This window comes from Haemaphysalis longicornis, unplaced genomic scaffold (assembly GCF_048455015.1).
Source record: "Haemaphysalis longicornis isolate Haplotype H1 unplaced genomic scaffold, Haemaphysalis longicornis Haplotype H1 scaffold_32, whole genome shotgun sequence".
NCBI lineage: Eukaryota > Metazoa > Arthropoda > Arachnida > Ixodida > Ixodidae > Haemaphysalis > Haemaphysalis longicornis.
The window spans coordinates 3,488,137-3,551,199 of NW_027526343.1; the positions used below are offsets into that span (position 1 = coordinate 3,488,137).

Below are 63,063 nucleotides of genomic sequence, written 5' to 3' on the forward strand. Positions count from 1 at the left end.
CAAGTGTGTGCACTGTAATCAGAGGGAGACAAATGAACACGCAATGATCCAATGTACAGTCGCCAAAACATTTTGGTTCATAGTGAGTAGGGCATATAGACAACTCCGCATTCGGGACTTCCTGGAGGGCAGACGGTGCCCAAGAAACCCTCTAGCTGTGCTTATCATAACGATTGGTCTTTATGTACTGTGGATAAATAGGTATACTGCTGTCAAGCAATCGCGCCCCCGACGTAACCAGTGGAATTTACTGATCCACATGCACACAAAACTAACCGAAAACCTGGAAGCAGAGCTCTTCTTCTTAGGGGAAGAAGAATTCTTGAGAAAATGGTCTTGTCCTTTCAATGAGGTTCAAAACGGGCGAGTGCACCTGAGTTGCACTCCAATACACGGATTACCCTTTACGGGAACATAAAGGGAGGCTTATAAAAACGGGTGTGCCTGAGCAGCACTCCAATACGTAGGCTACTTTTCAGGGAAATAACAGGAGGCTCATAAAAGTGAGTGCACTTGAGTTGCACTCCAATAACGTACGGGTCAAGTTTACGGGAACATAAGGGGATGCTTTTAAAAGGCGCAATCGCCTCGGGCGGGGAGACTTTCCTCCCGCACCTGTGCACATGGCGCCTCACTCAACTACGAAGTGAGCGGGCTCGCAAATGTAATCCGCGTACGTGCGTTTTTACAGGTGTAAGCCATGTGGTGCGGATGTAAACCGCGTGATTGTGTTGCTACTGCCAAAGGTAGTCCCAATTGCATTCTGTAAACAGAGGTCATGTTCTGAGTATTCAATACGTTTTGTGGCCCCAAACGGGAAGGTGGGCCAAATAAGTGTATGCGGTACAGTCAACAAACCAATGGTCGGTTTCTTTTGTATTTGTTTTTGCATTTGAATGTTTTGTAGTTGCGTATGTAGCAAGGAAGACCCCGAGTAAATTAAACGTCTTGTGTAAAGGGAGCTGGTGCTTGGGGTGGGGGAGTAGTCCCCCCCTCCCAGGACACAGGCTGTCCTCTCAGTGCACAATTCATATACCAAGAAGTGTTCGTCATTTGCATTTGTGTTCATGCCGTGTTAGTTTTTAACTCATTTCGTATTTGCTTTGTTAATAGCAAGGAGAGATGTCGTCCTGGAATGTAACGGACGGACCGAGTATGTGAACGTGGAAAAGCGTAACCACGATTGTTTTAAGTGCGAATGCACTTTATAAGCGACCCTGAATTCCGTTGACCGCCGTCCGTCCACATAGCAACAGCTGCGGGTGCGCGCGCTCCTCGTCTTCCTTGGCAACGGGGGGAGATGGCACATACCCACGTGGGGGATTGGCCAGGAATCTCCTCGTCTTCCTTGGCAACGGGGGGAGATGGGCGCGCGCTGCCTGGCCGCTGACATGGCACATACCCACGTGGGGGATTGGCCAGGAATCGGGCGTGAGAAGGGCTAACGCACCCGCTTAAAGGAGTACTGGCACGAAATTTCAAAGCTGAGATCCGCTCTAGCAATCAAGTACAACGACAACACAAATAGGTGTCTGTGAATAAATGCATCTTTCTTTCTTTGTAGTTGTGTGTGTGCGTGTGATCTCTCTTTCGCGAACATTACCGAACCGCGCAAATTCAACTCGTGCATTCGCACTTTCACATTCTTCCCCTCGGGGAAATTTTTGTACTTGCTTTTGTTACAGGAGAAAAATAAAAATTCCTTTGCTTACTGGGAATATTTCGAACATGGCGTGAGCCGCTCCCGTGATTTTGTGGACCTAATATGCTTATAAATGACTCCAGTGACGACAAACAAACTGCATGAGACAAGGCAGACGATATCACGCATTCATAGCAAACCCCTTTCAAAACGCGCGCGCACTGACGTCACGGGTCCGGCGCTTTGGCAGAGTGATACACTACATGAGGTGGTGCCGTTCTTGAGTTGTAACCATGTTGTAACCGAGTGTAGGCGGCAGCAGCCTGTCATCGCCCGGCAACCTGTCATCTCTAGCGTCTGGCCTGTCGCCGTGCCACATACGGCCGATTCATCGCCTCACGCTTCGAACACGCCTTTCTCCGCGGTGGGCTGTCTAGAGAAACAAATGTTTTCTTTGTGTTCTTTTTTTTACTCGCGGCCTCATGATCTACGACCTGCGTTCTTTCTATCTCACGTGCGGCGCGTTCACCGCTCTCTTTGCGTCTTTCTCCTGGGCGCTCTGTCTCGAGTGCCCCTTTTCTTTTTCTATTATTTAGCTTTGGGAATCATCGCCGTGCGCTAGGCGCGTGTCTTTACTGTCACGTGCGGCAGGTTCAACGCTCCCTTCTTGTTCCTAGTAACTATTTTCCACGAGGCGCCGCTTCGATTTTTCCAGTTCTATCTTCTTTCGCAATTCTTCTATCTCTGAATCCAATCTCTCATGCACTTTGCGGCTCTCTTCATCTAGTAATTGGAAAATCTTCTCTTTGTTCAAACTTTGCGTTTGAACCAACATCAACAAGCTTCCCAAATCCATTCTCGCAGCTGGTAATACGCGTGACAGGACCCGATGGAAATGTCCTGTATTGGGATAAATGAATCCTGGCAAGCTCGCCAATTGTTTTTATTGTCACGTGAATGGATAGTTGGGTTGTCTAGACCAGCTCAGAGAGATGGACGCAGAAAAGCCGTTGACATGTTTGACAGATTGTGTGTGTTGCGTGCGTGCGTGTTGTCACGTGAACGGATGGTGGGGTGGTCTTTACCAGCTCGGAGCAATGGACACAGGGAAGCCGTTGACTTGGTTAACAACATAACACTCAATAATTAAACTACACACAACCGATAAACACTCAAACCTCTACAATCCCAAAATACAACTCACATACAAACCCCTAACTCAACAGCTCAATGTACAATTCCAATCAAACCCCAAAAGACTCTACAATAAAGTTCTACACCTTTAGTCCAAATTCACTCATTACGTCAAGTCCTACTTCATCTCTTTCTCACTAAAACTCCCTAGTTGTATATCCTACGAATATGTCCCTAATGGACTGGCCTACCCCGGTCGTCGGCGCTGACGTGTCGCACCCTTGCGTGGCCGTGACTCGGTGGTAGCCGTCGTCTCGCTTCGTCGGTGCCGGCGTTCGATGCGCGCGGTCACTCGTTGGACGGCGTGGGCTCCGCGCGTCTGACTTCTTTCCTCTGCGGCTACCCACTGGTGGCCGCCCTCGCTGGAGGTCCTCGATGCCGGCGTTCGACGCGCGCGGTCATCCCTTCGGCGGCGCGCTTCCTCGGTGGCTACCCCCTGGTAGCCGCTGCCGCTGGAGGTCTCAGGTAGGCTTGGCACGAACGCCGCCTTTCGGGGTCGTCTCATGGATGCTGGCCGCTGGTGCCCGACCGATGCCGCTGGGGCCACGAAGACACAGGTTCGTGGTGCACCGAGGATGACGGTGCCGATGCGCAGTCGGCCCGCTCCCGCCCAGGCTCAGATGGCGTGGTCGATGGCCTGGCCGCGTACCCCTGGCTCGTTCCGTGACGCTCACGTGCTCCGGCCGCCTCCTGGTTGTCTTCTGTTTCTTGCCTCCCCACTCTCTTCGTGCGCCCCGCTTTTATACCTCCGGGCTCTCCCGTGGCGCACTCCCATTGGCTTCTCGCCTCTGCTATGTCCTTATATGGCCATCTCGCCACTTGTCCCCTGCGTGGCCTCCCCTGATTGGCCGAACAGTGTGCTGCCACCTTTTCCCAGGATTCCTTGGTGCGTCGGCGCTGGCGCTTGCTGATTGGCGCGTTCATGGCGTGCACTTCAAAATTCTCGTTCTTTTGTTCTTCCCTTCTATTTTTCGGGGTTTTCATGCATCCCATCTCGGGGGGTGCCCTGACACATGACACGTGTGTGTGTTAGTATGCGTGTGCGTACGTGTGCATGTGTGTGTCCAATGACCCCCATTCTCCCCGTTTTTTCCTATCAACTTTCGACGTGAACGCGTCTCGCGATGGCGCGTGCGGGCACATGACGGTGCAGTTTAGGATTAAGCTCCGGCTTTGCTCTGTGCAAGGCTGGCGCCGATTACGGAGGGGGACGGGGGAAAGAGGGAGGGAGGGGGTGCCAGCCATTTCGTTTCCATGAGGGGGTCGGCGCTAAAGTCAAGCGGTTACGTGCTAGCGCGACCGCACGGCGCCGCCTCTCTCCCCCGCCTTGTCTCTGTCAAGCCCTCAAGGCCAAGCCTGCCGTTTCGATCCTTTCGTGGCGGTGTTTTGCTGGGGCCGAGTTCTCTAAAACGACGGGGCGTCGCTTTGAAACGACGGGGTGGCGCCATGCAAATGCATGTGTTCTGGGGTTGTGGCCGTCGCTTTGAGGAAGGTGGGCACACAGTGAGAGCCGCAGAAAAGCACTGCGGCAAGGGCGCGAAGCGACAAGTGAAACGATGGGGGGCAATGGGCGTCGCTTCGCGCCCTTGCCACAGTGCTTTTCTGCGGCTCTCACTGTGTGCCCTCCTTCCTCAAAGCGACGGCCACAACCCCAGAACACATGCATTCGCATGGCGCCACCCCGTCGTTTCAAAGCGACGCCCCGTCGTTTTAGAGAACTCGGCCCTGGATACCTCTCGGTGCCTTTCATGCCGAAAAATTATCGGCTCACGTTGGCGTTCAAAGCCGGCGAGTTGCTCTGGTAACGCCTGCAGAGGGCGCTACCGCCGCTATCAGCCGATTTCGAAGCTTGTCAAAGAGGAATCGGTGGTGGCGAGGGGAATAACAGTTGTGAAAGCGGTGTCAGCAGTGGCGAGGAGTAGAGGACAAATTGGGCTCGCATTATTGTGGGCTGCGTTTTAGGTTATACGGTACGCAAAATTAGAGAAAACTCGCTAACCAAGGGGACAGTAGAAACGCAGCTATCAACTTATTTATTACAAGTGCAATATTTGCATAGACATCACGAGGGACAGCAAGATGCCTCAATAACAAGCTTCAAGAACACCGCTACACATGCCAGCAAACAACCCCCTCAGGCAATCTGTCGCTGCACTGCATTATTGAGAGAGCAGCCCAGTGTTTGAAATTACTTCAGTGATGGCAAAATAACAGGTCAACCACACGCGAAATTTCGGAAGTCTTTCACATATCAAGCGAGCAGAGCGCATGCGTGAGCTCATGCTCGGTCATGCTGACCGCGCTTGAATTAGACTTACTAAAAAGCAGCTTAGAGAGAGTCGAAAAAAGGAAGTAAATTTAAAAGCGCCCAGTACGCGGGTTCGATTCCCGGCCGCGACATCCACTTTTCTGGCGGACGCGGAAAGCAAAAACGCCTGTTTTTTTCGAGATTTAGGTTCACGTTAAGGATCTGGAAGTGGTCAAAACTAATCCGGAGCCCCCCACTATGGTGCGCCTAATACCCTGTGTAGTTTCGGCGTGTTAAACCCCATAAATCAAAAGCGTCACGCATAGAATACTCTGCTACTCAAAAATTAAACAAAAGAAAAGTGCCTCTTACCAGCTTACAATGCTTTGCCGCCTATCACCAGTGAGTTATAGCGAAAAGTTTTCCCACCCTTGCCCCCCCCCCCCCCTATCTTGCATCATTTCGGACGTGTTTGGTCTCCAAGTAAATATTGTACTTCTAATAAATCAAATTATAGTTGCGCTCGCACTGTCCACTTCGTGTGTTTTAATTTTTTGTACCATGCAACCTAAAGCGCACTCAACAAAACGAAGCTGAAATTCATTTTATATATAGAGGGCGCAATAATTGGCCTAGCAAAGTGGCAGACGCCACTGCCTGGACTCTACCGTTAGAGCTAAAAGGTTGTCGCCACAGAGAAATATTTGTGAGCTGTTGCGCTTAGCAGCCGCATTGCCGCTTTGGTAGGTTACATGTTACTTTGTTTTTCATCAAAAAAATGCGTCATAGTTATCATCAAAACGTTGCCTCAATCATCAAAATACGGCGTTATAGTTACTTCATCCATTTACCGCACACGCGAGCTGGCGCTTTACAAGGAACGCCCGGCGTCGTCCACGCTTGGCCGTGACGCTGGCAAAAAAAATTCCAAGAAAACAGTTCATGAGCGCCCGCCCCTCAAGGGGTAGCACAAGACAGCTCGCGATACAGACGCCCAGTTCACGAAGTTTGGAACTCCAGGCCGCCCTGGACCCCTGCCCCAAGTGTCGAAGCGCCCCCGGCATCGACGGGGTTACGTACCAGATGCTGCGAAACCTGGACGACACCCCGCGGAGGCCTCTCCTGCGCCTCTTTAACCGAGTGTGGAGGGCGGGTGTCCTTCCAGCATCCTGGCTGGTGGGACTGGTATCACCCATCCTGAAGGTGGGCAAGCCACCCATTGAGCCAGCATCCTACCAGCCAGTGTCTCTCACGTCGGCGGCCGGCAAGCCCATGGAAAGCACCATCCTGGCCCACCGGCAGTGGATAGCTGACCAGCGTGGCGTCTTCCTGGAGCAGCAGAGTGACTTCAGGCGACACCGCAGTACTGATTCACTGGGGGACGTCGTCTCCATGCTGGAGCAGGCGCGCCACGACAAGGAGGTGGCCGACCTCGTCTTCCCTGTCATCAGCTCGGCGTTCGACTCTGTCACGCACACCACCATCCTGGAATTCTATGACAGCATGGGCGCCATGGCGCACCTTTAGAAGCTATGTACATGCGTTTCTGGCTGGCCGGACCCTTCTGGTAAAGGTCGGCCGGGCGACCCAGTAGCCCACGAGACGTCCGCTCTGGGGTGCCCTAGGGGAGCGTGCTGGGCTCGTTCCTGTTCAACTTGGGGCTGGCTCCCTTGCCAGACTGCTTCCCTGTGTGCTCCGGAAACCAGTGGGAATTGCAGTTTAAGCGGGCGACGTCGCCATCTGGACGCACGGGCCAACAAGACAGCTATCCAAGGTGAAGGCGTGCCTCCAGGAGGTGCTGGGGGCGGTCGCAGACTTCCTGAGAAGCCGTGGCCTGCAGGTGTGCGAGGCCAAGACAAAGGCCATGATGTAGCACCCACGTGGCTACCAGGCACGCAGGACAACACCCCCCTTAGCCTGATCGGCCAATGCCTCAGGGTCAAGTACCTGGGACTCCTCATTGACTGCCGGCTGACCTGTATACCAGCGGTGAGGGCACTCAGCAGCGCACAGTGGGAGTCCGGCGGGGCGTGCAGAGGCTGCTGGCATGAGGCCAGGGCTGCTCGCACTCCGTGGTCCTGCGAGTGCTTCATGGAATGGCGCCCTGGGCCTTCCTGTATGCCTGCCACTGGTACACCTGCAGCCACTGTGGTGGAAGAAGCTGGAGATGGACCAGTGCCCGGCCATTTAAGCCTCTGCCTGGGCCTTCCGAGCACGTTCCCGGTTGCGGCTACCTACACAGAGGCCGGCACCTGGACCATCCAGATGCGGCCCTGTAAAAGGGGCTGCACCACATTCACTAGCTCCATAGCACACTGGACGGGGCAGCCCTTCTGCAGCGCTACCGCTGCTGCCCCTACTCGCAGATGGGCATTCTCGCGTCCATCAACGAGGGTCACGTTGAGCTGCCGCAGCGTCCCCCCTCAAGAAACCACCACCTAGTACCGGGCGAGCTCTTCGCATCAGCACCACGCTCCCGGGTATTCGCAGCAAGCGGTCAACACCAAGCCAGGCTATCCATCAGGAGGTTGCTGCCCTGCTGCAGGACGAGACCGCCGCCCTCCTGCAGCTCTACACAGACCGCTTCCTGCAACCGTCCATGGGCAGAGCTGGAGCCGCCTGCACGGCAATGGAGCTCGGCACCGGTCGTGTGTGCCGCCTGCCCTCCCCCACCTCCTCCACCCATGTAGGGCTGGCCGGGCTGCATCTTGCTGCAGACCTGCTCGTGGAGAACGGCAACCAGATTCAGGGGGCCGTCATCTTCACCGACTCCCGGCCCGCTCTCTTGCGACTGCGAGCGGCGGACCAGCAGTCGAGCTCTAGCGGGTACGAGGAGCGGTCGCTGGCGGCGAAGCTTCACCTGGTGGAGTCCCGCGGTTGTGACCTGTTACACTGGTTGCCATCTCATGTCGGTATCACCTGCAATGAGGTGGCTGACGACCTGGCCAGAGGTGCTGGTCGCCATAATGGGCTCCCTGCCTCCAGCGACCTGAGGCCCTTCGACGCCGCACAACCCTTCCTGGCGCGCGAGGTGGAGACAACGCACCGCACCCTAGAGTCATCAGCAGCCAAGCTCGACAGGTCCTGCCAGGCCGCATCAGCAGGGATGCCCGCTCTATACTCCGCATGCTGCTCGATTTCTGCAACGTGGCAGCCCGCTAGCACCGACAAGGCCACCGGTCGTCGCCCGCATGTGCTGACTTCCCAGAGGCCGAGACGCTGGAGCACCTGCTCTGCTCCTGCCGCCAGCACGATGCCCCGCGAGCAGAGCTTCGGGCCGCACTCCAGCGTCTCGGGCTGCCCAGCCACACCCTGATGAACCTTCTTTTCCCGGCGCGCCCCAAATCCATGCGGCGGGAAGCAGTTCGGCTTGTCCTGGCCTTCCTCCAGGAGACCAACCTCATCCAACGGCTGTAGACCAATGCCTGCCGGCCAGCCTTACGCGGTCCTTATCTCTTTCTTTCCTCTTTCTCTGTCCCCATTTGTTCCCACCGATCCCCTTTCATTCCCCTTCTCCCCTTCCCCTGGAGTGGGTTGTATGCTGGTGAACTCCCCAATAAGTTCAAAATATCCGCAGTCCACTTCTCTTCCACTTGATGTATCAATAAAGCACTCACTCACTCGGTTACCACCTGTGGACAAAACGACGCGGGTCCGCCAGTCATGCATGAAGATGACAATGATATAAATGGATATGACAATGACTACTACTACCACAACAGTGAAAAGCGACGATACAACAGATAAATAAACAATTTCAAACCTAATGCAATGCGTGGTGGTTCTTACTTAGAAAGACAGTGCTAAAATAAAAAGAAATCATCCAGGTTCGTTGTGGTTCAAGCCTTGCGCGACTTAGTGCAAGCTTCACCATTTTTTATGTAAATTTTTCTATTCCTCACTAATGGCGTCGTCGTCTGTGTAAAAACACTGTAGGAAAGCCAACTTTACACAGTGGGTTTCCGAGAACGATGATAATGATAAGCGAAGGCACATCAAGCGCCTCAAGAAAAACCTTTCCCGTGATGAGAATTGAACCTGGCAATCCCACGATATGCAGCTGACGTCTATCCGATTGCGCGATTCCGACACTGTTGAATCAGTTTGGACTTTAAACTGTGACTTTGACTCAGGCTGCACGGGAGAAAGCTTCGCGTTTTAATTCTTGAATAGAGGTTCTTTTGTCAGTTCGGTGAGATTGCTTGGAGTTAATGATTGTTTTGGGGCATGCCTCATAGCCAATGTGAAGGTTCTCTCCTAAAACACCCAATTTTTTCTCGCTTCACGTAACGGCATCACTGTGGTGTCGGTGTCTATAGGGCCGCATTGAAGGTTTCCACAAAATGGAACGATTCAAGAGGTTTACAAACAAAGCGAAGTTAAAACTCTCGTGCTGCAAAGAAACAAAGTGATTTTGATTGTGAATTAGTGGTGGTTGTGAGTGAGCATGATAGGGGAATGGGAGTGGCGAGTGCGGGTGAGTGGAGGAAGCGAGTGGTGATTGCGAGTGAGTGTGAGTGGCCATATCAAGTGGTGAGTGCGAGTGCGAAGCAGTGTAAGTGGCAAATGCGAGTGCTGAGCGTGAGTGCAAGTGGTGACGACGAGTGGTGAGCGTGAGTGAGTGTGAGTGGTGACGACGAGTGGTGAGCATCAGTGCGTGTGAGTGGTGACGACGAGTGGTGAGCGTGAGTGCGAGTGAGTGCGAGTGGTGACGACGAGTGGTGAGCGTGACTGAGTGCGTGTGGTGACGACGAGTGGTGAGCGTGAGCACGAGTGAGTGCGAATGGTGAGGGCGGAGTGGTGAGCGTGAGTGCGAGTGATGGGAGCTGAGTGGTGAGCGTGATCGTGAGTGAGTGCGAGTGGTGGAGACCAGTGGGGAGCGTGAGTGCAAGTGAGTGCGTTAGGATAAATATATTTTTGAGTGAGTTTGAGTGAGTGGCATCCAGTTTTGGCGAGCTATGATGGCCATGCAAACTGTGTGTGTGCCACGTCGGCCGGACAACGGTGTGTGGCGGGAGCGGAACTGCGAACGAAGAAATCCGCACTTCAGAAAGCATGATTCTTTTTCCCTCGTCGTAAAGTTCTGTCGCATTTAGCAAGAGCAATCGTTCTAGGTGACCGCGTAATGCGACTTTTCTACCGGGCAGACAGTACGAAATGGATCGTCCTCGTAAAATCATGTTGAAAATTTCGCTTCTTCGCCGATGGGGCACCTTGTTTTCATTTTAGGTGCTCCAAAAACCCCGTCCTTGCTTCTAATACGCATACCTTCGCGCCCCTGTTGCTCCGAAGCGTGCAGCAAAGTTGTATACCCTTTGCAAAAAAAGTATTCCACGAAAAGTTATCCTTACGCTCGTATTTCAAAGAACTAAGTCAAAGAACTACAACAGATGAACAACACCCTTCGTCTCCAGCACCGCGGAAGGCCTGAGGATGCATGTGGAGTCACATTTACCAAGCCGGCATCGTCGTAAGAAACCAAAACAAACATGCGGTTGATCAACCTGCGCTACCGCCGCACCTCTACGCTGCCTCGCCGAAAGTGCGTTGCAGTTAAGCGGACTTACCGCCCGCTGTCTTGGGCCACGGTGGGTGCTCAATATAAAATTATTTTCACGTGTAAAACAGTATTCCGATTAAACTTCCCGAAATAAGTCCCCTTTGTACGCCCTTTCAAATGAGCCGGCCTGAGCCCGTATTTTTACATGAACCGCCACACAGCGCGGTAAGCGTCTGAACATGAGCAATTTTGCAAATTTTCAGTTAATTTCTTCATTGCACTAAAACTAGCAGCTTCCCGGGTTTCATATATTTCTTCCGCACTTACCGTTAACAATATAAACAATGTGTATAGCTTAATTGTCTCTACATAAGTTTCAATAGCTGTAAAAAATGTGTAAAAATTGCTGAGAAACGCTACTGTGCTTCACCGCTAATTCTTTTGAACAGCGCAAGTAGACGAGGACGAGAAGTGGACAGGACACAGCGCTTCTGTCCACTTCTCGTCCTCGTCTACTTGCGCTGTTCAAAAGAATGTCGTACCAACACGCCCAAGCTTATACCTTAGTTCACCGCTAAGCCTATTTTAAAACGCACTAGTAACGGTCAATGCCGTGTAGCAAGGAAGCGCGCTTCTTTTTCTATCACCTGTAATTACTTCGCGGCGCTCGGTAAATTATTTTACTTTTGGGAATTTTTTTTTCGCAACGTAGGTTTTTGTCACCGCGGCGAATTTCAAATGTCTGTAAGAGACAGAAAAAAATTTTCCCGCCAAAACTCGGCAATCAACAGCGGACGCAGGTGATCAACCATGAATTTTTATTGCGTAATCGGAGACGGTTGAGCGAACTCTGCGGGTCGTTTGGCGTGGAATGACCCTGAAGGGTTCCTGGAGTGACGTTTTGGCCGGTGTGTTCCCCGCCTAAACACACGAGCACCTTGCAGGGCTTCAGGAGCGACGTCAGTGGCCGGTGCCGTCTTTCCTCTCTAAGCACGCGCACAGTGCCGGTCGCTCCTTTAAGCATCCACGAGTGCGGGGGTGCACGTGCTTGATAGAATGCTTACACGAAAAGGCTGTCACTCTTGTTTAATCGAAAACTATACCCCGAAGCAAACCGAGTTCAATATGTTTTTCATGTTTACGTAGTTCACCGTGTAGTTGTAGTAATATTGTGGAATTCCCGTCTGCTGCCAATGCATGGACTTCTACGAGAGGAAACCGGTTAGCCTTGGGTTTTGCGCAAACACAAGTCCTTCCAGGTTGGCGCAGTTCGGACAATTCCTGCTACCGGCAAGGCGCGTACGCTGATCAGCAATGCTTCAACAACACAGCGGTTTATTCGCGCCGCTGACAAAAATTGATGTCGGATTGTAGAAAACCGACGCCAGGGACGAAGAGCGGGTGCTCCTTCCCGAGTATAGGCGGTGGTACGCTCATGACGGCCGCCCTCAACTGGGGTACCCGCAGGTGCTCTCGTCAGGAACCATGTCTGGAGACGGATGCCACAGACGACCTCCTAAGACCCGGGGATCCTTGCAGAAGGCCCAAGCGTGGCAGGGTCCCGTCCCGTCCGGTGCAGTCGTCAGCAGCGGAAGAAAACAGTCCCCGGGCTGGCGCTAGTTATAAAGAATTGTCTGGGCCACCGCGCATATTTCTGCGCAGGGGTAATCGCGCGGCCCCTTCCTGGCGTGCGCTGCTTCGACACTCGCATGTAAACACACGCACGTGTCCAAGCGTAAACTGGCAGTGTGGGTTCCGACAAGGTTTCGTCCTGCTAATTAGCTAATAAGTATGCTCAATCGTAAATAACAAAAAAAAACATGTTTCGCTTCGATCACTTCATGGCTTGCGGACTTTTCGCTAGCCACCCTTCCTCGCAGATAAGTGGAAGGGCAGCGTATTTTTTAAGCGTTATTCCTACTTTAGACTCGGCGGCCACAAAGTCACGGCTGGGCTAAAACGGAGGTCTGCGCACAAACGCGTGCGCGCCGCCGCTCTAGCCCGGCCGTGATAAAGTAAGGCAAAAGCAAAAAAAAAATCCCCCCACCTCCCCGAAGGGGATCGTGCGGAAATGCGAATGCATTGGGTGCACCGAATTCTTCTTTGCGGTATCGTTGCCGCGAGGGATTCGACTTCACCGACTTCCATCGCTATCAAGGCGCCAGTCGGCAAGCAGTCACGGAGAGAGGCGCGCGCTCCCTGCATTTATATGCGCAGCGAGCGGAGAGGGGTACGCGGAGAGGAGAGAGAGACCCGCGCCAGCCCGCGCGCGAGCTCTCTCTCCGCCCCGAGCTCCGCGATGCGAGCGCCCTCACACGCCGAGCGCGCTCCTCCTCTCCACTCACTCTCCGCTACTCCGCCCGAGCTCCGCGATGCGAGCGCCCTCACACGCCGAGCGCGCTCCTCCTCTCCCCTTGCCCTCCGCTACTCCGCACCTGCTCCGGTTGCTAGGCGCGCGCCACAGCTGTTGCTAGGCGCACGCCGCTCAACGACGCAAGACAACCTGCGGCTAAGAAATGCATTCGCATTTAAAAACCATAATTTAACGTGTAGAGCACCGATCAGGCGAGAGAGACGGCACCAGACGTGTTGCCGCAACAGGAACTTGATTTTCTCTGCGCGTGGCTTGGACCCATCACCAACGTCGTCTACGCTCCATCATCATCAACATCAACAACCCAGGAGCAGTCCGAGCCACGCGGTGGATGGTGATGATGATGATGCCGCTACAAACAAAACTGGCCGCGTACTGCTTGCTTCATTGCAAAAGCCGTGGGAAGACGACCCCGCACGTCATTCCGCTCCCACCCGTCACGCTATTCCATATTCAATGTAATTCAATTTTCCCGCCTGATGATAATGATGACTAGTGGCTTTCCCTTTGAATCGGGACATCGGTTCTCAGCAACCGACTTGACTGTTTTATTCCACTTACTTCCCGTACTCTTAGCTAACCTAATATATTTGCCTCCCCACAGCTCCCCAACCCCCGTTTTAAACTCATCGCTCGCGCCTCAATCTTTTTCTTCCCCCTCTGTTCAAAACTCTCATCCGTATGACTACTCCCCCTACGTACCCATCCCTTCCCTACTTTTCCTCCACCAACATTCCCGTCGCCTCTTCGTCACCTGTATGGCCCTAAAGTTGAGGCGCCCCCTCACCCCAAACCCTAAAGCCTCCGCGAGCGTTGTTTTCCCATCGCCCCACGGCGATGTGCCTTCGCGTGGTGTCGATGATGATGATGATGAAGAAGATTACAGTCAAACCCGGCTATAACGAACCCGGATAGAGCGAATTATGCTATATATCGAACAAAAATAATTCAGTTACGGAAATACATGGGAAACATATTCCTTATAACGAAGTTCACATCCGATATATCGAACTCTGCACGCCTAGAATGGCCGCCGAAATGCATGGTCTCGGAGCGGCGATTGAGATGTGGATTGGCCGCGACCACGGAGCAAGAGCCGCGACTGAGACATTGCGCCTCGAAGGGAGCGACGTGATGTCCGACACTTTCCGTAACTGTTTCCGACGCGCGCGACTCACGATGGAACCCGCCCAGGCAGTGAGTCCGGTCGAAGACCGGCAGCATTGGTGAACTGTGGGAAGAGCTCGCCAATGTTCCCGATGATGTCCCGAGTGAAAGCCGTCCGACGCTGATAATGAAGCGCTTTCCGCAGTCGATGTGCTCCGACTTTGGAGGACGCGGACTCGAACTGGTGCAAACAATTTTTCGTGTAGAGAATGCTATGCTAGTTGAAGCCGCCAAAACGAAAGGGAGAAGAAAAATCACCGCTTTTTTTTTTTTTTGCAAAGTAGGCAATTGGAGCCGAAAGTAGCTTTATTACTTGCAATATATGGATTATTTTGGGTATGGTAATGGCTACTTTACTGTGTTCATTTCTGCATGCGGGGATGGTGGAGTTGGGGAGGGGGGAGTGGGGGGGCTTCCGCGGATCGCGAACTCGTAACAATAAGCTCGTTATAGGCAGGTTTGGCTATATCGAACTATTGGATATATCGAAATAATCGCGGTGCATATTGCAGTTCGCTATAGACGGGTTTGACTGTAGTGACCTTCCCTTTGAATCGGGACGTCGGTTGTCAGCAACCGACTTGACTGTTTTATTCCTTTTATTGATAATGGTATCCCCTATAAATGTAACAAGCTAATTACGTGTCATCTTATCAAAGAAACTAATATATCTATGTTTAATATTGTTCGTTCAATTCTAGCGCTGCTCTTAGGGCAGGCCCAAAGCACTTCTTTCTGCCAGATGTGGTAGCTGTCCTAGGCCATATTCCCCTCTGCGCTTTTCGGCCACCAGCATTCTAATGTTCTTTTAGTCGTTGCGACTGCCTTGAAGTCAACTGCTTCTGTGCTACCCTTAAAACCTAGAGTTTCTGGAAGCCGAATATTTCCCTCATGTAGATTTGGATGGATACCCTCACATTCTAACACTATGTGCCGCATAGCTTTTGTTTCTTTTCCCCAGACCACGCGTACCCATCGTTTTGCGCATACTTCCCCACAAAGCTCTTAGTTGTTAGGCATCCTGCTCTAGCCTCAAAAAGCAAAGCACTGCCCTTCGAATTACCGTAGAAATTTAGAGGCGAAGCCCCTTACCCAAGTAGCACCAAAACATTAGAAGAACGTATTTTTTTTGTTTGGTGCTAACGTTAGAGCAATGTTCTTAATGTCATTTTTTTGAAATGTTTAACTAATGTTATCAAAAACGTTACAGTAATGTTCTGTCAAACATTATTTAAACGTCCACAAAACATTTTTACAACATATTATTAATGTTAGTGTTACATTTCCCTAACGTTGCAGCGAACAAGCTAATAACGTTCAAAAAACGTTTAAAAACAATGTAAAACGTTACATCACATTTCGCCAAACGTTATGCGAACAGTAAGAAAGCATTTCTACAACATATAAATACTTTTGGAGTTACGTTTACCTAACGTTGCAGAAGCACCCTACAAAAACATTTTAAGAACAACTAAAAAACGTTGCAGTAACGTTTCGTCAAACATTATTGGAACTGTGAGGAAGCATTTCGACAACATAGTAATTATGTTGGATTTACATTTACTTAACGTTGCAGAAAACACGCTTGAAACAATCTTTTAACGTTGCAAAACCTTTTCAGAATGTGGACCAGGAACGTTACAGTGACGTTTTGCCAAACGTGTGGAATGTGTATCGTGGAGCATTGTTTCTGTTATCCACGTTTGCCGGTTACGATATATTTTAAAAGCAGTTTCAAAATAACAAGGAAAAGTGAAATTTCAAATAAAATTTTATTTTATTTTTGCGTGGTTACAACATTTTTTTTATTTACATTCCATTGCTGCTGCTGTGCAGGAGAGGAGGCTCCATCCAGGGGCTGGCTGCGTCTGTGTGGAAAAAGCAAACAATTCCTACTGCAGTACGCTGCTGCAGTAGGCGGTTTTTGCGCGAAAAAGTAGTCGCCGCCTAAGGATTTGTTTAGTTAACGAGCGCACACACGCACATGCACTAAAAGGAGAGTAACTGAACAAGCAGCTACGCAGCAACTCGTGCTAACCATATGACCAGAAGAAAGCAAGCGCACAAAATTTTGGGTCACCTGACTCCCAACTTGAATATCCCGAGTCAGTAACCTATACAGGTTAGTGACTGTTCGTCAAAGTCGCTCGCTAGCGGAGTGTTGTGTCTTCTGCATGGTTCATGTATTTTTATTAGGCAGAGATTAGGATGAAAATCATTTAAATATAAATGCACTATTACATTTTGAGAATATTAGTTTATTGCTTACCTTGTGGGTTCCTGTAAGCCCAATATTCGCAAAGTGGATCCAGTCACCAATGATGTGGCCCGCTATCGACTGTGACCTGCGTCACACCAGCAGCAGCTGGAAAGCATAGGGCGCGACTAGTTATGGGCTGCATAGCAGTTCATAAATTGAACTACTAAAACAAATCAAAATACGCTCTCAGAAATTTTCTACACTCACCAAATACTACTCGGGAACGGATACTAACCTCTCGGACCGTTTTCTTCTTTTCTTCCTGTCCAACTGTATATAGATGACCGCTACCTCAATCGAAACAACCCATCTGAAAATTCGCTTGGTTGTAGAAGCGACGTTTGCTCCTCCAGTCCGGCAGATCTTTCACCTAAAAAAGAACACAAAGTGCTAGAGGTATTACAGATGGTTCACACAAAAGAAACACCCATTAAACACGAATGTGTATAATGGTCCAAGTTTACTTACGTAATAAAGGGAACCAAAGTGGGAACTCATCAACGAACAACATCGATCCTATAGTCTTTCTCAGCACTGAAAAGAGTTGTGTGACATGTTTAATATATGCTTGGAACAGGCTAGGGGAAGAAAGGAGGAAGAATTTGAACATTTTACAACCACCCGGGCATTCTTCTTTTTTTTTTTTTTTTTTTTTGCACGAATGCAGGAAGGTTCTGTTTTTCAGTCAAAGCCATGCGTATCATTGCAGCCACTAAATTTGTTAGCGTTCACTTTAACCATGGTTTTTGTTTTTTCACGCTCGGCGTTGTTACCTCGTCATATGAAACGCACCCTGTTATTCATCACTGCTGAGCATTTACAGGATTTTTCAAAAGTTGGGAAGAGCGCCTGGAACCACGGCTGTAAAAGCCTTTGATTCAAGCTGTTCGAAACCGCACCACCGATGAACAGTACTAGAACTAGCTTTTTTGCTCGAAGCATGTCGGTTTTATTTCGGCGAACGACGGCTGTGCATGATCAATGCGGCCCCAATGAAAGCGTGTTGGTTCCAAACTTCTGATAAAGTACGCGCAGTAGGCAAAATTCTGTATCCAGAGTGACCTCTTTTGGGCGGAACGGTTCCCTTTGGAGGGAGTGGGTGATCGCTAGCATGACCAAGTACCTCCCACACCTCCTACCCCCAATTACCCCCTTCGGATCTTTATCGGCTTAGTTGAAAGTGGCACCTGCCCTGGTCATTCCAGCTCCTGTTGTGCTGTGCGTTATCGATTGAATTCGCTTTTCCATTTTGATTCGCTAAACCCGCTAGCCATTTACACAATTGAGCAATATTTACTTACCAGTTTCTATGGTCTCGGGATTGGCACTCATCGTCGATGAACTCCGCGGCTTTCCCGGTTTGAGGGTATCTTGAAAACCATAGCCTGCAATGAAAGTGACTTTGACTCTTTACCAGCTGCTATTTACCAGCCTTTTGGGGTGCATTTCTCACAACTCAAGAACGCGCTATGCTGCTTTAATGCATTTCAAAAATGTAAGTCGCAAACGAACGCATGTACTCGAACAGCGCACTTTTTCCCACCCTCTGTGACACCTTCAGCCCTCAAAGTGCCCCTTTCTAACAAAGTTGGCTATATAGTCACGCAGGTTGTCTGGTTGCTTACTCGCCAGCGAAGAAAGCTACGACAAAAGGCTCAGGTTTGCAGCTTTTAACAATATATCCCAGAAATCTGACGAACTTTTTGCGATAGGTACACCGTCATACCGTCTAAGTTAACCAGCGGCAAAATAGGCTACCAAGGGGTGCATTCTGACCTGTTCGTTTGCATTTGTATCGACTACATTCCGAAGTAGCTGCACTGGCTGCACCCCCCCCCCCCTTTTTTTTTTTTTCACGTTAAGGAACCCCGGCGTTCCCAACATAATTATCGCATCGCCAGGCAATTAGGGGCAAACGTAATGCTTTTGTTTTTTTTTCAAAATTTCGCACAGCGAACTAACGTGACACGCACATTATTTTGTTTCGCGTGCCCAAGCCGCTACCTCACTTGCCCGGCTGAAGTGAAGATCATTCGAGTGTGGGCGAGGTTAGTTATCCGAATTCACTTTGCTTTGCACAAAGCGCGCAAAAATCGTTTCCATGCAACGAACAAAAATCGTTTCCATGCAACGTACCCGTAACATCGATTCTTCCATCAATACTGCCTACTATATAGTTCACCAAACATATAAGGCCCGTTCACACTTGCGACGATGAGACGCGATTTCGGAAACTTTTGCCGCCCGGCGATCCGTTTTGTCGTTCGGTCTCGGCCAATTTGTCGCCGCGACAGAAATCGCGTTGTTCGTCGCAAGTGTGCACGGGCCTATAAGCAAGAAAATACTCACAAGTTGCTCCTGCACACCTTCCTTGTATGTCGCTTACATTGCCCAAACGCCACCTCTGGCGCTTCGTTTTCAATATCCAGCGATAAACGGGCCTCGGTTGGACAGACCATGGAGAAAGATATAACACCATCGAACAGGCTACGACTGAACAAGCATGCGCTTGCGCATATACTTACGTCTACAACTGCAGTGTTCCAGGTAAACGATCCGGTGTAACGACTGGAGCTGGGTGCGCACGGGGTCGGCAGTGGCGAGAAAAGACCCCTTGAGCCCTTGCCCTTTTTTCTTTCCCTCTCATATGGGGCGAGAAGGCAGTGGATCTCCAAGCAACTTTCCGCAGCCGCTGTCTGCGGCTGAAACCTGTCTGAATGAACAAAAAGCCGTGGGGGGATGCTACACAAAGGAACGTCGCACAATGCGACGGGAAACTTCTCCACCCGCCCTTGGGGACAGCGCCGCGAAGTTCGTCTTTTCCATCGCAAAGTGAAGACAGACATACCTGCTCGTCTCAACGAACAGAATGAAGAGGACTCGCGAACAAGATTGACTCTGAACGAGACTGATCGTGATGCCCGGATCAAGGAACGCTTCATAACCAAACATGAAATGCGAGTGGTGTAGGGAGAAAATTTGTAAAAAACACCAGTGGCATTTTTTTTTTTGTAAACTAGAACTTAAACGTTTTGATTCACTAGTCAGAAATATCATGCTTCGATGAAAAAAGAATTGTGGGCAACTTAACCAGTCCAGCTGGTGCGTACGGAATAACTGTGTGGTCACATAACTACAAAAAAGGGTTGTTTTTTTTTCGTACAGGCGGGGACTTAATTTTGCAGACCACGCGAGCGCGTGGCAAAAGCCACCGATGCGCGCTCTGTAGGCCCGGCGCCTGTTGTCGAGACCGGCGCGGCGCGCATGCGCGACCTGTTTTACTCGCAGGCACGCCGATTTACACGCTCCCTGCAGCGGTGCTGAGATGGTCACTGAAGCACCGCAGAGCGACGCGTTTGTAGCATTCCCTTCTTTCCGATGACATATTCGGGGCCTAATGTGACGATTGCGCGGGCGTTGGCGCAAGTGCTCATCGCGTCCTGATAAACACTTGCGTGGAATGTTTTATTTGTTTGTTTTGGGCTTTATCGTTTATAGACGATGAGACTGGCGGCTTGAGAACGGCGTAGCCAAATCAAGCGCGTACGAAGCACAGTCACACGGTACCGCGCTACGGACAACGAAACGTTAGCTATACGAAAAGCGAACCTTTATTCATGTTTTTTTTTTGTAAACTGTTTGTCCAATGAACATATATTTCAGCTCGCTTTCCGCTGCCGATTAAGTAGGCGATTTGCAAGTTTTGTAAAATAATTTTTTTTCGGTTTGCTTGCTGCCTACTTCCTTACTTAAAATGATTGAAAGACATACCCATATAAATATCGGTTTGTTCTGCGCGTCAGCATTCGTCAATATGGCACCTCGGGTTTCCATCGAAGAACGCCATAATATTATTGGCTACTTTTTAGAAGCCCTTTTTAAAAGGGATATTTGCCGGCTTACTAATAGGCCAAGGGATGCTGTTAGCCGAGCAATTCGTGCCTACGGGGATGAATTGCTCCAAGGCTGGAGCAAATCTGTAAGGTCGGCTTGCATTGATTCATTATGAGGTTTTAACGTGCCGACGCTACACAGGCGATGAGGCGAACCATAGTGGAAAGCTGCGGATTAATTTTCATTACCTGGGGATGTTCAACATGCACCGAAATCCCAACACACTCGAGCATTTTCCCTTTTCGCCGCTATTAGCAAAGGGCCGCCTTGCAGACGCCCAGCTGAGCAGCAGGACAAGGTCAACAACGAAACAAGAGGACAACAAGCTGATTGTTTGGCTGTGGCTGAACACCCGTTTATTAGTGACAAAAACATTCAGAAGGTCCTAAGTCGCGATTAATATTACGGCTACAAGTAGCCAATAATGTTATGGCCCTCTTCGATGGAAACCCGAAGTGCCATTTTGATTAATGCTGACGCGCAGAATGAACCGACATGTCTTTCAATCATTTTTAAGTAAGGAAGTAGGCAGCAAACAAACCGAAAAAAAAAAATTCTTTTACAAAACTTGCAAATCGCCTACTTTATCGGCAGCGGAAAGCGAGCTGAAATTTATGTTCAGTGGGCAAATAGTTTACAAAATAAACAACATGAATAAAGGTTCGCTTTTCGTATAGCTAACGTTTCGTTGTCCGTAGTGCGGTACCGTGTGACTGTGCTTCGTACGCGCTTGATTTGGCTACGCCGTTCTCAAGCCACCAGTCTCATCGTCTATAAACGATAAAGCCCAAAACAAACAAATCAAACATTCCGCGCAAGTGTTTATCAGGACGCGATGAGCACTTGCGCCAACGCCCGCGCAATCGTCACATTAGGCCCCGAATATGTCATCGGAAAGAAGGGAATGCTACAAACGCGTCGCTCTGCGGTGCTTCAGTGACCATCTCAGCACCACTGCAGGGAGCGTGTAAATCGGCGTGCCTGCGAGTAAAACAGGACGCGCATGCGCGCCGCGCCGGTCTCGACAACAGGCGCCGGGCCTACAGAGCGCGCATCGGTGGCTTTTGCCACGCGCTCGCGTGGTCTGCAAAATTAAGTCCCCGCCTGTACATGTATGAAAGCGTGTTACCCCTGCAGCCTTGAGCACTATTAGCGAACACGATTACGTAATTTCTCGCCTGATCGCCGATAAAGCATGCCTTCGCCAGGAATGCCTTCGCACATGGAGTCCATTCCCCCCCCCCCCCCACCCCCCTCCCCCTTCTTCCTCCCCCGTTAAACGGCACCGAAAATTACATAGTCTCACGACTAGAAATAATAGGATATCATTTCACAGTAAATCACGGAATATTACGCAAATTACGGGATATTACGGCTAGAAACTGCTCTTTCTAATGTTTTCTAAAATGTTTTCTGAGTGAATCTAGAGCAATCTCTCCCCTGCCCAAAGAACCACAACTTAACAGGAAATAAGCCGCAACGAGTAAAATAAATCTGCTTTATAATAGGTGTTGCTTGAAGTGCGTTAAAGGAAAACCTAACAATGGACTCAAATCGTAAGATAAACTTTTGAAACGCGGCATTAATATAATAAAAAAATTCAGTAAGTGCAGTAAATAGCCATTCACGACATACGATTTACCAAAATCAAAATACAACAATACGTTCAAAGCAAATAAGGCATACAAGAACCAGACCGAAGTAGGTGGCTAGTACCAACAAATATATTTTACATGACCTGCTCGAGACAGCTAGCGCACCGCTGGCGTTGTCTTATTACTGCTGTTTCCAGAAAACTGCACGTGCACTGCTTGCGTACTCAAACGCTTCGTCGTCGTTTTCTACCGTCGTTGTCTCCTTCCATCGTGGCACGTTAGGAGCACACTACGAGTAACCATATCTGTTCTTCAAAATGTTTTCGCATCGAAATGCCTTTGAACCGAGAAGTCCGTGCATCGGAAAGCCCGTGCGCCGAAACGTGCTTCACCGAAATGTCCCAGACCCCGTCATAACAGTAACAGGGAGACACTGAGATCGGATGATTCGTTTCAAATTAGCTCGATGGCATAGGCGCCAACAAAGTGGGCGCTGAAAGGCTCGATCCCCCCCCCCCCCCCCCCCCCCTCTTCCCTCACCCTCCCCATTTTTCGAGGTCTTCGTGTCCTTACGCCGCACACGATGATGGGAAAAATATGGGTACGCAGCTTTTCAACAACAAACGCAACTCAAGGTTTTAAACGAAGTTCGCGTAATTGGAGGCTAAACATTGCGCTTCGGCTGATTATAAGGACTCGAATGCTTCCTAATCGTCTTGCCCTTGCCTGTGAGAAGAATTCGTGCTTTGAGTTAGCACAATGTCTGCAAGGCACAAAATGGGAAAAAAGGAGTCATTTCAATTACATTTGAACCAGGATGTAACTAACTTCCATGTGACGAATTCCTGGATTTAACAAAGTTTTTCAAATCCCCATTGCCAGCCTCATTGAAAACGATGCGTTTTCGACCTGGCCTCTATATAACGAAGGCATGGCAACAGTTACACCTTCATGTAACGAATTCGCTACGCTGATGAGCCATCGTTTTTTGCACTTTTTCTGAAAAATTGGCTGGAGATATGCACTAATTTAGCGAACATTGCCCGCTCTGCAAACTACCGTGTGTTTCCAATGTGAGTGTGGTGTCGCTTAATAGGTGCTAGGCCCAACTGTCGGTGAGTATATTCGCGCGTCTCCACTGATTTCTGAGGTGTAGGTTCGTTGGTGACGAGTTCTGCTACTAGAAAACAAAAAGATTTGTCTTTTCAAGACAAGCTCGCAATTTCAGGTGCCGTCTCCGCAGGCAAGTAGGATCAACGTTGTCGTTCGGTACAGCATCCCAGCTAGCACCTTCTCAAAAAGTTTGAGTGCACAATTAAATAGCATCAAGTTCGCGAAAAGGCGCCCTTTCAGCACACGTTTGCTCCTTGAAACTGGTTAAAGCAGCGAAGAGTGTCAAAAGGCAAAATTGATAGTTACGTTACGCTTGCGAACACAGGGGTATAAGTGACCTTGATTCTTTGTACTGCCGTGTACTGAAAAACTTCGTGGAAAAGCAGAAGCCGCAAATAGAGCATTTTTTTCACTCTGAAATAAATTCTTGAAGGGAGAGTTCACTGTCCCTGATGTCAAGTATTCTGATTTAGTTTCGGCTTCATTTACGGGTGCCTTAAATCGAAACTTGCATATAATGAAAACCTGCATGGAACGAAAATTTTGAATTTTTATCAACTTCTTTACATACAGGTTTAACTGTACGCGTAACTCTATATTTCGACGTGGTGCGTGCTTTTACACGGAGGATAAACCTAGGCTTGCATCAAAATTGACGAATTGATTACGTCTGCCGCAAAGGGAAGTTTTCAAAGTTTCAATTTCGTCGCCTAAATATATTTATGAAGTTTCATCAAAGGTAATACAGTTGTCAAACATTATAGCTTTTGCAGTGAATTAACAACACCGCAGCAGCAGACATCAAAATATTTAGGCAGCAATCGTGCCGCCAGCGCAGCGCTATGGGGAGGAATTGGAGCGACAGCGGAGTGCAGTTTATATACGTAGATGTTAAAAGTTGAAATCCACTCTAGAAATACAGTTATGCGGCTACAAAGGAAGGCTGTACAGCTTGGTTAGATACTTCGCAAGGGTCCCGGTGCTTGATTTCACCTTGGGTCCACCGCCCATCGACATCATGAAGTCGATTTCCCGACTAAACTTATAACCAGGAGGCTAGCCATTTGTAGCGCGAGCGTGAGCGTAGGGTATCATCGATAGTGAGTACTTACGCGCTCGTATAGGCTCAAGGCAGGAGCATGGATATATGGTTAGCAACCGCCACCAAAATGTTACAGAGAGGAAGACGTGAAACGAAGATGTATTTACAAGGCGTATTTACACCCGCCTTGGTGGCTCAGTGGCTAAGGCGTTGTGCTGCTGGGCACGAGGACGCTGGTTCGATTCCCGGCCGCTGCGGCCGCTTTTCCGATGGAGGCGAAAAGCAAAAACGCCCGTGCGTACGAGATTTAGGCGCACGTTACAGATCCCCAGGTGGTCAAAATTAATCCGGAGCCCTCCACTACGGCGCGCCTCATCGCCTGCGTTGCATCGGCGCGTTAAACCCTACAATCCATCAACCAACAAGGCGTATTTACAGAACAGAAGGCAACGCGCAGACCAAGAACGCCAGAGCTTCGTCTACTTCCTTTTCAATACATGTACACCTCAGAGTCGATCTGAGCGTGCCCAGCGTGTTGTTTTGGCTACAATTTAGCACACGTGCGAGCAGGCTAGGCACTGGCGTTCGTGTCTTCTTCCTCTGTGGCTGATGCACCATATGCTGTTGTACTTTATATGGCTAATGCGAAACAAAATAACGCGAAACTGCGGTGTCGCAGTCTCGCGTTGCATGCGCAGGGCAACTCTGGCTTTCACTGTAGGTGTGAGTTCGTTACAGATCTACCAAATCATCCAATGGGTGTTAATTCGATCGCCGCATTGATAAGAAGCAGCTCTCGCATTTTTGTTTTCTGCTTCAATGGCGCAGAATTTGCCGTGCAAACGTGACAGGAATGTAAAAATTACACATAACACTGTCAATTCCTATTCATTTTTTTCTATTCCTATTCATTCCTAGTCATCCATTCATTATTTCATTCATTCATTCATTCATCCTAGTCATTCATTCCTAATCATTCCTAGTCAATTCCTAAAATAAATTTAACTTCATATGATGCTTACTGAAAATAGTTAAAAGCGTGCTTTCGTGTATATTTGAAGTAACCTGCATCTGACTTGCAAATCGTTGTTTCCCGGCAACAAGTGTATTTCTCGATGACGCAAAACACCTTCTGCTGCTCTGTGCTGTCGCTCTTTCTTGCGCTCGGAGCAGATGACAGAAAAGAAAAATACCAGGCAGCCTCACGCCGGAATACAAGACACAAAACACGCTTTTGACGCACTTCCCTGCAGGTCTTGAGAGGGGGAGCAAGCCCCCACCCGCCGCGCGCACCCGCATGATACACGCCTTGCAAAACGAGGGGAGCGGCGGTGGGCAACAATAGGACTGGTCATAAATGGGACCGGTTGTTGACGGAGCTATTCCTCTGAGGGAACAAAAGGCAACTGAGGGGAAAGCCGCCTTGCCTGAGAAATGTTTCGCGCGGACTCGCAGTGGCCAAAACCACAACTGATGACACGATTGGCGCTGTAATTTATCCTCCTCAACACGTTGGCTTGCCCATGTCCTGGGCTGGGCTGGGCTCATAACACAAAAGAAACACGCACGCATACACACTTACAACATTTGTCTCAGCACATCTCCGGCGGCGTCAAAATGCAGTCAAGCACTGAAATAATGTGGCTGCGATTTTTAAAAGCATTGGCGTAGCCAGGATTTTATATCGGATTGGGGGGGGGGGGGGGGTTCAGCCGTTAGAGCTGCTCAAACGAGCTGGAAGTTGGCCGCGGAAGACACGCCAAAGATAGCAGAATCGGTGGCGACACGCCGACGGCACGAGATGCAAAGTTCTATATATGTGAAATAAGGAAATAACCCGAAATATCATCCCCCCCCCCCTTTAATGTCAAAATGGTGAAGAGGGAGCCAGAAGAACCGACCGGTACGTGCTGGAGCCTGGAAGCGTTATCTGGCGCGTGCGATTCACGTTCGCGCGAATCACCCGTCCTAGATGACCCCCCCCCCTCCCCCCCCCTCCCCACTTCCCTCACGAGAAATTTCGGGGGGAGGACTTGTTTCGACCCCCTGTACCCCTGAAGACTTTGGTAAAATCCAGTTGTATTGTGCAATTAGTTTGAACATTTCGCTAATGCTTCAAGCATAACATCACCCTGCCGTTGTAACATAAATGTTATGCTTATGTTCAGATTTATTATGTTACCTGACAGTATTACCTCGAGCATTTTAATAACGTTAAATTTCTAAAATTACTTCAACGTTATGCCTTGAACATTGTAATAATGTTGCAATAAAGATGTTACCTATAACGTTGCTTTGCGGGTACTTCTTAACATTATAATAATGTTTACATTTTTACATCCCATTAATGTTCTGCCGTGAACATGCCCTGAACGTTATTATAATGTTTCAATTTGTACATTACTTTAATGTTGAGTCCTGAGCATTTTAATAACGTTACCATTTCTAACATTGGTGATAAGTTGTTTCCTGAACATATCCTGAACGTTATTATAATGTTTGTATATTTACATTACTTTAATGTTGAGTATGAGCATTGTAATAACATTAGTATTTCTAACATTGATTTTAAGTTGTTTCCTAAACGTTAAATAAATGTTGGGAACAAAACGTTAACATACATGTTTGTTTTCAACGTAAAAATAACGTTTCTAACATAACATAAACATTGAACGTTTTTTTTAAACGTTACATAAACATTGCCTCGTAACATTTAACGTTATTTAAACTTTCGCAACTTCCAGATAACGTTATTCTAATGTTCTGTGCTACTTGGGTAGTTGCTGGGGCTGTTGGCGTCTCCTGTCGTTGTCGTCGTAATCGTCGTCTCATGTAGTGACGGTAGTATAACACCGGGAAACTCGTTTATGCCTCGCGCTAGAACGGAACGCGCACTAAAAAAGCACTGGGACACTCGTTTACGCCACGCGCTGGAGCGCTTCGTAACGGGTACTGAAAATTGTCCGCGTATCTGCTCCTTTCGTTGCAAATGTAGACGCAAGACGATATTCAACTGGCGCCCCTGCCAAGTGAATACATCCCTTCTCTTTCCCGCTCAACTTTCCTGCTGCCCCTCCCGTCTCAACCTTTCGTTGCTGTTGCCGTTTGATTTTGTCCGATTCCGCCAGGTAGCGCTGGCAACAGAAGGCGACGGTTTCGGCAGTTGAGGTAGTATTTTATTTGCTATCGCAAAAAAGCGAGCATCCGTAATTTTTTTTAAATAAAGGAACACTCCAAATATCATTCATGTATCGGTTTTCTGCCTTATATTTGCGCAATGTTTTGTTCTTGTTCAACAATGTTGGCAAGTATGAACATTAACACCGGACTAAGACATATAGATTTGGCTGTGAGTATATAAGACTATTGCGCAGCATCAGTTTTGCTTCGGACGGCTGGCTGAATCAAGGGACACACAGACAGACAGACGAAAATTTTCCAGTTCAAGTAGCCCAAGAAAGACAATCGTCTTTAAAAAACACCCTGGCACTCGTTTACGCCTCGCGCTTGAGCGCTTTGTAACGCGTACAAAAAAAAAAAAAAAAAAAAAAAACTCCGGGACACTCCTTTATGCCTCGCACTCGAGAGCTTCGGGATTCAAAGACAAAATACTTTTATAGCAAAGCTGTATACCTCTACCCCCCAAGCGGTTTCATATCCTTTGGCAAAAACGCCAAGGTGCCAAGAATACACTTGCACACGCATGCTTCGCCCTTAACCGGGTTTCACGTTAGTAGAGATATGGCCTGGTATTTCTTTTTTTTTTTCGTGTCCAATTATTTGGTCCGGGACTTTTTCTTCATTTTATTTGTTTCTATCTGCTTTCTTTTTTTACTTTTGCCTTCGCATTGCTCGAGCGTTATTTGTTGGGAAAGCGCGAATCCTTTTCTTTTGATCTCTTTATTTGCTTGCCCATAGCAGCTTTGAGCAGTTCCGGAGCATCCCAAAACTGCTCCCGCCATAAAAATTATATGTGGGCATAAAATACGGGCTGCTTGGTAAAGCTCAGACCTGCTATAAGCAGGCAAATGAAGAGACCGTTTATTTTCTGTGTCTTAATTGTTCTGCGTGGAACAGGACGAGCGGGAGCTCTGTTCTATTCGTGCTTACTTTTATCTCGCTATCAGAGCCTTTCTGCGCCATTTTCACACTTTTTTTTACTTGCTGTCGTAACAAGAACAGAATGTGTGTATTAAGAACTGATGGTACTACACATTTTGCCCCAAATGTGCCCGAGTTTTCTTCTGCGCGCAAATAATGGGGAGACGTATTACGCCAGCAGGTTTAGTACTGTGGACGTTTTCTGCTTCTTTTTCAAATTTAGCTGAAAACTGAATCGAGGGACCGACAGACAGATCAGAAAGACTATCGTCTTCAAAAATTCGCGCCCCTCACGTAGTGGCGCTAGCTACTGCACCTCACGCACGAGAAAATGCCCTCCCCAGAGTCAAGTGATTGCATTCACCTAGCAACGTAGCAAACCTGCATCCGGTGACGTCACTTCCGCGCTAATCTAGTCGACGAGCGAGCGAACGAGCGTCGGAGTGAAGTTGTGCTCGTGCTTGCATTTGTAAACATATGTGACTCGGTGTTCGGCTACCTTTGAAATAGAAACGTTCTCTTCTCCGCGTGCCGTAAGAGCTTCGCGACTTCCTCGTGGAACCGATCCCACCCAAGGGCTCAGGTGAGTCGCATCGCGTCACAAAGCGTTCCCCCATTGCAAGGAGTGCTCGCGCTACTTCGAGCCGGGCTCGTGCCGGTTTTTAGGGCATTTGCTGCGCTTTTTAGGCTTAGTTTTGGATAGTTGTTTTGACTCTTGGCTGGGTTCCGAAGGATCGCCTGTCGGAGCTTTGAGCAAAGTTCGTTGTTTCCGCTTTATTGGGTCTACCGGCAAAGCTCACTGAGCCGGAGGCCGCTCTCAAATGATCGCCGGCGGCGTGCAGAGCAGCCACGTCGTCGACTCCTGATGCGCTTAATAAGTGCGTGAATTATTTCACTTGGACGAGCGGCGTCGGCATTTGAAAGGACGTGGCCGGCGTACTTCGCAAGCGCGGCCGCTTGCCTTCGTAAACATGTGCGCTTGGCGTCGTTTTGTGTGGCTTCACATCATGTGCGATACATAAACAGCGGAAAAGAAAGATTAAACCGCGAACGTGTGTGCCATTTAACAAAAATAAAGCTGCGTCAAACAACGTCCACCGCTTGTCTTGCTCGCGTCTCCTTGCAGGTATTTTTTAACTTCTCGGTGTCTCGTACAATGCTTCTTAAGCACTGTGTTTTGTTTCGTTTCGGTTTAGTTCGTTTTCTTTCTCAAACCCATCTCTGTTGCCCGATTCACGGTTGCACCGGTATAAATACCACTATCCTGGCTTCGTGTGGATGGTTTCCGTTCGTTTATTGAGCTACACTTTTTTACCTGTCACTCCTCCCGACCAACAGGCGTACGTTTTTGATATCGCAACGCCGTATCGAACAATTTCAAAGAAAAAAAAAAAACCCGCAACCAACCAGTTGCGACAAAACCGGTCGCACATTTATATCGCCCGGACTACGCGGAAGGCAGCTTTCTACGCAAAAATTGGTCGTCGCGTTTCTAGGACGCGCAAGCGCCCGACACCTGTTCGCGCCGCGACCTTGCTCGCAGTAGCCGGCGATCCACAAACCGAGCGTGGCATCAGAGCTTCGTGGCACGCTAAAAGCACCGTGCGCGTTTCCTGTACCACACGGGCCCGCGTCGAGGTCGGATTGTGCGGTTTCCGTTTTCACTTGATCGACAAGGACTCGATTCCGCGCGCCTAGGCGACGAAACTGGAGCGCGCCTGCAGTGAACGCCTCGTTTGAGAGGGACGAATTTTTTTTGCGGAGCAGATAGGGCCCAGCGTAGCGGCGGAGTTGAGAAGCGTTGGCGTCCTCTGCCCCACACGCAGTGCGGAAATTGAACTAAATGGTCCGCGCGGGCGTCGACCCGGGGGCGTTAATGCGCCGGCGCCGGTTGAAAATGGCATTGGAGAAGGGACCGGCACCGACGAGTGCACGAAGCGTGTCGTACCGGGTCTTTTGCAAGTGCTGCTCTACTAGTGTTGGTCATGGCGCGTCTCATCGCCCAGCAATAGCTCTCGTGTGCTAAACCCCCAAATGCATCCTGAACTGCTCCCTTCTGTGAATGTAAAGATATTTGCAAGCGGTGTTAAAGAAGTTCATAGTGTATACCTATTTTTTAAGAAGTTGGCGACAATGTAGAATATGTTGGGAGGTGATTGGAGTATTTAAATCTGAGCATGCACTATATATATTGTCGCGTACAGCAAATGTGCATTTGGGGGTGTTTGTGAGCTTTACTATAAGAAGCGGCGGAGAAGAACGCTCTTGACCGAAAAGCACTCGAGCTGCCAGAGCAAAACACTGGTGATGATGCGTTTCGAGTAGCACTCGTTCGTCTTCGTCGTCACCTTCGCTGTGATGTCACAAATAAAAAGTTCATTCACATGCTTATGGATACGTGACAATATGTATTTAGATGGGTACCACCTGAGGACATGTTTTTCAATTTCTTTCTTGCATATCAACAATGCAACTGCAACACAAAAAACCGATGAAATCTTTCCCCTTGATGTCTGACTTCTGGCCTTTGTTGCTGTGTGTATGTGTGTGTGTGTGTGTATATATATATATATATATAAGTCTTGCAGTGGACCTAAATAGGCTGTTGATGATATATATCTTATGTGTGTGCATATATATATATGTATTTATATGTCCATACACGTGCGCACACACATCTATATGCATACATGTGCTGTGTGTATAAATGTTGGTGCAACTACAAGTTGCGCACTGATGTTTGGGGATATGAATAGGGCACTGCTACGGCTATAACAGCCTCCCTTTTCTTGCATAAATATTAATTTTTTAGACATTTGCAAAGATGGGCATTGAATAGTACACAAGTGTTTCATAAATACCGCCTGGAAGGCATGCGCAAGTGTGGTGCGCCTACGAAGTGGAAGTTTTCACGCCGCTACACGTGAAGTCTGCAGTCATTTGTTTCTGCCGATAGCCGCTACCAGCTTGTCAACTACTGGGGTGCAGTGCCAACCGTCAACGCAAGTGGCCTGTCCGACCTTGAAAACTCGCCCATGGGATAGCGTGCACTTTTTTCGAGCTTGAAGGGGCCAGGAAGTCAAAATACAAGTTTGGTTCATTGAAAGAACTTCATTGTCTCGATAACCATGGTGCCAGTTATATCGCAGACTTTAAACGAACAATGGAGGTAATATGTTTCCACCGATTTCTGTATGATGTCACGGTATCTTGTTTGTTCGACTGGTGACCACCATTCTAAGCCAGGCCCAAGAAACATGGTTGGGCAAGTGGAGTGGCACCTCTACTTCCCTTTGATTATATCACGTGAACGCCCTGATGGCTGTGTTGCTAAAGCTGGCCCATAATTGGCCACTCCTGCCCATAGCGCAAAATTTGGAAGTTTTCCCATATTTCTTGCATTTTTTTTGGTTAAAAAGACGTTTTTCATGGCTGGAATGGACCTAAGTGGGTTATGAAAGGCAAGACCTTTCAAACTGTTTTGTCTTCATGGGGGTGCCCCTTTAATTACGTGGAGTACGGGGAAGATGTTTTCTACACAAGGCAGCAACTGCTAATTTTGTCGCGTGTTCGGCACCCCGTGCATCAACGACTCATTCTATAGGGGTTGGTAAATTCCAGGACAGAGCGGGCGCGTTGATCAGGCACTCGTTTCCTCTTTCATCACAAGCAGTGGCGTGTAGTGAGCTTCCTCTTTCAGCGCCACTAACAGGTATTTCCCGTCGACAGGGAATGTGGGGAGCCGTAAAGAGGCAAAAACATTCCTGTGATGCCAGGAGCTGTGCAGCGTTAGAGTCTCTCCTAAAATTTGGGCCGTTTCTGTTAATGGTGCAAAAATTTTCATGATGCCTAAAAGGAATCACTGTTGAACAGCGAATACGTTGCGATTGTGATAGTGTGGGGTCCTGTTATTGGCTGTGTAGTAGCTCATGAAGCTGAGAAAGTGGTCTGTGCACCTCTACTGTGTGCTTATTAATAAGTCAACCAGCCTTGACTCCTGTGATATCTGCATTCAGCAGGAAAAGATGTAATTGATGTTCACATGTTTATGAATATCATTGCAAGGTGTGTTCTTACCAAATTAAGTCTCGATTTCTTGCTAAGAAAGTGATAACCCTCGTAGAATTTTTTGGGGAATTCCCAGCACGACATTAAATGCAAGCACAGGAGCTTTGCGAATGCTTGGGGCCAACAAAACCACACGGAGTCAGATCCTGTAGTAACTTGTAAAAAAAAAAAAAAACACAGTGGATTAACTTTTCAGGCTGAGTCGAGCTTTCACAGCTGTCTGAGCTGGAGTCTTATGATTTAATGTCATTTTCGATCTTGCTGTAATTGGGAGTCGTCCATTTTTAACGTGAATGCGCCCTGCAGGAAAGCCAACTATCTCTTATGATGATAAATGTTCGTCGGTGAAGTGGAGCAAAACTAAAATGCTTCCCTGCGACGCTTGGTGGCAGCTCTGTTACATCCCCTCCGCTTAAAGTTGATGCGCACCAGAGGGCAGAGGCTTGCGATAGGGCGGCATAAATTTCTTTCTGGAGTACAGTTAAACCTCGTTATAACGAACAGTCATATAGCGAATTATCGGCTATGCCAAATTAAACACAAATTTTGGTTGGTCACGGTTTATTTCAGTGACTTTTTCTTTTATAATGAAACTTAAAACTGTGAGAGCTGCACGCGATATCGGATATAACGCAGAAATATTTGACCAGGAGTCTGATAAGCTACTTGAAAAAAGCCCCCCGGTAGTTCGAAAGTGCAAAAGTATAAATGTCCTTCGCTCGTGGGCACTGTGGAAAACTTCGTCCTGGTGAGTGCTGTGGGTAGCCACCAGATGAAGTTCACATCCTTCGTCAAATAAAGAAGGACGCAGGCCTGTTTTGTCCAGTGAACTTTGTTCTGCTGTAAGTTCACGCACTGTACTCATTGTTCCGGATCACTGAGGTTGAAATGCAACAAGGAGAAAGGTAGCAGTTACCTTGTTTACAGTGAATTCGAAGCCTTTAAAAATGAATTTTTGTATCAAGTATTTTTGCGCGAACCAGATTGTCGATTAGTTGGCGCTGATTTTTACAGCTACTGTTACAACGAATGTTGAATATAAGGAATCAATTTGCTGTCCCAATATTACTTCGTTAAAATGAGGTTTGACTGTAGAAGTGCTGCACAATAAATGTGACTCCTTTAGGACTTTGGTGACTGCAATTGAAGAGCCAAATGTATAGCGAGGGCCTCTATTAAGGCATTCTTGCAGTTCTGGTGAACTCTGGTTGTAAATGCTCAGGTGATGGCGGTGGGTTGTGAAAGAAAGGGGAGTCCATCCGCCACAAGTTGTGGTGTGGAATACTGGAAACTGGAGCGAAATAAGGTCACCTTGGTATGTCAGTCAGTAAGAGTACCAGATGCAGTATCAAAAGTGTGTGGGTTCAGATTCTGCCAGGAAAGGCTTATTTTTCGTTCGTTTTCTTTCTTCGCCGACAGTTGAAATTTGCTATTTTTTTTTATGCGAAAGGCAAAACTTCCCCTTTGTGTTCCCTTTCTGGCTTTCACAGCCACGTTTAAGTGACAATGTCCTCATTTATGCGTATATGTGTGTATAAATTTATATGTGCATATAATATGCGCGCGGGCATGTGTGTCTATATGTGCACATACTTCCATGCTCAGAGAGAGATAGAGAGAGCGGGGGGGAACCTAGCTGGTGAGGAGAGGGCCATTTTCTTTTTAAATCCAAAGAGGTCACACATTTTCCCACTGCTTTTCTAACTTTACAGAAAAAAAAACTAGTTATGTTCATTTGAGAAACTGTGAAGCTAGTTTCCCTTTGCTTCTCTTAATGCTGTATACTGCTGGCTTTCCTTTCTGCATTCATTCACAGAACACATAATTCTTAATTATGTATGTGAAGCTGTGCGCATAATTAAAATAAGTAAAGCGGGGCTCTGATGAAGATGAGTGCTCTTTCATTTGTTTTGATTGAGTTTCTCCTGTTTCCAAAATTTCAATTTCTTCACGCATATGTCCGTGCATTTAGATTGGGAGGTCGTGAACGCAGACAGTTCTAAACACTCGCATAGTCCTGGCATAACGTGCAAGGTGACATATTCAGAGGCAGGTGGGCGAGTGCCGGTCAATTCGGACAGCGTGCCAGCTTAGAGGCGAGTAAATCATTCGGGAAAGTGCGGACGCGGCAGACACATGCATAGCTGACAGGCTTCTTTCACAAGGTCTTGAAGATGGCCCCGTGGGAGAAGCAGCTGTTGGTCTGTTGTACTGCGAAAGATGCTGGGAGGTTTCACGTTTTGACACCACTGTAAAGTCCCGAGCAAACACCCAACCCTGAAACATCGCCCACCCATATGGAGGGGTGAAATGTTCAATTTACTAATGGACTCCCAAAGGTCACCCATCCCCTAAAATGGATGGCTTTAGCACCGATGAGTCAACAAACAGTAAACGGGAATCATCAATTCATGTGTTGATGTGGTCACTTATTTGTCCTTTCCGCACTTGAGCCGAGAGTTTGCCCATCTGGTATTTTTCTTGGTATCTCCACGGTTTTGGTTGGCGGTACGGCCTGTTTTTTTTTTTTTTTCAGTTTTTTGCACATGGCTCGAAAGAACACCCATCTTGTATTTCTCACTTGATATCTCTGTACTTTGGGTGGGCGTTCTTTCAGAAATTTACGGTAGTGTCGCCACCTTTCGGACTTCAGAAATTTTTAGTGCACCATTAAAATTATTTGCGCCTGTTTGTTCAGATTTACTTGCGGTTACCTCAGTATATAAAACGCCGGCTTTTAATGGGCTAGTCTGCGTGCACTCCACAAAAATCAATTGTCTGCCCCTTTAATATCTACCTTTGGAAGTTTCCTGCAAAACCTGCTAGTGGGATGAAACAGTATTTGGAGGAAGCCAAAGTTGTATCTTTATGTCTTCATGGCCGCCTTAAAGGAACAGGGTAAGCCTTATACTCCCCCTGCATTTGAATATTAAAATGATTAAAAACAGACTAAAATTAAAATTTTTATTATTATTTTTCACCGATACCTAAATTTTGTCTTAAAGGAGCCATGAAGACAAAATACAAGTTGGGTTTATTACAAAGACTGCTTAGTCCTGATAACAATGATACCAATACCGTCACAGTCTCCGAACAAATAACGGAGATATTGAAGAAAACGTGTGAAGCAGTCACGACCCCCTAGCCAATTTCCCGCAACTTTTCTATGACGTCACAGAACCTTGTTTGTGCGATTGGCAGCCTCCTAACTGACCTGTCGCGACGACACATGACTGGACGTCGTTAATGGGGCCTCTAGTTCCATTTGACCACATCACTTGAATGCTAACGTGCAGGTAACGCACTGAAAATTATGTTTTGTTGTTGGCCCTTATGACGTCATTCTCGCTCATAACACGTCACCGTGGCGCAAAATTTGAAAGCTTTTAATTACTTCTTGCTGTTTTTTTGTTAAAAAAATATCTTTTGTGGCTCTAATGGAGCTGAGTGAGATACTGAATCGTAGTTCTTTCAAATTAAAGAAAGTTGTATTTTCTCTTCATGGCTCCTGTATTGAAAATTCTGTAGCAAATAAAAAAAGGCTATGTGCATATTTTCAGTTCTGGTACAGTAGATGCGCAAATTACAAAGAGGACAGGAAAAAAGAATCAGCTGGTTATCCTGGAAGAGATAGGAAATGATGGTACCTATCTAATAAAGACAATGTTTTGAGATAATTGAGCTGAAAGTAAGAAAAGAGGTGAAAAACAATACTTCTTTGCCACAAACACCACTCGAGTCGTTTATTTATAAATGACCAGCTTTGCAATGACCGTCAAATTCATTTTGTCGCTTTTGAGCCAGTCCTCTGACCAGCTTTGACTATTTTGTGAGCAGTCATGCAGCTCTGTTCGCAAAGTATCTTCGCTTGTGGTCAACCTTTTAGCCACTTTGTGGTGGTGTTCTGCCCAGGGTTTGATCCGAATAATTTCAAAGTGGTGGCTCGTGCGTTGCTATCATCATTGAATGAAAGAACAGCATCCAATGTTGAAAGGAGCACTGACACGAAAATTTTATATTACACTTTTATTGCTTTTATCGATGCTTAATGGCCTGGCGAACCTGAAACAGCACTTCAAATACTTCAGCGCGCGATAGTTAATTACATTGAACGGCCTGGAAATCATTTGTTTCAAATTCCCGCGCTTTCATCCCGAACAGTGCATATGACAGACTCCCTGCCTGACTTCACCGCTTTGTGCGGACGTCACCGGCGCCCGCTTGAGACGGTGTTGCGCCCGCTCGCCACTCGTGGGGCCGCACGCATGAAGTGGCGTCACAAGCTTTTGACGAGCGCTGTCGCGTCACTTCTTTTTCCTCTCCTGGAGTGATGTCACGCTGATGTCCATTTGCTGAGTGTCGCTCCGCACGCTGCTTCGTCGTTGCAATAAATGAGATCCAATTGAACTATGTTCTTCGCGTCGCAGGCCGCTCATATTTCAGCCAGGGTATTCTGATGGGTGAAGGAAGCGAACTGTGCAATAATATTAACGCCGAAAATTGGTGTCAGTGCTCCTTAAAATCTTGAGAGAGTGAAGGCCAAAAAAGATGCTTTTTGGTGCGCGGATCCGAAGGCCAAATGTGTAAAAAAAAGCGTGCAACAGCGTCTTTCGATTGCCCTGGCTGAAAAATTATCTATGCAATGGTTGCCAAATAATTTCTTAACACAGCTGGTTCAAAAAAGTGTTTTGATCTGGAACTGGAAGTTTCTTGATGGAAAAAAAATGACACTAAACACGGAGCACATTCGAAAGGGAACTTTACTACGTGCTTACGGAAAAACTGTTTTTAAGCCAGAAATACGACTTTTTAAGAAAAGTGTGAATATTTGGAAAATTTGCATAAAAAAATGAACTTCAGTGATTGTGAAAGAAGAGAGTCATTTTTTTTTAAATTTTGCCTTACCCTGTGCCTTTAAGGGGGACTCAACTGATCACATTCCTATGTAACTTACTACTTATATGACCCATGGGCTTAAAAACCATCGTGCACCAGTAGGAAAAGTTTTTCAGATCCTTGAAAATGCTCAAAACGGCCTATTTCACTTAATTTGGAGATATGTCGCTTCTGTACTGAAGTAAATAAACAAAACTCTCACTTGCAAGACAGCTAGCGCCATCTAGTGAGAGCTGGGTAAACCAAAATGTGTTTCTTGCTTATTTTTTTTATTTCAGTAAAGAAATGATATATTTCTGGCTGAAAGAAGCAAACTAGGCCGTTGGGAACATTTTCATGAACAGTTGCACCTCGTTATAATGAACACTGATATAGAGAATTATCGGGTGTAGCAAATTGAATACGAACTTTGGTTGGTCACGCTTCATTCCAGTGACACTTGTTGTTTTATAACGAAAGTGGAACTGTGAGCGCCGCGCGCAATAACGAAGACATATTTGACCAGTAGACTGAGAAGCTACTTGGAAAGAAGCTCTTAACGTCTGAAATGGCTGAAGTTGAAAAAGGCCCCTTTGTTCGTGGACACTTTGGAAAAACTTCATGCTGCTCAGTGCTGTGAATAGCCACCAGACAAAGATCACATCCTTCCTCGAAAAAATAGGAACGCAGGCCTGTTTTGTCAAGTGAACTTTGTTCTGTCGTAATTTCCCGTTTCACTCTGGTTCATTGAGTTTGACATGCCACAAGGAGAAAGATAAGGGTTACGTTGTTTATAGCAGGTTCGACAATTAAAATAATGCGTTTCTGTATCAAGGAGTCAGATTACTGATTGTTTTGAACCGATTTTTAGATCTACTGTTACGACCAATGTCGGATGTAACGAACTGAATTACTGTCCCGACACTATTTCATTCTAACGAGGTTCAACTGTACCTATAAAAAAAATTTTATGTGTACATGATGCTTTCGTATTTAAAGCACAATGCTTTAAGCCTAGGACTGGGATAATCGGAGATCCATGGGAGAGGCTTTTGCCCTGTAGATAGGCTGATGATGACGATAACGATGCTTTTGAAGCCCGTGGGTTGTGGATTAGTAAAACTTGCTAGAAGTGATCAGGGGCGGTATTCTCGAGTTTTGTCCCTTTTGCGTCCCTTTCAAAAGTGTCCCTTTTGGCGAGCCCTGATTGGCTAGAAGCAAACAACCGGAAGTGACGGTAACGCAAGCGCGGCAAACCTACTGCCAACGCCCACTGCTTAACCGGAAGTACGTCACGATGAAAGGGACTCAAAAGGGACGTTTTCAAAAGGGACAGTTACGAGAATGTCGCCCCAGGTGAGTGCTTCTTAAATGCGCAGTCGGTGTTCTCGTAGCACCTTGTGTTGGGAGCCCCGCAGCAAGCAGTGTTGCCGCTTGTGTCCCCCCCTCCCGCCCGTGTGCGCAGGCTTACGTGTGCTTCCCCCACCCTCCCCGCTTTGAGAGGAGGGCCTCCCCGATTGATGAGTGTGGCTGGTGGTGGCGCTGGTGGCAGCCGGGTGGAGCTGAGGTGCGTGCTGCACTGGTTCTCCCTGTGGGACGCCCAGCAGAAGGAGGCCTTCTCGCACACCCTGCTGGCCCACCTCGCGCCACCCGACCCCGCCACCGAGGACGACTTTGACGGTGAGGTCGGGTGGAACACTTCGGTCGGCCGACCGCTGTTTGTGTACTGCACGTTCTCCATACTCGGTTACAACTCAAGAACGGCACCACCTCATGTAGTGTATCACTCCGCCAAAGCGGCGGACCCGTGACGTCGGTGCGCGCGCGTTTTGAAAGGGGTTTGCTATGAATGCGTGATATCGTCTGCCTTGTCTCGCGCAGTCTGTTTGTCGTCACTGGAGTCGTTTATAAGCATATCAAGTCCAAAAAAATCACGGGAACGGCTCACGCCATGTTTAAAATATTCCCAGTAACGCCCTACTTGCGCCGCGCGGAGAAACATCCGGCTACGGTGATAAGGCACAGCGGCAACTTCCGGTGCCGTTCTTAAGTTGTCACCGAGTGTAGCTCGTGTGAAGAAGGCCATCGTTTCATATAGTGGGCCAACCACAAGGAAGGTCTGAATAAATCAATGGGACTTGGCGCTAGACTTTCTGAAGTCTGGAAGGTGGCGCCATCTGGTGTTTAAACGTGGCATTATGCTCATATTGCCGCGAAGCATGCCTTCTGTTTCGTTTACCTGTCATCATCATCATCTGTATTTCTACGTGCCCACCAACAGCCAATGACCTTAATTAAGCGGTGCTGCACAGGATGAAACGCAAAATTTAAAGCAAACACAAAATTTCAGTATTTAATAGCCTGAAATGAGGAAAAATAAACAAATAGAAAGAAAGAAAAATGCGATCAGTACACTTGAGTCAAAGCAAGCTTAAACGCAGATTGTTGTTAAAAATATCAAGGTGACTTGCCTTTTCATTGTACAGTCTAAACAATCTTTACATAGGAGAACGAGTAGAACTGATTCGGAATAAAAGAAATTCATGGAAAGACTTGCGGGGAACTCTCATCTCAATTGATGATGTGAGGTCTTCACAATCAATGACCTGTGTGTTTTGTTGCCAGCATCTGGACGCACCCGGCTGTCTTATCTGTTCTTGAAGCGAATTTCCTGTTCCCTTCTCCTTTTTTATACGCCACCCAGGCTATCTTAAGATAAGCTGCTAAGGAAAGTGGTTTGCCCTGTGGGCACCAGAGTAGAATGTTCTTCCTTGATTGGAGCTATTCGGAATCTGGTTTTTCAATCCCAGAAATAATTGCACGGAAAGATAAATGCCCGCCAGGACGCACTGCAGCATTCGATTCGCTGCCGCTAGTCTGTGCATGTCAGTTTAATGACTGCCTCTTCGCTGCTCGTGTGTCCTTTGAGTTCTTAGCAAAACACAAGCTTGTTCCAATGAACAACTTTTGTTCCTTGAAGGAACCTGCGTCGTCTTTGGCTTTGTGATAATATGCAAACAACTCCGTTTGCATTTCATGCGCGATTCAAAGACTGTGTGTGAAAGAATAAGGAGGAGTGCACTTTTTGTTTTAGCTTGGGACCAGTTGTTAAATACATCATTTTGCCTCACGTACACTTAAAAGTGTGTACGTCTGTGCGTTTCACTGCCTTGGTTGCCAGCATCTGTTTTACCATTGTGCTTGTGGCTGGTGGGTCTAAAAATTTCGCTCTGAAACGTTCCAGGGCCTTACCAGGCAAGCAGTTTCGGTCCAAGGTGTCTCGGGTGACACCCTGTGACACCCTTTCAGTGGGTTGGAGGGCATGTACTTCACAATAATCGGCTGTGTATCCCTTTAAAGCTGGAGGCTGCAGGGAAAGGGCCAAATCGCACCGTTTGCACGTTTCCAATCCCTCTGTCCTATTCGCAAAGATGCACACGGTTTGGTCTCTTCGAGTCGTTAGATGTGCACAATTCACGTTGTAGGCATTGATGGTAGGCGGAACGTCGGGTCAGACTGCATCACCAAGTTGCAGGGACCGTTCTTCAGGGAATGCTTGGTTGTGAACTCTAATGTAGCGGGATTGTCGTGGGCGCGACCAAGATACTAAGATTCGATTGTGATTGTATTACGTTTCCTACTGTCAAATGCTGGTTTCAATGCTGGTTTGAAAATTTCAGTTTTCGGAATGGACAACGAGGCGAGTTGGTATTGGTTCGTGGCTACTCTAACGGTGCGCACAGGCGAACGACGTCCTGTTGTTTGTTTGTTTGATTGTTGTTTGTCTGTGCGTGCTGTTAGAATAGCCATGATTCAAAATTTCAGTTCCGAAGTTCATGGAATCAATTCTGGCAATATGTGTGCCACAGCGTAATTGTACAACAGGAGGTCAAAAGGTTGGGGTGGGACAATTTGTGCTGCTAGCAATCAATGGCAACCTTAGTACAGAATAATGTGTGGGCTTAATAATAGTGGTCCATAGACATGTAATAATATAAGTAATGAACAAAAGACAAACGGTGTCAACAGCAAAGAATAGCTGAGTATAAGGTATAACCTCCATGTAGTGTACATGGTTTGCTTAAAAGTCAGGGGAAACACATTACTCACTATAAAAGAAAATGTGATTCAATTGTTGTTACCAGTCGGATAAATGCTCTGATTGCAGTATTCAGTAAAACTGGCAGGAAGTGTGGACCAGGTGTTTGTTATTAGGAGTTTCATTTTGGTTCCAACTGCCATTGCAAGTGTTTGTTGGAGGACTTATCATAGTCCTAAATGCCATTGTGGCATTTTGCAAACCATTTACAACTGTTCCAGGTCCATCTCTGGCCTGTGGAATTCATATATCGTTCTAGTACTACGAAGCTACCCAAGCGTGAATCGGATTGTTTGACATCCTTGTTTCACGCATTCCTTGCTAAAAAAAAGAAAAAGAAATAAGCCTGCCGCTTGTGGCGTTTCCTTATCCACACCGATAGCGTGTGATAACAGCTCTCTTGATCCGCTAGTCGAATAGTAGCACCGAGTGGTCTGATATCAGTTTGGACAAGGACAGCACTTCAGGTTGGTTGTAAACACGGCGGGCCGTGTGCCGGCAAAGCTTGTTTCTGTGCATGGATCTGTCCAAACAAGTAGTTTTTGAACTGCTCGTACAAAGCTTCTAAAACTCAGTTATAGCACGTTGCTCCTTTTTTTGTTTTGCAACCACTCCATTTAGGGGTCAGAAAAATAGATTGGGTTGCCAGTGGAAGTTCTGACGGAATTTCACTTTCAGTGGAATTTCACTTTCAATTCTGAGAACGGTTCTTGCTTTGTGTGCTTGTCCAGGAATCATGTGCTGGTTGGTGAGAAGTTGTTTACGTCGCGTGGGAAAGATTTGCCGCCTCCAGTAGCTGAAAAGCGTTGCGTTTCTGCAAGAGGACCGTCAAAAATAGCGCCGCTGTAAATAAGGATATGCTTTTCCGCCGGTTTGGGAATCGTGAGTGGTAACAGTTTTTAGTGCCAGAGCACCAGATGCGCTATGAAGGGGGAAGACCTGTTCTGGTCTGTGAAACTTTCCGAGTGAAAGGGTGGGCGGAAGTTTTGATTCTGCCACAGAGTTTCTTGTATTTTTTGAATAACATTTTAAATTGTTTGGTTCCTGTTGATTTCCTCAATGTTTTTGCACTGCGGCCACTTCTTCGTTGCCTCATTCTCATTAAGTAGCATTATTTTTACTTTCAACCGTGATGAAACCCAAGTGCAAGCGCACAAAAGTATTGAAATTTCCGTTGCTTTTATTGGTATCCGCCACTCCCACAAATTAGGTCTTCACGCATCACAAGTTGAGTGTGGGAAAGTACCTGGTGAGTTGCCGGGCTTGGTTCCGTTTCCCTTGTCACACTTATTTGATGTTTCCATTGAAAGTTGCGAGCGTGTCATTCTAATAACGTAATCTCTCGAATGGAGCCATGTTGTGGGCTGTCTTTGAGGTCCCTTTAACGTTGGAAACATTAAAGAGTACGTGCAAAAGACTTAGTGGGTTCATTCTGCACATGTTTATCTTTCCAGTGTGCAGGAAGGATTATGATTGTATTCTCACCTCAACGCCACAAAGTGTTCTGTTCTCTGTATGGCAAAGCCTCGCTGGCTAACGTCATGGACACAGGCTTTGTTCTTGCTTTGGGCGCTGAAACTTACTAGAATTGGTCAGTCCTCCCTTGCAAAGTTTCCACGTAATGGATCCAGCATTGTGTAGTAAAATAGCTCAGGGGATGCGGTGTTCTGCTTTTAATGAGTAACCGTTCTGCGTCTCCTGATACCGGCGTCCCGTTCCTCAATGAGTACAAGCACGTACGAAACCATACCAGCCACTGGATGGACTGCAAAGCACTTTGTGAACACATTGGAGCCGCCGGGGTGGTGGTATCGCTGCCATTGTCGTCACTTTTTTCTTTCTCAAATAGGTGGAAACTTGGGTGCGGAAGCGTTGCCAGCTGTTCTCCCCGCTTTCCTTCTTGCAATTCCGATGATGATAGTGCTTGCTTTATAAGACCGCACTCAATGCCCCGCACGAATTTCTCCATGCTGGACTGTTGGCGGCACTTGTGGCGAGTTTTCGTGTCATTCTTTTCGAGGCATTTGATTTCCTATCAAACTTTGAAACAAATTTTTGTGGTGGACACCTTCTTGGGTGGTGAGAACACTACTGTATCCAGATATATGGCCTATAATTGTATCGTGTCAGTATATACGCCTCGAGCTTCGCGATGGCTGCGGTGCCTGCCGCTGCTTCTCTTCGACTTCTATGGGATGAGCGCTGGGTGGCTGATAGGAGTGTTTGGTTTCACTTTTGCTTCTTTTTGCCTTTCTGCACCCTAAAGAACTTGTTATGGCCATGTCTGTAAGAAAATAGTACGTTTAGGGCACTTCAATGAACAGCTGGATCTTGGTAGAGTGCTCGAACGCCAACAAAAGCTATCCGGGAATGTGGTTCTGCGCGTTTCCTGACCGCTCTTACGGCGTCAGCAACGGGAGCAGCATATCACCAGTGGGCTAAGGCGTGGTGCTGCTGAGCACGAGGACGCGAGTTCGATTCCTGGCCGCGGCGGCCATTTTTCTGATGGAGGCGAAAAGCAAAAACGCCCGTGTGTACAAGATTTCGTCGCACTTTAAAGATCCCCAGGTGGTCACAATTAATCTGGAGCCCTCAACTACGGCACGCCTCATTGCTTGCGCTGTGTCGGCGTGTTAAACCCCACAATCAATCGTCAATCAATCAATATCATCAGTGTCACCTCCGAACATGTCAGGCACAATTGAATTCTATTGTCGCTACTGGCACAGTGAGAGCTTGGTTTCGTCTTGAAGCGCGTACAACGAATGCGGCTTCGTTTCGAATGTACACATGTCGCACAAACATCTGCCTCGAGGATGTGATTATTCCAATACCTGACTACCACTTGTGCTTTTTAAAAATAAGCCACGCAAAAATGTTGAGCACAGTGCAAGACTATGCATCGTTAAATATATGCTCATTCACGCCTTCAAGAAAAGTTAATGAAACCACGGAATAATAAATGGTCTGGAAGTTGGGGTGAAACACAATACCTCGTTCAAGAATGAAAAAAAAAAACAAAAAACAAAAAACAGTGTAGCTTCAGAAATGCTAAAATTGTTCGTCTAAACTTCAGCCAGGTAGAAACCAACAGATCCAACTAGATGGGAAATGCACTGCTATTGCACCAAGCATTGGGGAGGGGGGAATGAACGTTTTCGTGATCACGCACACAAGCTGCGCGTTGGACTTCAATAAACAGTTGATCACCCGGTGGACGCATCTTTTGAAGGGCAGGGTGGGCAGTTTACAAACAATAAACGGTGTGGTTGGAAGAGTGTGGTATCTGAGAAGGCAATCTGATATCAGTTTATGCTAGTCTCTGCAGGCTTCCTGTGTCGTATGACGATGTTTCACAGAAGTGTTTAGTCGCGGACGCGGCTTACTCTATAGGCTCCGGAACGATCGCCGGGTGGCGCTGCAGTCTCCCCGGAGGGGGAGTACGCCGGGGCGGCCGCCTATTCGGCACGTGTTTTTTTCGCTGCGCGTGCAGCATTTCTCGCGCTAGGAAGAGGGCTAGGTAAAATTTTCTTTCGACTTATGAAAGCATACACATTAGCACGTATCCAGCAAGTTCGGTTTACACGTGGAGTAGCTACTGGGTCCATTTTTGCGGTGCTTGTCTTGTCGTCTGCTAGAGACGCGTCATCTGCTACGCGCCGCTCGAACGGCCGAGCGCCCCGGCAGTTTCACGGGATAAAGAGTGCTCTTGTGGGCGACCCTTGGCTGGTCTAACCACCTCAGTCATCGCGAAACGACTGCGTCTGGTGAACGGCTTTTCAGCGCCCTAAGCAGACGCCCCCCGGCCCGCTCCTCCGCGTCTGGCAAGTGCACGCGCAGCTCGCGCTGTCTCCCGCACCGCCTGAGGCATCCGGCCTCCTACTCATGAATGCGAACAAAGCAACCGCCGGCTGCACGAGCCACTTACGCCAGCACGTACAAAGAGCGGCAGGAACACTCCCCTTTAGCCCGAAACGAAAAGATGAAACTGAAAGCGAAGCAAACCTCCCTTATTGTTGCATGGTCAGCTGCCACGACAGTAACAAGGCGAAAGAAGAGGATCCATTCGTTAAATTCTGCATATTCCCTGCGAAAGCGCACCAAAAGGATAGACGGTAAGCATGGATCACTGCGGTTCGAAAGGTGAAATAAGTTGACACATTTTTGTTTGTATCTGTGTGCTTTCAGTTTACATTACCCGGCTTTGAAAATGCGAACTAGTGTTCTAACGAGTCCTCCCCTCTACACTTTTTTTAATGCATGCTCCCAATGATTGTTTTCCGCTATAATAAATGAACTTCGGAGTTGTTTAGCCGGTGCCGTTCGATATCGTCCATATATAACACAATAGGTTGACATTTTGCATGGGTGAAAAAAAAAAAGTTTCTAGCGATTTACCTGGCTGTAGTAGCTTTGGTCCGTCTTGTCATTGTGACTTGTGTTCTGGACGGGATTGCTGCGTTGTTCGCTTTTTTCCCACATTTAGAAATACTGGTAATTAAAAGAGGTATACACCAAATTCTGTATATTATAGTAATTAAAAGTTATACACCACAAGCTGTTCTGTTGTTTCCGCGAACTGTCACGCTAACCCATACTTGTACTCCAAGCGGGTGACAAACATTGCGAACAAAAATTCCTTCAAGGACAAGTAAAATGGAAATGCGGCGCTGTCAGCGCACCCCTTAATTAGCGTGTGCCTTTCTAATGCGTTTTTATAAGATGCAGCTGATTGTTTCAAGAGTAAGAAAGAACCTATTAACCATAATCAATCACGTTTATCTTACATTTCTTGCAAGCCTCAGTGTTTCTGCAGTCCAGAAAGTCCGGATGTCCGAAGCGCGAGCACGCGAAGGGAGTAACAAACAAGAGAAAAGTACGCTGTGACCACCTGAACAGCTGTCGCCTTGCAGAAGAAAAAAAGCAGCCGGCGACCACCGAACAACGCGTTTCCCCCCTTAAAATCGTCGGGGCAGTCTGCCGGTTGAGCAGCTGGAAGCAGGCAGCACGTCTGTAGCAGACGACAAGACAAACATCGACAAAAATGACTCAGTAACTACTGTACGCTTAAACCAAACTTGCTGGACACGTGCTAATGTGTATACTTTCATAAGTCGAAAGAAAATTTTACCCAGCCCTCTTCCTAACGCGAAAAATGCAGCACGCGCGCAGCGGAAAACGCATGTGCCAAAGCGGCTGCCGCCGCCGCGTACTCCCCCGGAGGGGAGAGGGCAGCGATTCCCTCGCCCGGCAAACTTTAGCTTCGCCTCCCTATAAGCCCATCACAGCACTGGCCGCAGCAGATATATGTAGCAGACGATGAATGTTCGCGAGCGCTCAACTCAGGGCAAGATGACCCCCAGCATTAAATTCTTTTGTCATTAAATTCTTTGTGCGTTAAATTCATTATTAATGCACTATTATCATTATTATTATTATTATTATTATTATTAATGTGCATTAAATGCATTAAATGTGCATTAAATTCTTTGTCCGGTGGATTAAAGAATTCAATGCATTAAGGGGACACGCGGGTTGGAAAATCGCCATTTTTTCGAAATATGCCGTTTTTCTTTTTTTTTCACTTGCATTATCATCGTGACTATCCTTCTTTCATGGGTAAAAAAATTAAAACTAAATACGAACGAGAACTTAGTGAAAATTATGTCTGAATGACTCTTGGTGAGCTTAGAAATCATGCAATCAGAATGTATTTTGGGGTAAAGTCTGTTGTCCCAGCAATCTCCTCCCGTAAGAATTATGAAAATCCGTTCACTATCACCGAAACTACGCGCGATGAGAAATCGCACATAATTGTCCCCTCTCAACTCGACTGCGGACTGTTCGGCGGCCTTTGATATATGACTGGCCGGGGAGTTTTCTCATTTTGTCTGCAACGTGGAGGGGTATATTTCTGTTATGATGCCGCAAAAAAGCAGGCATGGCGTCCTGCTCACAGGCACGCGCTCAGGCTGGTAGGGCGGGCGCCCAAAACACAAAAGAAATGCCAAAACTGTGTGTACAGGCTCAGGCGTAGAAGAGGTTTGTACACAGTGCCGACGACGGCGGATCGTCACAGGAAATGATAGAAATTAGCCGCAAAGTTGACCAGTGACAGCTGATCGGACAGCCATGGCCCAAATGACGTCGTTCAGGCCATGCCAGGGGTGAATAATAGAGGAAATTGAAGAGAGCGCAGTTGGTTTGTCCGCGTCTTTCACAGCGATTTGAGCGCTCACCGCTTCACAAGCACGTGTAATATTTGGCTCAGGTATTCCTGGCAGTGTAATGTAAACGTTGCGCAGGTTTACTCGCACTACTCAAAGAGTGTAACAGGGTCCCTTTAATAACCCACTCTTATGAAATAAATCTTGTCTTCTAAATCAGGAAGCACTGAATAAGGCAGTGTTTGCTGATGTTTCCGCAGTCTTTCCCTTCATGACTCACGGCAGCAGCCACAAGCATTCGAGTGCTGTTTTCTGTCGTCTTGGTGTGGAAAGCGCTCTCAAGCAGAGATGAAGACAGAAGGAAGAGACCACGCGGTGCTAACTTGCAGCTGTTTGTTGTCTGTTCCTTCTGTCTTCATCCCGGTTTGGAAGCGCTTTCCACACCAAGATGAAGGTTTATCAACCAGCCCAGTTGTCCGTTCTGCTACCTTCTGTCGAGCCCAGTCGACCCCTGTTTTCCCAAACCACAGACCGGTTTCTGATGCAGAAAGGGGCCTGCGGGGAGTTTCTGAGCTATTGTGATCATTGGGTGACCACGCGGCGCAGGCGAGCTGTGCGGCCAGCTGGGCGGCCTGTCGCTGTCGTGCCACCCGCCCGTGCTGCGGTGCCAGCTGTCCCTGTGCGAGGCCTACTTCAGCTCGTGGGGGCCCCGCGGCGTGTGGGAGCTGGTGGACCTGCTCGCCCACCGGGACGGGGACTTTGTGGGCCGCCTGCTGGCCTCGCTGGCGCAGCGCTCGGCCGCTGAGGACCCTTTCCTGGCGCAGCCGCCACTCTACCCTGACCCTGCCGCTGCCACTGCCGCCACTCCACTAGAGGAGGAGGCGCTGGAGCAGTGAGGGAACGACGAGAACAGGGTGGGTGTGTCTCCTCGCCCGCTTTTCACTCCGGTGCGTGGAATGACGCTCGGGCAATCCTCCCCAGGCAGCGAGAGACCTGTACTCGGTTACAACTTAAGAACGGCAACGGAAGTTTCCGCTGTGCCTCATCACCGCAGCCGGACGTTACTCCGCGCGCCACAAGTAGTGCATTACTGGGAATATCTTGAACATGGCACGAGCCGTTCCCGTAATTTTCTGTACTTAATATGCTTGTGAAGTACTGCAGCGACGGCAGACAAATTACGCGAGGAACGGCAGATGATATCACGCATTCATAGCAATCCCCTTTCAAAACGTGTGCGCCCGTTGACATCCGGGTCCGTTGCTTAGACGGAGTGATTATTATATGAGCTATTGCCATTCTTAACTTGTTCCCGAGTATAGGAAATTGAAGCCGTTCCACTCAGTGTGAAAGCTGTCGGAAGTGCGGAGCAGTGATTCGCCGTAACGGGTGGCGGCGCTGTTATTTGCTCACTGCTACCACCCATCATACTGTGAAGGAAAGTTTGACACCCACCTAAATGCAGCCATACGGCTATGAAGGAAGAAAGCTGTACGGCTTTCTCAGAAGCTTCGCAGTTGAAGAAAAATTTGTCCTGGATCAGGAAGAATTTTTCTTTAGCTGCAAAGTTTCTGAGAAAGCTGTATAGCTTTCTTCCTTCGTAGCCGTATGGCTGCATTTAGGTGGGTGTCAAACTTTCCTTCACAGAAACCTACTCCACCTTGGGGATTTCTCCTAAATTTGGTTGATTAACACCCATCACACTGTTCACCACCCTGTCTCACTCCTTTCGTGATGAATTGAACGAAGGTCTGTCCAACGCGTTTCAAATTTCCTGCCTCCACCGTGCTAGCGCAGGCCTGCCTGAAACAGCACGAGTTGGAATTTTGGTCTTTTTGCACTTGGTTTCATGTCGCACGTGCCAGATTGGTCTTGGTTTCATGTACTTGGTTTGATGTCGCACTTGGTTTCATGTCGCACGTGCCAGAGCCTTACTGTGCAGTTTTGAACACGTCTTCTGCGGCCACGTTTTTCACTTACTATCGAAAAAACCAGCCCAACAAGCGTTCCTAACTCAATGAACGTGGGGCTGCCGGTTATACACACAGATTTTGCCTCAAATGTGCCTGCGGCTTTCTTTGCGCTAAACAACGGGGAGATGTATGACACATGCCAGCGGTTCATGAGTTATGAATGGTTATGACTATACAAACCACTTGGCTTTCGAAGCCTTTGTTTGGGTCTCTTATGTTGCTGGGCTGCTTGATTGCAGTGATGGCTAGGCAGCGTGACAGCGAATGAGCTGCGATGGCAAGGCAGGCCCCTAAAGTGCTCTGCACCTAAAGCCACCCTCCTGCCTTCTATGTCTTCGATGGGTTGCGCAGTGCTACCTGGGGCAATTTGGTCCCTGGTGCCACCAGTGAATGAACTAATGAACTCGTACTTCTATCGAGCGTTAACACAGGACGAAGAAGGAAAAGACGAAACACACGCTAGACTTTCAACTTGGTTTATGCAAAAGGAAACAAGAAAACACGCAAATAGTATGTACATGATTCGAAAACAAAAAACGAAACAAAGAAGCACATGATTCCCTGGAAATGAAATGGGAAATGAAACGTTTTTTTGTTTTCGAATCTTGTACATACTATATACGTGTTTTCTTGTTTCCTTTTGCATAAACCAAGTTGAAAGTCTAGCGTGTGCATCGCCTTTTCCTTCTTCGTCCTGTGTTAAAGTTCGCTAGAAGTATGAGTTCATTAGTCAGTAACCAACTCTCCCAGGTGGGAAAGGAAGAGATGGGTCGCTGCACTGCTACACCCTCTGACATTCTGGATCCAGTCTCCCTATCGCTTCCCAACTGCCGTATGCTCTCCACTGATGCATGCCGAAGTGGTGGGGCTATTTCTATGACGCTGGCTAAGCCCTCACTGTGGGAAAAGCCTTGCCTGACACCCTGCCTGACTTCACGTACTTACTTGGCGCGTCGTCAAAGTGTGTGGGCGCGCCAAAAGACATCCCACTCTGGGCTTGTCATCTCAGTCATTTGCTAGCTGCACATCGTGAGCTCCGAATTACAATCACGGGTTTCCTTGATTTCCATAATTTTCCTCCCTAAAGACTGGAGTGTGCCACTTGATTTCAGATGACACTCACTGCACAAGAACTTATTCCCCAAGTTTGGGAAAAAAAACGCCAATCAGAGGTGGCAAAATTACTTCTACAAAGTAATTAAATTACATTACTCATTACGTTCCTAGAATTTTCTAAAATGTAATTAAATTACATTAGAAATTACAGGTGGCCGAAAGTAATGACATTACATTACTCTTTACAGCCGAAAGTAATTTAGTTACTGTAATTTCATTACTGCCAAGTCTGCCGCCAATAAATGTCACCCCCTTGCCAGTTTACAATAATCTGCAAAGCTCCGTCAGCATTAAGCAAGCAGCGCTCTTACAACTTACTTGCAGCAACATCACCTGTGCTAGAGTCAGGGCCACCTGTTATACGAGGGGCTTACAAGCACACACGCATGCATGCACAAAGGTCTTAATGTCTGAACACAATCTCAAGTAAAACTTTCCCACCTTTCCACGCTGAGTAGCATGGAAACAAAAATTTTGTTGTCCTCCTCGCTCTTGGTCTGGCATCGCATCAGCCACCGCCGTGCCTCCAACTCAAAACGGTGCAGTCAAGGGTTTATCGTGCGCATTTGCGCACTCACGACTGCTGCGTTGTCATAGGCAGAGTCTGCCACCAGCGTGTCTGCACGTAGTCGTTGAACCACGTAGGGGCACCGCATGGTGTCCTGTCCCGCTCTAGGCCTATCGTCTGCTACCCGCGATAGTGGACGTTGAATTGGAATTGCGGGTTTCCAGGATTTACCTACTATGTTCCGCTTTTAGGCATATGCCAGCTGGTAACACAGTTGCTTCCGCTGAAGCACAGCCACAGTTGTTGGCTCATGCATCAAGCTGGCACTGAACAGGTGCGTTGGGGAGTGAAGTTGCACAGATTACACCAGTAGTGCAAATGAAGGGAAGAGTTTCGTGCTAATTTCAGCACTAGAGGGACAAGTGCCACTCTCGAATGGTGTGCTGATGTAGGGATGCCATTGCAGTTGACAGTGACCTGGCTTGCAAGATGACTTCTTGTGGAAAGCCCGCAAAACAAAAAAATAGTTTTTCTCTTGGTCATCTTGCATAAAGTTTTTGAAACGTGCGTGATGGGGATGTCCTGTATGAGCTGTCCGGTCATATTGTTACGTGGTGGCAGGCCACATGGCATGAATCATGAGAGGGACGGAGTGTTGTGTTTACAAGATGTCGGCCTTGAGAGACTTAAAGCCACGCTACGTGCCACACACCTCTTTCTTAGAGGAGGGTTGCCAACGGCTATGAGCCACTGCCCACTTCATTATCCAACGTCAGTACAGTCATACCCAGATATATCCAACCCCAAGGTGATCGCTAAATGGTTCGATATAGCATCGGTCATTCAAAATATAAAATGTGCCTGTCTCAAGGTTATTTGAGAACTCCGCACAACCTTGAGAGCTTTCCAAGATTGTGACGAGTGGTGAATTCGAAGCAAGAAAAATTTGAACCACAGCGCGATGACCACCGCACTTTATTTAGCATGAAAAAGTCTGCGAGATTCGCTTGCCTCTTCATCTCCATCATATAAAGTTCACCAGACTTTCTGCAAGTTTACAAATGCCGTCCAAATGAGAAAACCCGGTGTTGTCCACCGTGCCACAACAGTGAAAAACAGTGACAAATCTAAACACTAATGCAAGCTCGGCTGCAGTAGGTGATTGGGAAACTTGTCAGGGCTGCTAGTAGGGTCGCTTATTGGGCATTGGTGATGTCCGCCACAACATGCACATCGTCGTCGGCACTCGTGCAATCGTGTGCCTTTGTGTCATTCAGAATGTTGCATGGGGATGCAGACAGCTCCCTAAATTCTCTCGAGGCACTCAGTGCCGTCATCTTCGGTACCCACTTCGTACACGACTCGCTCTGGAACGGCCAGGCCGAACCGTGTGGCCTTCGCCTTTACGCCAGGTTTGGTGCTCGGTATCGCGCTCCAAAAATTGTGAGAAATTTTGAATACCTCTGCAGCCGACGTCTTCTCGCCGTCCTGTACCTGTTGAAGAATGTCCGCTTTCGTTGCTAAATCCAAATTCTTCCTTTTTTTGTGACGACTCCAAAACGTGTGCAGCAGACAAAACAAACGTGCACCACACTGCATCGGTCCCCCTGTTCAAGGCCATCGAAATCATCATCATTGCATCAGCATCGCCGTGAGCAATCATCATCATCGCCTCCACCCCGTCAGGAGAAGTGCTTTGTAAAGGCGCTTGCGGTGGGGTGTTTGCCATATCGAATGTGCCCGTGATCAAGAGTTTGATACAGACGCGCAAAAGCGCTATACTGCTGCAAGGGATTTCCATGGGATGTTGAGACTGTCTGACATAGACAATATAGACAATAATAGACAATTCGATGTATCCGGGCTCAGTATATCTGGGTTCAACTGTAAAACTTCAAGCAGTGGTGGTCCCAGGGAGGGGGGGCGCAGGGGGCGATCGCTCCCCCCAAAGAGGTCCTCAGCTTCTTATTTATTGTTTTTTTTTTTTTTTTTTAAGCATCCCACTTGTGCGAGGTCACAAACGTGTTGCGACTGTCAGAAATTCGGGCTCGAGATTCGGGCTCGAGCCAGCCGTTGCACCCCCTAAGGGGAGCCAAAAGAAATTACACTATCTTCCCGTGGGGAACCATGAGGAGGATGAGAAGCATCATAGGGGTTCCGTGTAGGTTTCATTGTATTGCCGTTATGTTGTTTCATTTATCGGAGCAAGAATGGGAACGTAGTGTGAACCCCCATGTAGAGACAGAGAAATGTAGAGAAATGTAGAGACAGCGAAGAGACCGACACCGGCGTTACCTGATCAAACACCTCCTGGTTCTCGTCTTTCTTTATGCATGGCGTGCTCACGCTCCTACCCCGTTGCCCGTACTCTTCGTCCTCTTCTCTGGTTGAGCTGCAAGGCGCGTGGCGCTTCCCGCCACAGCTTTCCCACGGGAAATTCAACATTTTCGTATAAAGTTTTCAGTTCGTCGTTTCCATTGACGTTCAGCTTCGCGTGCCTTCGTTGCATCAGTAGCTCCTTGGCATAGTTTGAATGAGTCAAGGACATAAGGCGCGTTCGTAGTACTTGCTCCTGTCTCGGTTTTGTAGCGCAGTGGGAAGAGCGCCACGTATACCTCCCGTTCGGCCAGACAGTCGTGGAATCGAAACCGGGCGGCGCTAACTATTTCTTTTTTATATAGCGTAGGGAGAGAGGTGCGGACGCCGGACGACGAAGGGTCGACTAAGATGTGCTTTGCATCTAAAACAACTGTGTCGCTAAGGGATTTGTGCGCAAGCGGGTCACTTGCGCACAAATCACTTCCTCCGCAGAACTGGCGCAAGAGGGAGGGGGGGGGGGGGGGGGGGGGGGGGGGGGGGGGCGTTTCTTTCTTCGCCCCCCAACCCCCAATTCGCCCCCCCCCCCCCCAAAAAAAAAAAAGTGACCAGTCTCTGGGACCGCTACTGGCTGGGTACGCAACCACGTCAATATGGAGGCATAACACGGGACGTTGAAACACGTATGAAGCGTAAAATGCAGGCATGGATGGGGCGGAAGCTGTCGATATTTGCTCGGGCAGAGCTGTGTAATGTATTTCTCGCTTACAAACAATTTTATATTCTGCACGTCCTTAGCTGTGCACGAAATAAGGTTCAAGCATTTCGTAGAGTGTTGGCTACCTTCGTCTGGCAATCAAAGTGGGAGCTCATGCACCGCGATAACCATTTCCTCCCGTTAAGGTCTGGTGCACTGGATTGGTGCATTTGTTTGTACATCAACTCGCCTCGCAGTTCTTCTTTTTCAAAAGGGCCGTTTCATCTGTTTTTAAATGTTTGTATTCGGCATAAGTTGAGTGCCCATGTGCCTTTTTTATTTGCTCCTACCCACTTCGAAAATCTTAAGCAGTTTTGGGGCTTTCTTAAAGACGTTGCTGACACTTTCAAGTTTCTTATTGTGCGTTTTTCTCTCGAGTATACCTGTGCGGTCTCTCCAAGAAGGAATTGACGGGTGTTTTAATTGGAAGTATATTTCCGATGCCCATTTTCCCCAACCATATGTGATGGTTTTAGACAATAGTGTGTTGAAACGAGTCAAGAAAATGTGCATCCAGGAGGCTGCAAAAACTTTCTTTTTTAAGTTGTACTCCCCCCCCCCCCCCCCAGTAGCGGTCCCAGAAAATGGTTTTAGGGGGGTCGAATGTTTTTTTTTTTTTTTTTTTGGGGGGGGGGGGGGGGGTTCCTTTTTGCGCAAATTCTGCGGAGGAAGTGATAAACATGCAGCCATGTGCGCGTATGCGGTGTAACCCACTTGCGCACAAATCACTTGGCGACACAGTGCTTTCTAGCGCCCGCTAGGCGGTGCAACGGCTGACTCGAGCCCGCATTTCTGATAATCGCAACAGTGTTACGGCCGCGCACAAGCGGGATTTAACCTCGCGCAAGTGGAATGCTTTAAAAAAAACAAAAAAATAGGAAGCTAATGACCTGTTTGGGGGGGGCGATCGCCCCCTTCGCCCCCCCCTTGGGACCGCCACTGACTTCAAGCAGTGTTGGGGCCACGAGACAAGCTGCTAGTCTGTTTTACTAAAAAGACTGCTTTGTCCCGATAAGGATGATGCCAGTTTTATCGTCCACTTTATAAAATAATGGAGATATGGAGGGAAATGTATGAAGCAGTGGTACGAACCAGTCACTTTCTGGCGATTTCTCTGTGATATCGACGAGAAATTACACCAGAAATGTTGCTTTTGCGATTGACAGCCACCGACCTAGATGGTAGTGGGGCCCCTGGTTCTGTCTGATCATATTTCTTGAATGCTAACGTGTGGTACAGTTAACTCAGTGCAGTTAACCCACTGGTAACTGATTTTAGTGCTAGCTTAAATTACATCACTCCTGCCTGTGTTGCATCAGTGTAGTGCGAAATTTGAGTTTTCCGGCAGTTATTGCTTTTTTCTCCGGTTAAAGAGAGCATCTTTGGTGGCGGGAATGGAGGTGAGCTGGGCGAGGCAGTTCTTGGGAACGTGCTCAGATCCTCTCAATACCACAAAAGCGATGGCGGGTCTCCTTTGTTATTTCTTTGCCATAGAGCTCAGTTAACACTCTTCTGGAACTGAAAAACCTTATTTTTACAGTTATGAGGATAAAAATTTGAGGACATGCGTAGTTTTTCACTCTGGTTGTAGGAATAAAATTTGTTTTTGTGTAAAACGACTACATTCAAATTTTATTCGGGTTTGTATGCTTGATTTTCTGACAGCCTCTGTAAGAAAACTGCCGGAGGGATGCAGCTGAACAAGGTATCAGTGAACTGTGGACCAACCAAGGAGTGCAATGAGACCAACCGTATCATTCTATCAGGTCTGTAGCAGAAGTTACGACCATGTGAAGTTCGGGCTTGGGAGGCAAAACCGTTTTTTCTGGTTCCCACCTTCCAAGCCCAACCTTCAAACAGTCGTAACTTCTGCTACAGACCGGATAGAATGATACGGTTGGTCTCATTGCACTCCTTGGTTGGTCCATAGTTCACTGATACCTTGTTCAGCTGCATCCCTCCGGCAGTTTTCTTACAGAGGCTGTCAGAAAATCAAGCATACAAACCCGAATAAAATTTGAATGTAGTCGTTTTACACAAAAACAAATTTTATATCTACAATCAGAGTGAAAAACTACGCATGTCCTCAAATTTTTATCCTCGTAACTGTAAAAATGGGTTTTGATGAAAGTCCCACGTGCCCCCTTAAAAAAGAGATAACTGTCACGTTTTGTGGCACGTCTCGACCAGCTCAGAAGAATGGACACGGGAGAATCGTTGGCACGTTTACCACATCACACATTTATTATACACAACTACAACCCCTAAGCATAATGAACAACAAAGCAAACAAAGAACTCAACCAAAGAAATTCCTAAATACTAATTCCTAACAAAAACCCGGAGAAGCCAACAACCCAGGCAGCACAAACCAAACCAAAAATCGCTACACTAAGTCCCTAATAAAGCAAACCGTCCTAGTTCCAGACTATACATTGTCCATGTTAACAATCCTAGCAACAGTTGTCATATAATACCAAGTCCCTAGCGGACGGGCCTACCGCTGTCTCCGGCGCTGACGTGTCGTACTTGTAGCGTGGCCGTTACACGCTGGTAGTCGTAGTTGTCCGCTGCAGCGGTGCCGGTGGTGGTGGGGGTACCGACGTAGTTGTGCGTGGTAGTCACACGGTGGACCGCTTTCAGCTACCCCTCGTGGTAGCCCTCGTATCAGGAGGCAACCCCTGGCCTCGGGGCCGTCGCCGTGGTAGCAGGTAGCACCGGGGAGCTCCGGGAATGTTGCCGCGTGGGGACAGCCAAGGCATTAGTTGACGGTGCGTGCTCGCTGTACGCCGGCACCCGACCGTCGCCGCTGGGGCCACCAAAGCACAGGTTGGTGGTACGACGCGGAAGTAGGAGCCGATGCCACGTCGGTCCTCTCCGGCCCAGGTTGATGTGGCTCTGGTCGGCGGCATGGCCTCGTACTCGTGCCACCTGACCTTCTTGCGGTGGCGTTCTTCTGATCTCCCTCCCTCCCGGCCTGTGCCCCGGGATTAAATAGTCTCTGCCCGGCCGTCGCGGCACTCTCGCATTCGCTGTGCCCGTGTCCGCCGCACGGGTCACCATCACATTGGTCATTTCTCCGCGTGCCTCCCTCGCGTCACCTCGCCATTCGTCCGCCCTCTTCGCGGGAAATTTGCATTCTCTTCCTTCGTCTTCATCTTCGTCGGCCTCTGGCTCCGCTATGACACGTCATCTTTATTCCCAAGGGGGATGGCCCCCTTAATCCTGACAATAACGAGCCAGCTATTCAACATGCCTGAACACACGGCTTCTCTCTCTCTCTTCCTCTCTTTAGTACTTGACCCTAATCTTGTGACACATCAAATGTTTGCAGTGGTTGAGTGCGCACTGGCTGTGAATGTCCTAGAGCTCTCCCCGTACATAGCAAGGGGAACGTACAAGTATTCAGGGCACTGTACACGCGAGTTTGTGACAGTGCTGCTTTGCTTGGAAGCAGGTTTTGCTGCCTATACTGTATTTTTTTTTTTTGTTCCAGTAGAGAGGCAGTAAAACTCCTTAGCACTGTTTGAGTGGCAATGAATCAAGCAAATCTACCTAAAGATATGCAATAAGAAAAACTGGGATGTGCAGTTTCTCAAGCATGCTTCAGTAACTAGCCTGTAGAACAGTGAGAGGCTTGTTTAACAGGGTCAGCGAAATTTTTTTGTGGTATAAAACAAACAGGAAGATGCTATTCTGGAGCTGGTAGCCTTAATGGTGATGTGGCATTCTATATAGGACCAACTTTCAACCCTGGGGTGAGCTAAACTGCAGGTGTTTCAGTATTAGTGTAATAAGGATGTACCGGGTGTGCGAGGTATTTGAGAACAGAGTGTTGACGTCAGGCACAACAGAATATCTCCAACGCAATATCTCCAAATATCTCAATTTTTTTGCGTTATCGCACAGTCACTGCGCCTCTGATCTGCCTGCCCACTCACAAACACTGCGTGCTTAGGTGTGGCAGTAAATATATCATGTATATAAAACATTGAATAAAGCTTATTATTATTATTATTATTAGTCACATATTTTCACAAAACTTTGTGAAGTACTTCTGTTGTGGTTTAATTCCGTAACTACTCAACGAATCCGCCACCAGCAGTAATAAGTGATTCGATTCGGCTTCGCAAACGGCTGCATGCACGGATCTGGTGCTGCTTAGAGATGTTAGCCATTGAGTTAGAAATGGTGGCCCTCAGCCAGTATTTTGTATTGTGCGGTCCTTTGTTGGCCTCTCTCTTTCAACGACACCCCAGACATAGTAGTAAGGAGGATTTAAATCTGGAGAGCTAGGAGGCCACAAGTTGGGAGTGACGGGGTCACAGACGTTGTCAGCCGGGCACTATTGGGTGACGCAGGCGGTGTGGGCAGGAGCCGAACGTTGCTGAAAGACATATCATCTTTCTTTCGAAACACTCTCTATTCATAGCTTTACAACAGTAGCAAGCACATCCACATAACTGGCAGCATTACGGCGGAGTCCTGCAAAAAAGTGTGCCAGCATGCCGTCACCCTCATTGCGGACAATGGATAACACCACCGCTGGAGAAATTACCGGGTTCTCACGATGTTTGACCACTGACTGTGCTTGTTCCTTTTCACTACACCTGCCACGTCACCGCCACAACGCACCACCTCCGTCCGCACTTTGTAAACGAAAGACTTTGCTCCTTTCAGAAAGGTAACAATTTCCAAGTCGCTGTGGTGCGCGGCCCAGGGCGACGAGGACTGCATGGCGTTTTATTTCCTGCTTCAACTTGTACACTTCCATCTCTGAACAAACTGCGCAGTATGAAGCATAAGGGGCTGACGAATGTACGCCTATATATATATATGACGAGCCTGTTGGTGTCTATGGCGATAAGGAATAGCGTCCTCAAATACCTCGCGCACCCGGTATATTCTGATGACCTGCGGTAAGTATAAGGGGCAGTTTCAGGTCACTCCTAGGAAGGAGCGTCGGCAAGGCATGAAAATTAGCGTGATATGTTAAATGCTTGCCAGCATCTCATCAAAGCATGGTGGTATGTCATTCTTGCTTTCCACTTGCCCTCAGGTCCATTTCACAGTAGTAGTACTAACAATGCATTGATTTTATTTTTTACAATACACTTGCATCACGATGGTCCCTGTGACGGGCATTTCATGCCTAACACTATAAATGCAGAAAAAGAGTCAAGACCAAAATGGCTTGAAATGTGTGCTAAAAATGAGCATGCTTGGCTGGCAAAATAGTGCCTTCCTTCGCGAGTGCCACAGTGCCAACGCCTTCGTGTCCAGAAAGCTTTATCTCGGTGTCTCGGAGTTGGAAGCTGGACAGGTTCATCGTCTTTCCCACGGCTTATCATAAGAAAGAAAGCTTGTAAAACAATCAACTTCAGAACACCTCAACTGCCCCAGTACAACTACCCCACTGTGTAGCTGGGCCTTCTTACCGAAAGAGTGTTGACGGGGCGCGCAGCTCGAGCATCGGGATGTCACGAAAGAGGAAAGCCCAAGGCTGCTGGTGTTGCGCCCAATGCCAGAGGCGCTCCGCAAGCACCCTCCCTTGCCACAGCACTGTTCCTTTGTGGGAAGGCCTGTCATTGTTAGTGGAGGAAGTGGTGCGTGTTAGTAGCGCTTGATTGCAGGTGCTCGAAGTGTGTTACGTACATCCGGTGCCCACCTATTTCAAATTCTTCGCAGTGAATGTTTTCTTTGTGTGTTTTTACCGGGTTATGTTCATGGGGATCTGCACTGACTCTTTCCATAAGACGAAGAAGACACGCATGGTGCGTTCACAAGACAAGTGTTTCTAACTGGGTGTTTCTCGTTGTTCAACCAGGTATCTGAGGCCACTGAAGCAGCTGCCTCCTGTGAAATTTTGAAACATTGACGTTATTCGAAAGTGCCGGAAGTTTTCGAAAGGTGCTACTTACTGTCAGAAGCTGAATCAAGCGTTGCGTTATCTGCTACTAAAAATTTCCGACTGTTTGTGCTGTGCTGAAAACAAAGCAGTTGCTTCACAGTGCTGTCGTTGGTCTCTCCTTCGATGCAGTGCACCCCCAAGACAAAAAAGGAGCGTAGTCAAGGGAGAGCGAGATGCTGAGCCAGAAGGGTCCCGCGTGCAGCGCCTCGGAGCAGAGTGCCTACCTGGTGAGCTGGTTCCACGAGTACAGCGACCTTCAGCGCGACGACTTCCTGCGCGTGCTGGCCCGCAAGTACGCCACTGCCTCCCCCTCCACCGAGGGCCTGGAGGAGGTGCTCTCGGCGCTGGCCATTCACCCGGGGGCCCCGCCCTCGCTCTTCCAGTGCCGCATGAGCCTCTTCGACCAGTGGTTCCAGGTAAGCGGGCCGGGGAAGGGCCTTCCGAGTGGCCGATGCGGGGATACCGTACTTTCACGTGTGTAATACCCGTGCCAATCGTCCACGAAAAATGACATGAAGTGCTTAATGCCTTAAGTTTTAATGCCATTAATTTGCTCCTACACACAAAAATCTAATGGCATTCGTTCGACAAACATTAGGAACGCTACACAGAAGTCATTTCATGTTGTCTCCGCATTGGACATACACACCTGGCACATACCTTCCTTCTTATGAAAGAAGATAAACTGAGATGTGAGGAATGCGACCAAGAGCTAACAGTAAACCACGTGTTACTCTCATGTACGAAATTTGAGGTCCTGAGGAAAAAGCATTTTAGGCTGTTCTATGATGGACACATTCCATTTCACCCCAGTCTACTTTTAGGAGAAAACACACTCGTTAAAATTTCCTCCGTTTTTAGTTTTATAAAAGAAGCAGGGCTTCTAAGCAAGCTGTAACGCTGTAACGTGCTGTAACAGTTATTACCCACAAAATACACAAAACCTTGTGTTTGGCGCATGATAGCCTAAGTTGCTTATGTGCCATAAAACACAACACACAACACAACGCATTCGTTCGAATGTCATTTTCGGTTGAAGGAGTTTCACGAAACTCGTTCTCCCTCATGAACGCGTTGAATCTGGCTACTCTCGAACACGATAGGCACCAAATGAAACCAACAAAACTCTCAGCGCCAGAGTATTGACGCGGAAACGTAGCTGAACTTCAGAATAGGACGATTTTTTGTGGCCTCTTGGTGGCGAACTTCTGGAGAAGATGAAGTTCACTAAAACAGCGGCAAAAGGCTGAATGCCATGTTACTTGTTGTTTGGAATATTTCGGATATGGCTACCTCTGGCAGGTGACGGCAGCTGCTGAGGCCACTTTTAGAAACTGCTCTCACCATTTGTTTAAAATTTAAACACTCGTTTTCCTTTACAAAAGCATTTTTAAACCTTCTAAAAAGTTTTGCGTCGCTTTGAGGCCATAACCTGACAGCAAACCGCTACGGCTGTGTTGCATTTTCGGGCAAGGTCCGACAACAAACTGCAAACGGTTAACGGGACACTAAAGGGTGGGAACAAGTTAGCCTGTATCGATGAATTACGGTGCTGAGAATCTGAATACTCCATTCTCATAACTAGCAGTTGTTTAATAAGGCAGACAATGCCAGAAACGGGAGAACACTGGACGGCGCCTCATACGCATTTGGGTACTGTAGTTTGTGACATCACAAAAGTGGTGAACGGCAAGAGCTTGTTGGAAAAGCATGTATAGATTATTTCCCGAAATGGGCAGTTCCTAATGGGTTGAGTGCGTGACATAAGCATAAAGCAGAGCTTTCCGTGAGCTCATAGTATCTAAAAAAACACAGAGTACAGTTTTTATACACTGCGAAGCCGGCTGCCTCCCTCACTATTCACACAGCCATTGTGGTTTCAGTTTTGTTTTCGTCAAGCATTGGCGCGGAACGAGCAAAGCCAGTAACCTACGACGATGAGTGCTTGAGCTTCTGCAAGCAGCATACCCGGCAGGAACAAGCTAAAGAACCTTCATTACAAGCGGCAAAAGGAACAAGATGCACTGCAGGTGGTTTAAGCGACCCTCCTGACCTTCTACTCTCCCATTCCTCATGCGCTGAAGGAGAAGTAGGATGAAAAGTAACACTTCATCTAAAGTGTTGCTCTCGGTAAAGGGCACCCGGTTCAAACATAATCGCCCGTGAAATGAACTTACAAAACGAGCGGTCAGCTGACCGATCTGGCCTTGAGCTTTCCCGTTGGTCTCAAGTTGCAATTGATAATCTGTAAAGTTTGCACCATGCGAGAGAAGATACCGTATTTATTCGAATGTAGGCCGGCCCCGATTCTAAGCCGACCCCCGAAAGTCCGAAGGCGTGAAAAACTTACCTCGAATGTAGGCCGAACAAAAACGCGAGGTCAGCGTTCACAAAAAGATAACACGTTTATTGAACAGGAAGATGCGGTGCTGGAACTCAACCAGTTTCTCTTGAAAATCACCGGGCAACTTCTGGACGATTGAGGTTCGAAGACGGAGGCTAAAGCCGAAGTGCTTCATGAATTTCTGTAGCCAGCCCCGACTGGCTTTGAAGTGTGCCCGCGATAAGCCTCGTTCCCTTAAAAGCTCCTTGCTTTTGCCTGGAGCATTTCCGTCGTTACTGGAAGGGCAGCTGCTCGCTGCGTCTGAACGAAGTCAGCCAATGCCATCTCCATTTCATGGTGACGGCATTCTCGTGGTTCGGTGATTGCCAACCTCGTTGCGGCGCACGCAGATATCCTCTCCCGTTACGTCCTCCAACGACGGACATTTTTTTCATCCACGCCGAAGTCCCGCCAGGCTTGAACGTTCGACGACAACTCCGCGGCTAAAACAACTTTTCTTTTAAAAGCGGCACTATAATGGCACCGCTTCTTTTTGCGCTGTCAAAACCAAACGCCACACCGCACGCAGGCCACTGTCCGCACAATTCAAAATGGCGGCCTATGGCCCTTAAGTGGCTACTGGCTCGTCTAGTAATGGCTACAATACTTTCTTTTCTGGGTGGCGCTAGCTGCGCGCTACTTCACTTGGAAATTGGCGCGTATTTCAAAATCCTCGAATCTAAGCCGACCCTGGAGTTTGATATATCAGTATTTCAAAAAAAACTATCGGCTTAGATCCGAATAAATACGGTAATATGATA

At 47.9% G+C, this 63,063-nt stretch overlaps 1 protein-coding gene and 1 long non-coding RNA gene across 3 annotated transcripts; one reads left to right on the forward strand and one right to left on the reverse strand.

The window, feature by feature from the left end:
- Positions 1 to 15,911: 15,911 nt before the first annotated feature.
- On the reverse strand, positions 15,912 to 19,194 carry LOC144177828 (uncharacterized). Of its 2 annotated transcripts, none has more exons than XR_013323868.1 (4): positions 18,911 to 19,194; positions 17,687 to 17,770; positions 16,395 to 16,755; positions 15,912 to 15,993 (listed from the first exon to the last, which is right to left on the reverse strand). It is a non-coding gene; the product is annotated as an uncharacterized LOC144177828 (long non-coding RNA). The 2 variants fall into 2 exon arrangements; XR_013323869.1 differs by lacking the exon at positions 15,912 to 15,993 and adding an exon at positions 16,206 to 16,295.
- A 9,336-nt stretch (positions 19,195 to 28,530) lies between these two features.
- Positions 28,531 to 60,188, forward strand: LOC144177829 (uncharacterized protein C14orf119-like). Its single transcript, XM_077705408.1, has 4 exons — positions 28,531 to 28,713; positions 38,539 to 38,753; positions 47,946 to 48,253; positions 60,049 to 60,188. Exons 2-3 carry the CDS (start codon positions 38,594 to 38,596, stop codon positions 48,233 to 48,235), a joined length of 450 nt encoding a protein of 149 aa, XP_077561534.1. The 5' UTR covers positions 28,531 to 28,713; positions 38,539 to 38,593; the 3' UTR covers positions 48,236 to 48,253; positions 60,049 to 60,188.
- The last annotated feature ends 2,875 nt before the right edge of the window (positions 60,189 to 63,063 follow it).

Bases quoted from the DNA above. Each gene is read 5' to 3' on its own strand.
- LOC144177829 (XM_077705408.1), top strand. From the start codon at position 38,594: ATGAGTGTGGCTGGTGGTGGCGCTGGTGGCAGCCGGGTGGAGCTGAGG. The intron at 38,754-47,945 runs GTGAGGTCGGGT...CACGCGGCGCAG, and splicing joins CACCGAGGACGACTTTGACG to GCGAGCTGTGCGGCCAGCTG.